At 42.4% G+C, this 55,000-nt stretch overlaps 2 protein-coding genes across 2 annotated transcripts; both read left to right on the top strand.

The window, feature by feature from the left end:
• The first annotated feature begins 930 nt into the window (after nucleotides 1-930).
• LOC306919172 (uncharacterized protein) lies at nucleotides 931-10,275 on the top strand. Its single transcript, XM_079532002.1, has 4 exons — nucleotides 931-1,044; nucleotides 6,334-6,540; nucleotides 7,486-7,629; nucleotides 8,467-10,275. The coding sequence occupies exons 1-4, from the start codon at nucleotides 936-938 to the stop codon at nucleotides 9,642-9,644; spliced, it is 1,638 nt and encodes a 545-aa protein (XP_079388128.1). The 5' UTR covers nucleotides 931-935; the 3' UTR covers nucleotides 9,645-10,275.
• A 4,365-nt stretch (nucleotides 10,276-14,640) lies between these two features.
• On the top strand, nucleotides 14,641-45,704 carry LOC306919169 (uncharacterized protein; the record flags this gene model as incomplete). Its single annotated transcript, XM_079531999.1, has 8 exons — nucleotides 14,641-14,965; nucleotides 15,838-15,924; nucleotides 16,750-16,905; nucleotides 18,675-18,774; nucleotides 28,053-28,219; nucleotides 30,223-30,492; nucleotides 31,466-31,597; nucleotides 45,560-45,704. Coding segments are annotated over exons 1-8 (1,358 nt in total), but the record flags the coding sequence as incomplete, so codon positions are not given.
• Nucleotides 45,705-55,000: the final 9,296 nt, after the last annotated feature.

Here is a 55,000-nt window from a genome sequence, read left to right as displayed (position 1 = left end):
TCTCCGCTAAGCGGGATAGGTGTAAAATTCCGAGCAGCAGACCTTCTACTGCTGTCAACGGTAAAAAAAAAGTGCCGTTTCCAGACCCAGAGTGGACACTGGACAAAAGACGGCTCCGCGAGGCAACTGTTGTGACATACGCACGCGTTCAGGGAGATGTCCTTTTTTACCGTTGACAGCAGTAGAAGGTCTGCTGCTCGGAATTTTACACCTCTCCCGCTTAGCGGAGAGTGGGGTGTGGTAGAGAACATCTCCCTGAACGCGTGCGTATGTCACAACAGTTGCCTCGCGGAGGCGTCTTTTGTCCAGTGTCCACTTTATAAAGTCTATGCACTCCAGTGAATAGCATTTATCCATTTAGATAACTTTTTTACGTTATTTAATTACTTATTTTTACACAGAAACATAATGTGTGTCTTATAGCATCATATAGCATCATTTAAATGCTTCATTTGTAGTTTTAATGTGCAAATTAAACTTTTTTTCAATACTCTAGAGGGTACTCTTATTTTGAAGAGATCGTCCACCGGAAGTCTTATATTTGCTCCCTTAGATTTGCCAAAAGAACAGTGCCCTTAGATTTGCCAAAAAAAACAGTGCCTAGCTGCGTCTAGTTTTCCATTACGGAGATGGCGTTGTTTGTTGAACAAGTCAAACATGTTGTCGTGCCTCTCGGGAATTGTTGATGTTTGTGCCTTTATTACACATTCTATATTACAGTAGGAACAGAAAGCTTGGTGGAAATGTCTCCTAAAGGAGGTCAAAAGCGTCAAATGGAGTCTGTACGGCTGAAGATAAATGAACAGCTAGCGTCGGTGGGAGAGGAGATATTGTTTGTTGTGGACAAACAGCAGCGTGGCGCTGCTGATGTTTGTAGTGTGGAGCTTAGCGTCAGTGTGTTTGTGTTGGAGCGCCTCAGCGCGGTGGGAGAGTTCATGGTCAATCTCTTCCAGAGAGAGATGGAGACACTAGAAACTCTGCTGGAGACACAAAACAAACTCCTGGACATTGATTTTGATATGGACATCGATCTACACACTACAGGTTAGTAGACTGAACAACACCAGCTTAGCTACAACAAGTAGCATCAAGCTAGCTGTACGGAACTACATTTACCAGTAGTTATACTAGCTCTGGTCCATAGCTCTAATGCGTTGCATTTAGAGCTATGTTAGGCCCTTTCCCAATTCCTTTTTTAACCCTACCCCTCAGCCCTTGCCCCTTCCCCTTGCCCTTACATAATGAGTGTCAAGGGGTAGGGAGATAAATCATCACCCTAGGAATTGGAACGTCCCTAAATATTGAACGTCCCTTGTAGATATTGATATATTGATATACAACCTGTTCTCAGAAAATAGCTGATCTGCAAGCTCACTACAGGCTAGTGGTCCCCAAACTTTTTCATGTCAAGGACCCACAAATTGACAATTAGCCTGCAGACCCCCATTTGAAGAGATATGCCAGGGACCCCATAGATTTTTACGAATCTAGCAGTGTCACGGACCGCCAGTGTGACATGCATTAGTCCATGGACCCCCATTTGATGGAATTTCTCTGGGACCCCCAATTTATATTGTGAAATCAATGTTAATTAACTCAGAGTGTACAAATGGACCCTTATGGGTCCATTTGGTTCCAAACTATCATTTAGCTGGGGACCCCCTGGAACTCTCTCAAGGACCCCTGGGGGTCCCCATAACCCACTTTGGAAACCACTGCTATAAGCTGTAGATCGGCTATTTTGGGAGAAGAGATGATGAAATAAATATATTGTAATTTTGTCTCATCTTGGTAGCCCACCAGAATTTAATTCTGCTAGATATAGCTCATTCTGACACCTGCTCAACAGTTGTACCTGATTCATTGATTATTGTATCAACAGTTTGTATAGAATGGGTACAGTTATATATCATAGCCTACAGGGTTAGACAAAGGAAAAACAATTTACAGTATAGAAAGAAGGGGCTGTGGTCACTGTCTTCATTGTTTTTAATAGCATTAAGAACAGAGTCATTTTCTATCATGGAAGTCATGGTATGCTACATAATATGAATGATAATGTTTAAAATTCAACAACATTTAGGACAATCGTGATTCATCTCCATCCATCCAATGTACAGGCTGTACAGCAGCTTGCAGTCTGTTCCATAGCTGGTTTGCCTGGGGGGGGGGGGGGGGGGGGGGACAACACCATTGCTAATTAGTTATGTAACCTTTGCAAATTGTGGGGATTAGCATAAAATTGGTCATGATAAAATGGTAATCATACCAGCTATCACTGCAGCGAGTAGCCAACGTTATGCAGCAACAGCGTTATGTAGGTACAGTAGGCTATTTCATCACGGCTTTTAAGAGCTCCAAAACTGCAGAATGTTGACATATCGGGGTCTGGGGGGTCGGACTGATGCCTGCTAGTTAAGATAGTAGTTTGCATCCGAGTTGTTCCACCGGGTAACTTTTGCAACTTGTGGGGATTAGCATAACATTGGTCATGATAAAACCATACCAGCTATCACTGCAGCGAGTAGCCAACGTTATGCAGCAACAGCGTTATGTAGGTACAGTAGGCTATTTCATCACGGCTTTTAAGAGCTCCAAAACTGCAGAATGTTGACATATCGGGGTCTGGGGGGTCGGACTGATGCCTGCTAGTTAAGATAGTAGTTTGCATCCGAGTTGTTCCACCGGGGCACCGGCGGTAAATACAAAATAATAAAGCGAAATGAATGGGTAACGTTACCGTAACGTTGTATGAATGCAACGCCGTAGCATATCGTTAGTTCAAGTGAGGTAACGTTAACCTTTGCTAGAGATTGCGATATTTTTGGCGATGCAGATTGTTAACACATTCAAATAATATCATATTCTTCCATAAGTTCCATAATAAAGGACGGAAAAGGCGTCTTACCTCGTCCGCCTTCCGCCCTCTGTGATGTCCCTCCGTTTTAAGTCTGGTCGCGAAACCCCTTCGTTTGAAGGGGATCCAATCCCTTGCCCTCGGCCCTACCCCTCGCTCCAAAGATAATTGAGATAACCATTCCTCCTCGCGTGAACGTGCATCAGCAAGGGGAAGGGCTAAGGGCCATGGAGAAGGGGGGAATTGGGAAAGGGCCTTACTCTCGACTTCCGCCGCTCGCATGAATGCAGACCAGCCTCTCGTCTTTCGCGTAAATAAAAATAACGTTTTTGCTACTCACCAATACAAATGCGGGTTGAGTAAATGCCTAAATTGTAAATTGTAAATTGTGTTATTAGAAAGCCTACTATCCTTAGTGAGAGCACTGTAAATGCAAAAACGGTATGCCTTCCCAGCCTCACCAAACATTTTACATTGTTCTCAAAAGGCATGTCAAGAGACCTTAAACAGGCTACCCCACTTCCTCTCCCACTGAGCCTTTCAAAATAAAATACAAGTTACAATTCACTGTTCCAGAATCACCGCAGAGGAGCTTTTACTTTGAAGGGGAGAAATTATAAAGGACACATGTCATGACGCAACTGAAGCCAGTTTTACGCGATCGCTACATTTACATGGAAAACGTGTAGGCCTACATAAGCATTCAGATTTCAAATATAAAGTCCTCACCACATGTGCCACGGGTGTTAGAAATTTGCTGGTACAGCGATTAGCATTGCTGCATCCCACGTTGTTTAATAAAAAGCATTTTTATCCGAGCACCGACTACTTTTCTCAATACAATATATTTATTTCATCATCTCTTCTCCCAAAATAGTCATGATAAAATGGTAATCATACCAGCTATCACTGCAGCGAGTAGCCAACGTTATGCAGCAACAGCGTTATGTAGGTACAGTAGGCTATTTCATCACGGCTTTTAAGAGCTCCAAAACTGCAGAATGTTGACATATCGGGGTCTGGGGGGTCGGACTGATGCCTGCTAGTTAAGATAGTAGTTTGTATCCGAGTTGTTCCACCGGGTAACTTTTGCAACTTGTGGGGATTAGCATAAAATTGGTCATGATAAAACCATACCAGCTATCACTGCAGCGAGTAGCCAACGTTATGCAGCAACAGCGTTATGTAGGTACAATAGGCTATTTCATCACGGCTTTTAAGAGCTCCAAAACTGCAGAATGTTGACATATCGGGGTCTGGGGGGTCGGACTGATGCCTGCTAGTTAAGATAGTAGTTTGCATCCGAGTTGTTCCACCGGGGCACCGGCGGTAAATACAAAATAATAAAGCGAAATGAATGGGTAACGTTACCGTAACGTTGTATGAATGCAACGCCGTAGCATATCGTTAGTTCAAGTGAGGTAACGTTAACCTTTGCTAGAGATTGCGATATTTTTGGCGATGCAGATTGTTAACACATTCAAATAATATCATATTCTTCCATAAGTTCCATAATAAAGGACGGAAAAGGCGTCTTACCTCGTCCGCCTTCCGCCCTCTGTGATGTCCCTCCGTTTTAAGTCTGGTCGCGAAACCCCTTCGTTTGAAGGGGATCCAATCCCTTGCCCTCGGCCCTACCCCTCGCTCCAAAGATAATTGAGATAACCATTCCTCCTCGCGTGAACGTGCATCAGCAAGGGGAAGGGCTAAGGGCCATGGAGAAGGGGGGAATTGGGAAAGGGCCTTACTCTCGACTTCCGCCGCTCGCATGAATGCAGACCAGCCTCTCGTCTTTCGCGTAAATAAAAATAACGTTTTTGCTACTCACCAATACAAATGCGGGTTGAGTAAATGCCTAAATTGTAAATTGTAAATTGTGTTATTAGAAAGCCTACTATCCTTAGTGAGAGCACTGTAAATGCAAAAACGGTATGCCTTCCCAGCCTCACCAAACATTTTACATTGTTCTCAAAAGGCATGTCAAGAGACCTTAAACAGGCTACCCCACTTCCTCTCCCACTGAGCCTTTCAAAATAAAATACAAGTTACAATTCACTGTTCCAGAATCACCGCAGAGGAGCTTTTACTTTGAAGGGGAGAAATTATAAAGGACACATGTCATGACGCAACTGAAGCCAGTTTTACGCGATCGCTACATTTACATGGAAAACGTGTAGGCCTACATAAACATTCAGATTTCAAATATAAAGTCCTCACCACATGTGCCACGGGTGTTAGAAATTTGCTGGTACAGCGATTAGCATTGCTGCATCCCACGTTGTTTAATAAAAAGCATTTTTATCCGAGCACCGACTACTTTTCTCAACCGGGTTTGTTTAGGAAATTCACAGTTGCACACCGGGAGTGCACTCGCCTATTTGTCTGTATTGGCAGTGCAGTCAGCGTGCCTATATCGAACACCTGATGGAGGGGTAAGGAACTGGTTGGAATAACGTGTTCCTTCCACGTGCTATGTCCAACCAGGGAAACTCCCCCCTGTCGGGTGTAAAGGAGCAACTTGGACACTCAGGCATGAAGGAAGCATGAGTTCAAGTCCGTTGCTCTCCCCATGTCCCCCATATATGGGGACTAGGTTGGCGGAGGGTGTGTAGAGCCCAGGATAACATTAGATAATTGACACAGGGGTAAAAAATTATAAAAAAAAGAAATTTGCTGGTACAGCGATTAGCATTGCTGCATCCCGCATTTTTATCCGAGCACCCCGACTACTTTTCTCAAACGGGGTTCGTTTGGGAAATTCACAGTTGCACACCGGGAACGCACTCGCCTATTTGTCTGTATTGGCAGTGCGGTCAGCGTGCCTATATCGAACACACCCAGTGCCACACTCCTCCCGACCGATAGGGGCGCGTAGTTGAAAGCCAATGGCAAAAAAACCCAGCTTGGATAAAAATGCAGCAATGCTAATCGCTGTACCAGTACATTTCTAACACCCGTGGCACATGTGAGTACTTTATATTTGAAATCTGAATGTTTATGTACACGCTTGCTCTGTAAATGTAGCGATCGTGTAAAACAGGCGGAAGTTAAGCCATGACGCTTGTGAAGTACGAGCGTCATATGAACCATGGCTATAGTTATACTAGCCCTAGAAGTGCAGAGTGCCTTTTTAAATCCATTCTCTGCAGCTGTAAGAAATTAATTAATATCAAACCGAAAGAGCGCGTATTACATTCTAAAAGACAAGTGTAGGTTACATTAATGAAAAACACATCGGTGAAATAATGTCGGCATCGGTGCCACAAATGACGGATACATCGGTGAGACCGATGTCGGGCTCTACTCACAATGCCTTGCTCTGTGAGGCATTGTGAAGAGACTCGAGACATTTTTAAAACGATGGTTATCCTGACAAAACAAATAGGAGAATAAATGTCATCTTTGATTTGACAAAAGCACTTTGAGTTGCTCTGCTGATGCTACCTTCGCTCTCCTCCTTCTGTCTGTGTGTAAAGAGGTTTCATCTGAATATGAGGAGAGGAGATCCAGTCTGGTCCAGGAGGAACCACAACCTCCACAACATCAGGAGAAGAGATCCAGTCTGGTCCAGGAGGAACCACACCCTCCACAGATTAAAGAGGAACAACAGGAGAGGAGATCCAGTCTGGTCCAGGAGGAACCACAACCTCCACAGATTAAAGATGAACAGGAAGAGGAGACTGGTGAGTCAACTTTGACATTACTACGTAGGAATATGTGGTGCAAGACTCTCTCAGGTAAAACAAATGTATGTAATGTAATTATATTAGTGTTATTCTAACAAGACTAAAGGGTCATTCAGCAACTGTAATGATACATTTATAATTTGGGAACTCATGGTCCCCCAAAAGACAGACAGACACACAGCATGGTGTTTCCGCTCGTGCTGCTACAAAAGTATAGTTTTATACTTAACGTATAAGTTTGAACCCATAATCATGTATAGATCATGTAAGATTTTTGGCATAAATGGTGAGGAAAGAAGAAATAACTTGTGTGTGCCTGAGACCATTTAAAGCACGAGACATGGTACGTGCACCACTGGACCACTCAAAGGGTTAAGTGATCTGTCCAGGAAGGTTCTAATCATCAATCAGCACCAGACACAGTGGTGGATTCTTGAGCCACAATGGTTCTGTAGGCTCCACCTGGGCAACGGTGGTTCTGTAGGCTCCACCTGGGCAACGGTGGTTCTGTAGGCTCCACCTGGGCAAACGTGGTGCTGCAGGCTCCACCTGGGCAACGGTGGTGCTGCAGAGTCCACATGGGCAATGGTGGTACTGCAGGCTCCACCTGGGCAACGGTGGTTCTGCAGGCTCCACCTGGGCAAACGTGGTGCTGCAGGCTCCACCTGGGCAACGGTGGTGCTGCAGGCTCCACCTGGGCAACGGTGGTGCTGCAGGCTCCGCTTGCAGCTTGAATGGCCCTCCTAAAGGCCTCACCATGGGGTTGTTGGGCTTCCTCCTCACGGAAGACACAGGCAGGGGCGCCAACCCATACTGCTCCCGGGTGCCGTCCACATTCCGGCTATCACCCGTCTCTCCGGTGGTCACCAGATTATTCCTGGTTGTTCAGTAAACCCTTTTTGAATGATAAGTACAAGTTGTTTCTACTGGTGATTTCCACAGAGCACCACAGGGAGAGGTCTACAGTATCTAGAGAGATGGCCTCCAAAAGACATTCAACATTGTCAGAGGAACAGCCAGAGGTGGACCAGAGACGTGGACTGTTTGATGCGAAGATGCAACCTGTAGTAAAGTTGTACCGTATAGGTATGTGCTGTTTTGTTTACTTACTTACATACAGGGATATTTCACTTTCAAAATAATTGTGGGTAATGTTATCGTCTAGTCAGGCTTTTTGTGAACACCTTGGACAGTTTTTAATTTGCTCAATTCAGTATTTAGATATTTTATATTCATTTTTATCAGACAAGCCCATTGTAACTTCAAACTCCATTTTAACCATCGTAGATACACAGAAAACACCCATCCCTGGTTCTAGTGACTGATATTGTCCTTCCTTAGAGAGGGACAGCCATAGCTGAATGGGTAGAGAGCCCGTCTAGGAAACATAATGTACCACAGTGATGTTGTTAGGTCTGCAGTGGGTCCCAGGACCCACGGGTGGGAGTATTTTGGGAGTATTTTTTGTTGTTTGATATTATTAATATTATTATTATTATTATTATTATATTATTATACAAATCATGCATCAACTAAAGATTAATACCTGGAGTCACCACTACACACTATGTGTGACACACTCAAATATCATTGTATTATTGGAACATGTGTGTTGAAACTTCCAACAACCAGTTTGAGTTTGTGTCAATTGTTTCAGTTTTTTTTTTCTTGTAGTGTCATTTTGTCATAACCTTCTGTTGAACACTTGTTACTTATTTGTAACTATTCAAATGCAACATTATAATCAATACAAACAAAAGATGTCTTCTAAAATCTATACTTGGACAAGTAAGTAAATGTTCTTGTCCAAATGACAAGTGGCTCAAAATGTAATGTCAAGCCCTGAAAACTGTCTTTGATTAGAAATGGAGAAGATGATGTTCAAACATTTAAAGTTTTTCTCTCTTTGTGTCTTTTTTCTAGTCGTCCCGCACCTCCCTGTGTGTAAAGAGGAGGTTTTCACTGAACAACCGGAGAGGAGCTCCAGTCTGGTCCAGGAGGAACCACAACCACCACAGATTAAAGAGGAACAAGAGGAGCTACTTCAAAGAACAATGGAGGCTGATAGGTCAACGTTGACATTACTAGCAGTGAAAAGTGAAGATGATCATGATGATGAAAACAGAGAGACAGAGCCTGTAGCCGGAACCTCAACTCGGCACATGAAAACACAAGCTGATGTAGAGGACTGTGGAACATCACAACCAACTGGTGATGACCAGCTCCTCTCGTCACACTGTTCTGAATCTGACACTGAAGACAGTGATGAGTGGCAGGAGCCCAGTGAAGGTCAGTCAACTTTAAACACACTGAAATCACACAAGACACAACATGTGGAAGGACAAAGATTGTCTTTGAGCAGCAAGCTGTCCAAGGACCTGAAATCATCAAAACAAACTCACTCCATGAGGAGCCACACAGGGAAGAAATGCTTTAGTTGTACAGACTGTGGCAAATGTTTTAATCGTAAGGAAAATCTGACGAAGCACACAATGATTCATACAGGGGAAAAGCCCTTCACTTGTACAGTTTGTGGTAAAGGCTTTATTCAGAGTGGTGATCTAAAAACACACATGATGACTCATAAAGGAGAAAAGCCCTTTACTTGTAACATGTGTGGTAAAGGCTGTCTTAACATCGGTAATCTAAAAACACACATGAGGACTCATACAGGGGAAAAGCCCTTTACTTGTAACATGTGTGGTAAAGGCTTTGCTCTGTGTGTTAATCTAAAAACACACATGAGGACTCATACAGGGGAAAAGCCCTTTACTTGTAACGTGTGTGGTAAAGGCTTTGCTCAGAGTGGTGATCTAAAATCACACATGAGGACTCATACAGGGGAAAAGCCCTTTACTTGTAACGTGTGTGGTAAAGGCTTTGCTCAAAGTGTTGCTCTAAAAAAACACATGAGGACTCATACAGGGGAAAAGCCCTTTACTTGTAACGTGTGTGGTAAAGGCTTTGCTCTGTGTTTTAATCTAAAAACACACATGAGGACTCATACAGGGGAAAAGCCCTTTACTTGTAACGTGTGTGGTAAAGGCTTTGCTCAGAGTGGTACTCTAAAAACACACATGAGGACTCATACAACCCTTTAGTTGCAGTTAGTGGCAAATGCTTGGGTCAAAATGCACATCTGAGGATAATGAGGAGGAATCATACAGGGAATAAGTTGTTAGTTGTAATAGTAATAAATGCACATTTTCCCCATGAACCCATTTGAGTTGACAGACAATTGAATGATCATTCATTCTATTCCAGGATGACAATGACAGATAGATACTAAAGCAGTGGAATCACACAATCTGACAATAGAGCGGATGGTGACGAATCATGACAATGAACAACAAATGTTGGGCCGGACAAATAATTAGATATTTACCGATATGTGCACTGCGATGCTCGATATCAACATGAGTGATTAAAGACATCACAATTTAGTTTCTTCTGTATCTTTTTGTATGTCATATTAGTAGATTATTTCGCTATGGTAACACTGTTTAATTATACCGTTGGATGTTTCAGACGTTATACCTTTATACGTTTGGAAACTCAAAACAATTCAATAGAGGGTATGCGTGTGAACTACTTTCTGGCCTTGACAGCCCATACATCCACACAGAAAAGTCTTATCTGATTGCATTAAACAATGTTAAACTCACTTTGCCTGTTGCTTTGCCACTCGATTTGCCACTCGATGTGCCATTCACTTTAAGCATGCGCATACTCTATAGCAAAATAAAGTTTGGCATTTGTCACATTTGTCATGGGTGTATCCCACACATACTAGCATGTTCATTGTCAGCTTGTAGATTCATAAACCAAGTGTGATGCTATGTTAACACATTTTGCTTCACATTGTGAGCTTGTAGATTTGTTTCTTCAGTATTTTCTTTCTTTCTTTCTCTTTTTTTTTGCAGGATTTGGAAAGCGAAAGTGCTTTTATGTGTCTGTGTTTTATAAATATTGAACCAATGGTAAATGTACAAGAGCCACACAAGAGCTTGTGACTAAATATTAACTATTTTGGGTCCATTGGAATGAAGGTTCTTTCATATTCTGCACACTGCCTACAACTGCTAGTTTTTCCTCATTTTTATTTTATTTTGTTCTTTAACCTGTACTATACTCAAGGTATTTTAATTAACTTATTTTAATTCCATCTATTATTATTATTATTATTATTAGGGATCCACTGGTTAATAAAGTAGCAATCTGTAGAATATCCTTTTTCTCACGTATAATGAGAAAGAAGTTAATTTATTTAATTTCAACCTCAAGACTAAAGGCTAATACAACTTGGCAAGAATATTATGAAAGCCATTTTTGAGTGGTGCAACCACTCCTATAGACAGCTATGTGTGTGACTTGGGTCTGTCCCGGTGTCCCTGTATCCCTGTCGGAGCACGGAAATAGCATTATAGCGTTTGTTCACCACCAAGTGTCACTGTTGCACAGCCTAACACACAGACACACACCAGGCCAGGGAGGAGGGCTTGTACAGTACAGTACCGTACAGTACAGCACCACTCACTTCAGACGGATCTGATTTTTATTGAACAATTGCTCGCTCACTCACCTTTGCAGATGTAGTGTTTCTCATGCAGCAGGGATTGAACCCCGGTCTCCCACTCGCCAGACCGACACACAACCTGTCGTGCCAACAGGGCTGAGCCTGATTGGCACTGAGGGCTGTTGTGGGCCAGGTCTTGACTGGGTGCTACACAGAGGTAAAAAATATATCGGATTTCATCAGAGCTTATGAATCTGTCTATTTGATTAATATCATATCACTGTCTTATGTCCGAATGACTGGGGAAATGGATCAAATCTGGACACACGACACAGCTATAATTTCTTTGTCAGATGGTAAGTCCACTGATGCGTTCTTGTGATGATATGTTGTCATGAAATATTAAATGATTCACGGGACATTTGGAGTTACCGAGGCATGCATGTCTGGCGTTCATGTTGTGATCAATATACAGTAGCCTACAGTATAGCCCTATTGGTCCCACAGCCGATCAGCCTGAATTTTAAGCCATGCTCTGCAAGCCAGCTCTCCTCCAAAGGTGAGATATGAGCAGGCTGCCTCGTTGGGAACAGATGCACGACCATTTTGTCATGGTATTTATATAAGTCACATATTGAACAAGCTTTGAACTGAGCAGATTGGGCAGATTGGCCAAAATGTCTTTAAAACGGCCACATTTTGCATTTCTTTCACCATAGTAAATGCTACTTTCATGGACTGGAGAGGGCAGTTTTTTTTACAGACGGGTAAAGGGGCAGGGGCTGAAGCACGTGCCTGCCTTTTCTTAACGGTCACCAGTGGACCTAGAATACAGTACGACATGAAGTGACCACATTTATACTCCTGTTCACTGTGAGAAGTGTTTTGGGGGTCTTCTCCTGGCTGGCAGGCCGGAGGGTTGACATTAAAGATGTGGATTGATCCATCATGACATGCTGTCGTCTCACTCTTTCTACCAACACCTCTTATCATTCCCATGATGACAGTCTGTTAAGATGTGATCTTTATTGTCTGTATATATGTAAACGATAAACCCTTATTCTGAAGTGCCACACCGGAAGTACCGGATATGCCTGTTACCCAATGTGTATATAATGACGCTGCTAATAAAGATGCTCGAGTTATTATGGTGACGAGCTGAATGTAAGTGCTGAGTCCTCATTCTTTTCCTCCGTTATGTTTGTTTAGTCCGACTAGCTCCAGACTATCTAGACTCTTCCTTATCGCTGTAATGGCAGCTCTGCTAACACAGTCTATACAGAGTATCTGGTATTTTTGTAACCTCCAAAAGAAAAACTAAAAACAAGAAAAAAGTATATTATGAGACCATCACTGCGTCAAATGTAATTCAAAGAAAAAATAATTTTACAGAAAATATACAATTTTCAAAATTTGCCAAATCGTCACCTATCTAAGAAAGGATTAGAAATACATTTTCACAAGTTATTAAGGGGCCAAGCTAAATGGCCTATGGTCCCTTATTTTAGTTGTCTGTTTTTAAGGGGCTGCGCCCGAATTGCCTGGCCCCTTAAAAACAAAATCTGGCTTAACCGTGCAGTCGGTTTTCGTGAAACTTGGCAATATGGTAGAGGGGTATGCTAAACGGTGAGAACGCAAAGCCCACTGCCATTGGCCAAAGGGTGGCGCTATAGCACTCAATCAAAAATGCAAAATTTGAACAGGTATAGCTCCGTTTGACTGTCAACAATAAAACTTGGATAGACATATGCGTCTCCTCATGTCGAACAACTTTCGTGTTCTGACTTTTGACCTCTGACCCTGGCTAATGCTGCATTCACATGGAATCAGTCAAGCAGTAGATGGCAAACCGTAAGTTATTTTAGTGGACGGGAGCAGGACGGTAAACGGAACAGGACGGCACGGCAGCCTGGCAGCCAGATATAATTAGTACTAATACATAGATAATAATTTAGACTACCTGATGTTGGTGTCCAGTTATCGGTGGTGGACAAAGTAGCCTACGTATGCTCAAGTATTCCTTTTTATGACAAATTAGTGAAATTACAAAGTACTTTTTCCATTTAATATCAATGCATCATGGATTCAAATTGTCAAAAGTGTGCAAATAGCGTATCTGTCTGTCTGTCTGTCTGTCTGTCTGTCTGTCTGTCTGTATGTCTGTTGTCACAGCCCCTGTAGTTGGCCTACTAGGGCCTGTGTGTATTCCTATAGGCCTAGGTCTTTGCTTCCCACAGGTCCTGAGCAATTGCCAATCAATTGCCTGGCCAGTGGTCCCAGTGTGTTCTATATCTGTTGTATTGTGTTTTTATATGGACATAGTGTTGGGTGCTGGCACATATGCACACATGGCATCAACGCATGGTGCTGTGTTCTGGCACACTATACACTCTGTCTTTCTTTTATCTGTATTGTATTGTATTGCATTGTATTGTACTGTATGTGTCATTGTATGTTTAGTTTTACTACCATTTTAAGAGCCTGCTCAGGGACTACAGATGCAAATTAGCTTATGGCTAACTCTGGAACATTTACATGGAAGTGAAAACTGAAATGTTGATTAATGAGCATTGTCCCTGTCAAATAAATAAATAAATAAAGGGCTGGGAGTTGGCCGGCCTAACTCAATTAAATTAAATTCATAGGAGCTTTATTGGCATGAGAAAACATAAACACAAACGTTTACATTGCCAAAGCAAAAGTGGAACAAAACAATCAAGATAAAACAATACAATAAACATGTAAACAGAGCTGTGTTATATTAACACTTTGAGTAATACTATCTTGTGAGACTATAAAAGATTGTGCATTTTCTGTCAGAGATAGTTAGCCTATACATCCGAGACGTTTTATACAAGTTAACAGCAGTATTTCAATGTTTTAAACATGTTATAGGCCTAAACATTTGGTGGTTTTCAAACTCTCCTTGGGTGATTGTAATCCGTGCAGGGAAGTACATGTCTCTGATGTCTTGGTACAGTGGACAGACGGTTAGGAAGTGTAGCTCAGTCTCTACCTCGTTTTGTGTGCAGTGTGTGCATAGTCCGTCTTCTCTTGGGAGCCATGTCTCTCTCTCTCTCCTTCCATGAGAGCAGCAGCATTTGCTTGCACCATTCAACACCCTACATTACATTTACCACACATCCACTCACTTACACTACTGATCTACTGATTAACACAAGCCACTTAATACTTTAGTATTGTTTGATGCATACGTGTATTATCGTAAATAAATATTGGTTTGTGCACTTTTAAACAGCTGTGTGTCTTCCTCCTTTGTTATGGCCCAAGAGCCAGGTCATAACACTATCTATCTATCTATCTATCTATCTATCTATCTATCTATCTATCTATCTATCTGTCAGTTACACACTTCCACCACCAGGGGGCGAAAGGCATTAAGGCAACAGTGCCTGGATTCTTTATTGCGCATGCGTGAAAACTTTGACCCGGTCGAAGTACTTGTTTGCATCACGTGGCCACGCCAGTTGTTTTCCACGGTAATGCTGTTGAACAAACATGTTGTCGTGCCTCTCGGGAATTGTTGATATGTCTGCCTTTATTACACATTCTATATTACAGTAGGAACAGAAAGCTTGGTGGAAATGTCTTTTAAAGGAGGTGAAAAGCGTCAAATGGAGTCTGTACGGCTGAAGATAAATGAACAGCTAGCGTCGGTGGGAGAGGAGATATTGTTTGTTGTGGACAAACAGCAGCGTGGCGCTGCTGATGTTTGTAGTGTGGAGATTAGCGTCAGAGTGTTTGTGTTGGAGCGCCTCAGCGCGGTGGGAGAGTTCATGGTCAACCTCTTCCAGAGAGAGATGGAGACACTAGAAACTCTGCTGGAGACACAAAACAAACGGATGGACATTGATTTTGATATGGACATCGATCTACACACTGCAGGTTAGTAGACTCTGAACAACACCAGCTTAGCTACAAGTAGCATTAAGCTAGCTGAACTGAACTACATTTACCAGTAGTTCTACTAGCCCTAGAATGTCTGTGATCATACATAAATTACATATATTCCTGTAAACACAGCCATAGATCGGATGCCTCCGCTCCCAGTGAGCAAGGAGACATGGGCGGCATAAATGTGCTCCACGCTCTGTTTGTACTCACCCAATACATAATTCCAAAGAAGTGGAGTGAGATATTGTACTCTAGTTTCACATCCATGTAAAAGTTCAGGCAGAAAACGCTTGTTTATTCAAATATCTGATCTTTTCAAACATCTCTCATATCTTTTCCCGGGCTGCACACAGACGACATTTTCTCAGGGTGAGGGGTCCGGAATGACAGCTAGACTTCCATTTATGACAGTCACTCGCAGGGCAGGGTTTTCTGCTGCAGCCTAGGCTCCAGAGTCACAGGCACGGCACGCAAAGTGCCTTAATATCCATTCTCCGCAGCTGCAAGAAATTTACATCAAACCAAAATAGCGCGTTTCATAAGGGCGTATTACATTCTAAAAGACAAGTGTAGTTACATTAATGATGATAAAAAAAACTTCGGCCACATCAGTGAAATAATGTCCGATGTCGGGTATCGGTGCCAAAAATTAGGGATACATCGGTTAGACCGATGTCAGGCTCTACTCACAACGCCCTCTGCCAGGCGTTGTGAAGAGATTCAAGACACTTATTTTTGGTTATGACGATGTTTATCCTGACAAAACAAATAGGTGAATAAATGTCATCTTTGAGTTGACAAAAGCACTTTGAGTTCCTCTGCTGATGCTACCTTCTCTCTCCTCCTTCTGTCTGTGTGTAAAGAGGTTTCATCTGAATATGAGGAGAGGAGATCCAGTCTGGTCCAGGAGGAACAACAACATCCACAGATTAAAGAGGAAGAGGAGACTGGTGAGTCAACTTTGACATTACTATGTAGGAAGATGTGGTGCAAGACTCTCTCAGGTAAAACACAATGATGTTTTTATTAGTATTATTCTAACAAGACTAAAGGGTTATCCAGAAACTGTAACGATAAAAATATAGTTTGGTAACTCATGGTCCCCTAAAAGACAGACAGACACACAGCAAGTTGTTTCCGCTTGTGCCGCTACATAAGTATAGCACAACCCATAATCATGTTTAGCTATTAAGATGTTTGGCATAAATGGTCAGAGTCACAGGCACGGCACACGCAGTGGCTTAAAAAAAAACAGTTTGCAGAATTACAGTACATTTCAAGCACAACTCAATACAAAAACTGTTAACTGTGAGTGGACGACCCAATAAAAGCATTACACATGTTTACAAGAGGGTCCATCTTGTTCAATTCATCAAAACATTTAGAGATGTACAAATATACACTTCTATTTTTCCAAAGAACACAACAGGAATTCATCATAAAGGAGGTAAAAAGGGAAATATACAGTGAGGGGAAAAGGGGTGGTTGGGGGTAGATTACATTAATGATGATTAAAAAAAAACGTTGGCCACATCGGTGAAATAATGTCCGATGTCGGGCATCGGCGCCAACAATGACGGATACATCGTTGAGACCGATGTCGGGCTCTACTCAACACCTTGCTCTGCGAGGCATTGTGAAGAGACTCGAGACACTCATTTTTTTTAAACGATCCTGACAAAACGAATAGGAGAATAATCTTTGAGTTGACAAAAGCACTTTGAGTTGCTCTGCTGATGCTACCGTCTCTCCCATCCTCCTGTCTGTGTGTAAAGAGGTTTCATCTGAATGTGAGGAGAGGAGATCCAGTCTGGTCCTGGAGGAACCACACCCTCCACAGATTAAAGATGAACAACAGGAGAGGAGATCCAGTCTGGTCCTGGAGGAACCACAACCTCCACAGATTAAAGATGAACAGGAAGAGGAGACTGGTGAGTCAACTTTGACATTACTACGTAGGAAGATGTGGTGCAATACTCTCTCAGGTAAAACACAATGATGTTTTTATTAGTATTATTCTAACAAGACTAAAGGGTTATTCAGAAACTGTAAGGATAAAAATATAGTTTGGTAACTCATGGTCCCCTAAAACAGTGTTTCCAAACCTTTTTTGTCCCAGGGCACACTAAATAGCCTAAAAATCTCAGGGCACACCTAGATATACGGTGTATAGGCCTATCATACATACATGTGTATGTATGTGTATATAATATATATATATATATTTATATATTTATATATTTATATATTTATATATTTATATATTTATATATTCATCATTCAATATTTTGAACTAAAGTTCATGGTTCCAAAAAATGAACTATTTTAGTTCTTTTTCGTTCTTTCTTTTTTGAATTATTATTATTATTATTACCACAGCCCATAGCCATATAGAACCTCAGACTTCTTTGAATAAAAAAACTTTAATAATTTAATAATACAAAATGTATTCCTTTAAAAAAAAGAAAAATTGGAGAAAAAATAGCTCATATGCAATGTGAAATGCCACCTAATTCTTAATCCTTTTCCTTGTCTTTATTATGGGCCAACTTGTGAAAGCTGTATGCTTTTATTGTGAAGGGTCTCAGTTCTCACAGCCTGCATATTTCCACGTGCTGAAAATAGCTGATCGACAAGCTCACAACGTGTTGCGTCCGCAACGCGTTGTGAGCTTGTAAATCAGCCATTTTCAGCATGGAACACGTGTACGACGAAGAATACATCAGGCATCACTGCGCTTCTGTGGAGGGAGGGAGATATATTGTGTTGGCCGAACGAGGCGATCATGTATGGACACTTGGACAGTTGGACAGCTATTTTTCGTGGCACATTATGTTTAATCACAACAACGTCACGTTTACTTTACCTCCTCAGTGTTTGGGTCGGGACATGTAGGACTGTATGTGTCTGCTGTCTACGTGCATATGCGCGAAATGTAGCGTCTTCTGGATGCATCTCTTTTGCATTAACATTTCAATGGCCGAGGGTCGTAGAGTCTATTGTTCCGTCGTTATCGCACGTCTAATGGTTAGACGTGTGACAACAACAATAAGAAGCCTGCAGCCCAGTAGCTATAATATTGCTTTCGGGGGAGGGTTAGTGTTATTTTCGGTCAAATCAGGCGGCACACCTGGACACATCAAACGGCACAGTAAAGTGCCGCGGCACACAGGTTGGGAAACACTGCCCTAAAAGACACAGACACACAGTATGTTTCCGCTTGTGCCGCTACATAAGTATAGCACAACAAGTTTGAACCCATAATTATGTTTAGCTATTAAGATATTTGTGCGTGAGACTTTTAAGATTTTAAGCACAAGACATGGTACTGGTCCACTCAAAGGGTTAAGTGATCTGTCCAGGAAGGTTCTAATCATCAATCAGCACCAGACACTTCATTCAGGAGTGGTGGATTCTTGAGCCACAATGGTTCTGCAGGCTCCACCTGGGCAACGGTGGTGCTGCAGACTCCGCTTGCAGCTTGAATGGCCCTCCTAAAGGCCTCACCATGGGTGTGTTGGGCTTCCTCCTCACGGAAGACACAGGCTGGGGCGCCAACCCATACTGCTCCCGGGTGCCGTCTACATTCCGGCTTTCACCCGTCTCTCCGGTGGTCACCAGACTACTCCTGGTTGTTCAGTAAACCCTTATTGAATGATAGTAATGAAGTACAAGTTGTTTTTACTGGTGATTTCCACAGAGCACCACAGGGAGAGGTCTACAGTATCTAGAGAGATGGCCTCCAAAAGACATTCAACGTTGTCAGAGGAACAGCCAGAGGTGGACCAGAGACATGGACTGTTTGATGCGAAGATGCAACCTGTAGTAAAGTTGAAGAGTTTAGATGGTACACATAGTGCATGCATACACCTTCCTAATGATTATATCTGGTTTCAGTATTTATTTATGGTGTATTGTCTCTATTATTAAGGTTATTGTAGCAGTCAATTTTTATTGGGGGTCAGGAGGGGGTGGGGCGGGGGTCCCGATACATTGCCAAAGCATTTCCGGGGGTCCCCGGACAAAAACGTTGAGAACCCCTGCCTTAGAGGGGGACAGCCATAGCTGAATGGGTAGAGAGCCCGTCTAGGAAACAGAATGTACCACAGTGATGTTGTTAGGTCTGCAGTGGGTCCCAGGACCCACGGGTGGGAGTCCTAGTAAAAATGGTATTTTTTTTTATTTGATATTTTGATTTAATATATTTGATATTATTGCATTTATACAAATCATGCATCAATTCAAGATTGAGACCTGGAGTCACCACTCCACACTATATGTATGACACACTCAAAAATCATTGTATTATTGGAACATGTTTGTTGAAACTTCCAACAACCAGTTTGAGTTTGTGTCAATTGTTTCAGTTTTCTTTTCTTTTTTTCTTGTAGTGTCATTTTGTCATAACCTTCTGTTGAACACTTGTTACTTATTTGTAACTATTCAAATGCAACATTATAATCAATACAAACAAAAGATGTCTTCTAAAATCTTTACTTCTAAAATATTTACAAGTAAGTAAATGTTCTTGTCCAAATGAGAAGTGGCTCAAAAATGTAATGTCAAGCCCTGAAAACTGTCTTTGATTAGAAATGGAGAAGATTATGTTACTCCAAAAATGCAAACATTAAATGTTTTTCTCTCTTTGTGTCTTTTTTTCTAGCCGTCCCGCACCTCCCTGTGTGTAAAGAGGAGGTTTTCACTGAACAACCAGATAGGAGCTCCAGTCTGGTCCAGGAGGAACCACAACCACCACAGATTAAAGAGGAACAAGAGGAGCTACTTCAAAGACCAATGGAGGCTGATGGGTCAACGTTGACATTACTAGCAGTGAAAAGTGAAGATGATCATGATGATGAAAACAGAGAGACAGAGCCTGTAGCCGGCACCTCAACCAAACACATGAAAACACAAGCTGATGTAGAGGACTGTGGAACATCACAACCAACTAGTGACAACCAGCTCCTCTCTTCACACTGTTCTGTATCTGACACTGAAGACAGTGATGAGTGGCAGGAGCCCAGTGAAGGTCAGTCAACTTTAAACACACTGAAGTCACACAAGACGCAACATGTGGAAGGACAAAGATTGTCTTTGAGCAGCAAGCTGTCCAAGGACTTAAAATCATCAAAACATATTCACTCCATGAGGAGCCACACAGGGAAGAAACGCTTTAGTTGTACAGACTGTGGCAAATGTTTTAATCTTAAGTCAAATCTGACTGAGCACTCAAGGATTCATACAGGGGAAAAGCCCTTCACTTGTACAGTTTGTGGTAAAGGCTTTATTCAGAGTGTTCATCTAAAAACACACATGAGGACTCATACAGGGGAAAAGCCCTTTACTTGTATAGTGTGTGGCAAAGGCTTTGCTATGAGTGGTCATCTAAAAACACACATGAGGATTCATACAGGGGAAAAGCCTTTCACTTGTACAGTTTGTGGTAAAGGCTTTATTCAGAGTGTTCATCTAAAAACACACATGAGGACTCATACAGGGGAAAAGCCCTTTACTTGTATAGTGTGTGGCAAAGGCTTTGCTATGAGTGGTCATCTAAAAACACACATGAGGATTCATACAGGGGAAAAGCCCTTCACTTGTACAGTTTGTGGTAAAGGCTTTATTCAAAGTGGTGATCTAAAAACACACATGCGGACTCATACAGGGGAAAAGCCCTTTACTTGTAACGTCTGTGGTAAAGGCTTTGCTATGAGTGGTCATCTAAAAACACACATGAGGACTCATACAGGGGAAAAGCCCTTTACTTGTAACGTGTGTGGTAAAGGCTGTCTTCACATCGGTAATCTAAAAAAACACATGAGGACTCATACAGGGGAAAAGCCCTTTACTTGTAACGTGTGTGGTAAAGGCTTTGCTCAGAGTTGTGATCTGAAAACACACATGAGGACTCATACAGGGGAAAAGCCCTTTACTTGTAACGTGTGTGGTAAAGGCTTTGCTCAGAGTGGTGCTCTAAAATCACACACAAGGACTCATGAAAGGGGAAAGCCCATTGACACATGAGGACTCATACAGGTGAACAGCCCTTTACTTGTAATGTGTGTGGTAAAGGCTTTGCTCAGGGTGTTAATCTAAAAACACACATGACTCATACAGGGGAAAAACCCTTTACTTGTAACGTGTGTGGTAAAGGCTTTGCTCAAAGTGTTACTCTAAAATTACACATGAGGACTCATACAGGTGAAAAGCCCTTTATTTGTAACGTGTGTGGTGTTCGTTTGCGATGGTTTTTGAAAACCTTATAACAATACCTACCACCATGCCAAAAATCAAAAACGTGTCACCAAGTGCACGACTTTAACGAATTGGGACCCAGCTACTGCCCTTTTTTTCTTGTAATTTGTTTTGCCCAATTTTGTTTGTTTATTGTCATTATTTGTCACCATCTGAATTGGCTTTCTCCGAGGCTTAACAGGTCTTTAAATAAATACTTTTTGAAACGTCTATGTGGAAATTAATGGGAAATTCTCTTCTGGTGCACTCGAAGGGGGCAGGACTGCGATGCTCGAAATCAACATGAGTGATTAAAGACCACCACAATTTAGTTTCTTCTGTATCTTTTTTTATGTAATACATTACAGACATTAACCTTTAAAGGTTAAAAAGGAGGAAAACTGTTTTCAAGCCTGCAGCCCTGATGAAGACCGTACAGGTCGATACATGTCGGTTGAATAAAGATTTCCTCCTTTTTAACCTATAAGTGTGCCCGGAACTCCGCTTTTTTCTATAGATGTGTTATCCCGATTGATAGCAGGAGCACCTTTTCACTTTTTTTACATTTTGTATACCTGCACACCTCCTGAGCACCTGGTTGCTTCAATAGCAACAGAACGTTTGGCGTTTGACGTTTAACAAGGATTTGTAGCATTTGTCATGAGTGTATCACACACATACTAGCATGTTCATTGTCAGCTTGTAGATTCATAAACCAAGTGTGATGCTATGTTAACAGATTTTGCTGCACATTGTGAGCTTTTAGATTTGTTTATTCAGTATTTTGTTTCTTTCCGTTTACTTTTTTTTCAGGATTTCGAAAGTGAATGGTTAAATGTCTGTGTTTTATAGATATTGAACCAATGGTAAAAGTACTAACAAGAGCTTGTGACTAAATCAATAAATAAATAACTATTTTGCGTCCATTAGGAATGAAGGTTCTTTCATATTCTGCAAACTGCCTACAACTGCTACAGTTTTTCTCATCTCATCTCTTATTTTAATTGCATCTATTATTATTGTTGTTGTTATTGTTATAATTATTTAGGGTCAAGTCCGATGGGGCGAAGATCCCTTATTGTTCGTACAGATCCTGCCATTTTTCACAGTTTTGACAGTTCTGTGTTGTCGTCTTCCACGAAATTCTGCAATATGGAAAGACGCACACCGCAGCCACGCACAATTTATTTATTAATTTATTTGCATCAGCAACGCAGATCGGCTGAGGCTACCAAAACTTGCAGTTCTGGCTTAACTGTGCAGTCGTTTTTTTGCAAAACTTGGCAATATGGTAGAGGGCTATGCTACTTTAAACGGTGAGGCCCACAACCATTGGCCAAAGAGTGGCGCTATAGCACTCAAGTGAAAATTTGAATATAAAAAAGGTATAGCTCATGAATCTGACAGTCAGCGGACTCTCTCTTTACCAAGCGTTTCCACCTTGCAGGTTCCGCCTCGCGTAGAACATACACGCCCGTTTAATCTAACGTGATGATGTTTATGGTCGCTGTCGGGACACCTTACTAACATGTTACAAATGGACAGATCTACAAGCTAACAGCGCATCGGTTGCGCACCGCGTTACAACTTGTAGATCAGCTTATTTTGGCAAGCAAGCCCCTATCCGATGGATCCACTGGTTAATAAAGTAGCAATCTGTAGGATCTCCTTTTCTCACGTATAATGAGAAATAAGTTAATTTATTTAAATTTGACCTCAAGACTAAAGGCTAATACAACTTGGCAAGAATATTATAAAAGCCATTTTTATTGAACAATTGCTCACTCATTCCCCTTTGCAGATGTAGTGTTTCGCAGGTAGCGGGTATTGAACCCCAGTCTCCCACTCGCCAGACCGACACACAACCTGTCGTGCCAACAGGGCTGTTGTGGGCCGGGTCTTGATATCTTTCATCAGAGCTTATGATTATTATTTGATTAATATCATATCACTATCGTATGTCGGAATGACTGGGGAAATGGATCAAATCTGGACACACGACACAGCTATAATTTCTTTGTCAGATGGTAAGTCCACTGATGCGTTCTTGTGATGATATGTTGTCATGAAATATTAAATGATTTACGGGACATTTGGAGTTACAGAGGAATGCATGTCTGGCGTTCATGTTGTGATCAATATACAGTAGCCTACAGTATAGCCCTATTGGCCCCACAGCCGATCAGCCTAAGTTTTAAGCCATGCTCTGCAAGCCAGCTCTCCTCCAAAGGTGAGATATGAGCAGGCTGCCTCGTTGGGAACAGATGCACGACCATTTTGTCGTGGTATTTATATAAGTCACACATTCAACAAGCTTTGAACTGAGCAGATTGGGCAGATTGGCCAAAACATCTTTAAAACGGCCACATTTTGCATTTATTTCACCATAGTAAATGCTACTTTCATGGACTGAAGAGGGCAGTTTTTTATAGACGGGTAAAGGGGCAGTGGCTGAAGCCTATGCACGTGCCTGCCTTTTCTTAACATTAAAGATGTGGATTGATCCATCATGATATGCTGTGGTCTCACTCTTTCTACCAACACCTCTTAAGGGGGCGACACATTCCCATGATGACAGTCTGTTAAGATGTGATCTTTATTGTCTGTATATATGTAAATGATAAACCCTTATTCTGAAGTGCCACACCGGAAGTACCGGATATGCCTGTTACCCAATGTGTTTATAATGACGCTGCTAATAAAGATGCTCGAGTTATTATGGTCACGAGCTGAATGTAAGTGCTGAGTCCTCATTCTTTTCCTCCGTTATGTTTGTTTAGTCCGACTAGCTCCAGGCTATCTAGACTCTTCCTTATCGCTGTAATGGCAGCTCTGCTAACACAGTCTATACAGAGTAGCCTATCTGGTATTTTTGTAACCTCCAAAAGAAAAACTAAAAACAAGAACAAATTATATTATGAGACCATCACTGCGTCAAATGTAATTCAAAAATGTTACAGAAAATATACAATATTCAAAATTTACCAAATCGTCACCTATCTAAGAAAGGATTAGAAATGAATTTTCACAAGTTATTAAGGGGCCAAGCTAAATGGCCAATGGTCCCTTATTGTAGTTGTCTGTTTTTAAGGGGCTGCGCCCGAAGTGCCTGGCCCCTTAAAAACAAAATTGCATTTCTGGCTTAACCGTGCAGTCGGTTTTCGTGAAACTTGGCAATATGGTAGAGGGGTATGCTAAACGGTGAGAACGCAAAGCCCACGGCCATTGGCCAAAGGGTGGCGCTATAGCGTCGTGAAACTTGGCAATATGGTAGAGGGGTATGCTAAACGGTGAGAACGCAAAGCCCACGGCCATTGGCCAAAGGGTGGCGCTATAGCACTCAATCAAAAATGCAAAATTTGAACTGGTATAGCTCCGTTTGACTGTCAACAATAAAACTTGGATAGACATATGCGTCTCCTCATGTCGAACAACTTTCGTGTTCTGACTTTTGACCTCTGACCCTGGCTAATGCTGCATTCACATGGAATCAGTCAAGCAGTAGATGGCAAACCGTAAGTTATTTTAGTTGACGGGAACAGGACGGCACGGCAGCCTGGCAGCCAGATCCGGTGACGGTAGCGGCAGACGGCATCAATGTTAAAATATTTAATCTTTTTACCGTGCCGTCCAGCAGGTTTTGCCGTTTGCCGTCTACCGCTTGCCTGATTCCATGTGAATGCACCATTAGATCACCCACTATTTTGAATTATACATATTTTCTTATGTCAGCGCTCCAGGCCAAACCATGCAGTTGTTTTTCACGAAATGTTGTGATGTCTCTTTTCTACAGGGTTCCGTGGAGATTCTACCTAATTCCTTTGTTGAAGTTGCTGTTGAAATAGGAGGTCCAAGCAGGCACATAATCCTTCTTTCCATTTATTGGTCAGCAATCAATTACAGACAGGTTACAGATATCATCGTCCCATAGTTACAGCATATTGAGGCCTTAGTCCCAGGCAGAGCGCCTGGTTCCCCCCTTGTCTCTCTGCTGTCTCTTACTCACTCTAACACCCTATCTCACTGATCCCCTGTCCATCTTATACCCTGCATCTCTACATGTGGGTGTCACCTTGTGTGTGTGTGTGTGTGTGTGTGTGTGTGTGTGTGTGTGTGGGTGTGTGGGTGTGTGTGTGTGTGTGTGTGTGTGTGTGTGTGTGTGTGTGTGTGTGTGTGTGTGTGTGTGTGTTGGTTGGCCCTTAAGGCTCAGTCAACAAGTTGTGACAGACCACCTGTGGTAGTCTGTTTTGAAAGAATTCCTGAGTCATAAAACCTCACAATGTCCATTATATAGCAGGATGAACTCACAGCTGTTGCAAACTGACTGTCTTAAAGTGTCCCTAGGCTTATTTAGTAACTTGGTATCCAAGATCAACTCTTCACTCATTGGGACTCAATGTGACCTCCTCTAGGCTGAAGTGTTATGTGTACAATTATGACATATGTTGAGAGGCGTAAGCTATCAAAATATACATCAGTGGCAATATGTTAGAGGGCTATGTCACCCTGCTTAGACACAAAGCCCACAACCATTGGACAAAGGGTGGCACTGTAGCACTCGATTGAAAATCAGGCATAGCTCATGAACCACCAGCTGATGAACCACCAGTAATAATTACTAGGTAATTAGTACTAATACATAGATAATAATTTAGACTACCTGATATTGGTGTCCAGTTATCGGTGGTGGACAAAGTAGCCTACGTATGCTCAAGTATTCCTTTTAATGACAAATTAGTGAAATTACAAAGTACTTTTTCCATTTAATATCAATGCATCATGGATTCAAATTGTCAAAAGTGTGCAAATAGCTTGTCTGTCTGTCTGTCTGTCTGTCTGTCTGTCTGTCTGTCTGTTGTCACAGCCCCTGTAGTTGGCCTACTAGGGCCTGTGTGTATTCCTATAGGCCTAGGTCTTTGCTTCCCACGGGCCTTGAGCAATTGCCAATCAATTGCCTGGCCAGTGGTCCCAGTGTGTTCTATATCTGTTGTATTGTGTTTTTATATGGACATAGTGTTGGGTGCTGGCACATATGCACACATGGCATCAACGCATGGTGCTGTGTTCTGGCACACTATACACTCTGTCTTTCTTTTATCTTTATTGTATTGTATTGCATTGTATTGTACTGTATGTGTCATTGTATGTTTCGTTTTACTACCATTTTAAGAGCCTGCTCAGGGACTACAGATGTAAATTAGCTTATGGCTAACTTTACATGGAAGTAAAAACTGAAATGTTGATTAATGAGCATTATACCACAGGTCGTTTTCGAGGAAGCAATCTGATTGGTTGAAACAGCCTTCTAGCCGTGGGTTAAACCAGCACCATTCACCACCTAATCAAAACAAAGAATTCAGCTGCTGTTTTCCGAGAGCGCTAGCAAACTCGGTGGCTAGGCTAGCTAGTTTATTGGGACATTTGTGGTCGTAGTGACTACATATGTCATTAAAAAATATATTTTTTTCAGCGATTTTCTTAGTTTTAAGGGTAACTGTGGTATAATTGCAATATTACACTCGAGGGTGTGGTTTAACGTGATTATTGCCACTTCAGTGATGCTTGCGGAACTCGACTTCGTGTCGTTCCTCACCGCATCCCTGTCGTGGCAATAATCACGTTAACCCACACCCTCTCGTGTAATATTGCTTAATTGTCCCTGTCAAATAAATAAATAAATAAAGGGCCGGCCTAACTCAATTAAATTAAATTCATAGGAGCTTTATTGGCATGAGCAAACATAAACACAAACGTTTACATTGCCAAAGCAAAAGTGGAACAAAACAATCAAGATAAAACAATACAATAAACATGTAAACAGAGCTGTGTTATATTATATTAACACTTTGAGTAATACTATCTTGTGAGACTATAAAAGATTGTGCATTTTCTGTCAGATATAGTTAGCCTATACATTAGAGACGTTTTATACTTTTGAAAGTTAACAGCAGTATTTCAATGTTTTAAACATGTTATAGGCCTAAACATTTGGTGGTTTTCAAACTCTCCTTGGGTGATTGTAATCCGTGCAGGGAAGTACATGTCTCTGATGTCTTGGTACAGTGGACAGACGGTTAGGAAGTGTAGCTCAGTCTCTACCTCATTTTGTGTGCAGTGTGTGCATAGTCTGTCTTCTCTTGGGAGCCAGTTCTCTCTCTCTCTCCTTCCATGAGAGCAGCAGCATTTGTTTGCACCATTCAACAACCTACATTACATTTACCACACATCCACTCACTTACACTACTGATCTACTGATTAACACAAGCCACTTAATACTTTAGTATTGTTTGATGCATACGTTTATTATATTGTAAATAAATATTGGTTTGTGCACTTTTAAACAGCTGTGTGTCTTCCTCCTTTGTTATGGCCCAAGAGCCAGGTCATAACACTATCTATCTATCTATCTATCTATCTATCTATCTATCTATCTATCTATCTATCTATCTATCTATCTATCTATCTATCTATCTGACAGTTACACACCTCCACCACCAGGGGGCGAAAGGCATTAAGGCAACAGTGCATGCGTGAAAACTTTGACCCGGTCGGAAGTACTTGTTTGCATCACGTGGCCACGCCGTGACGCCAGTTGTTTTCCACGTATGTATGTTGTTGAACAAACATGTTGTCGTGCCTCTCGGGAATTGTTGATATTTGTGCCTTTATTACACATTCTATATTACAGTAGGTACAGAAAGCTTGGTGGAAATGTCTCCTAAAGGAGGTGAAAAGCGTCAAATGGAGTCTGTAGCCTACGGCTGAAGATAAATGAACAGCTAGCGTCGGTGGGAGAGGAGATATTGTTTGTTGTGGACAAACGTGGCGCTGCTGATGTGTGTAGTGTGGAGCTTAGCGTCAGAGTGTTTGTGTTGGAGCGCCTCAGCGCGGTGGGAGAGTTCATGGTCAACCTCTTCCAGAGAGAGATGGAGACACTAGAAACTCTGCTGGAGACACAAAACAAACGGCTGGACATTGATTTTGATATGGACATCGATCTACACACTGCAGGTTAGTAGACTCTGAACAACACCAGCTTAGCTACAAGTAGCATTAAGCTAGCTGAACTGAACTACATTTACCAGTAGTTATACTAGCCCTGAAACATGTTGTTCATAGGCTACTCCATATCCAACAGAAAAAAGGTGCAAAGAGGAATTGTAATTCAACGAAAAAATATGTAGGCCTATTATGTTACACAAAAGTCCACTTGAATAATCAAACTGAAAAGGTCAAATGAATAGCTCCAAAATAATAATAATAATTCGTATGCTAGTAAGTAGGTATGAAATAAGGTAAAAAACTGTATGCCAGCCTCACCAAACGTTTTCCATTGTTCTCAAAAGGCATGTCAAGAGACCTTAAACAGGCTACCCCACTTCCTCTCCCACTGAGCCTTTCAAAATAAAATACAAGTTACAATTCACTGTTCCAGACTCACTGCAGAGTAGCTTTTACTTTGAAGGGGATAAATTATACAGGAAGTGCAAAGGGGCTCACTAAATTGACATGACATACTAAGTTTCTAATTAGAGTGGAGGCTTCTATTAATCCAAATTATAACTATCTTTTCCAAAACAATATTTGATATATGAAAATAAACATTATGAAAGAAGTGAACAAATAAATAAAACAAAAATGGCGCCAACAGTTTTATGCAATCGCTACATTTACATGGAAAACGTGTACATAAACATTCAGATTTCAAACAAAGTCCTCACCACATGTGCCACGGGTGTTAGACATTTGCTGGTATTAGGGGCACGGTGGCACAGTTGGTAGTGCTGTCGCCTCACAGCTAGAAGGTCCTGTGTTCGATTCCCGCTAGGGGCACTGTGGGTGCTGGTGGCGTGTTTCCCCCTCTGCGTCATCAGTGCCCATACCCGAGGCGGGGTTGGCGAAAGGGCCTTTCTGTGTGGAGTTTGCATGTTCTCCCTTGCATGTTCTCCCTGTGTCCCCTAGGGTAGGTACCCTCACAAAAACATGCAGTAATCCTGGTCTCTAAACTGCCTCCCCCTGGCCAGCCGGGGCGCCTGATGGAGGGGTAAGGAACTGGTTGGAATAACGTGTTCCTTCCACGTGCTACGTCCAACCAGGGAAACTCCCCCTGTCAGGTGTAAAGGAGCAACTTGGACACTCAGGCATGAAGGAAGCATGAGTTCAAGTCCGTTGCTCTCCCCATGTCCCCCATATATGGGGACTAGGTTGGCGGAGGGTGTGTAGAGCCCAGGATCACATTAGATTTTTGACAAGGGTAAAAAGTTATTTGCTGGTACAGCGATTAGCATTGCTGCATCCCGCGTTGTTTAATAAAAAGCATTTTTATCCGAGCACCCCGACTACTTTTCTCAAACGGGGTTCGTTTGGGAAATTCACAGTTGCACACCGGGAACGCACTCGCCTATTTGTCTGTATTTGCAGTGCGGTCAGCGTGCCTTTATCGAACACACCCAGTTGAAAGGTGAAACGTAGTTGAAAGCCAATGGCAAAAAAACCCAGCTTGGATAAAAATCCCTTTTATTACACAACGCGGGATGCAGCAATGCTAATCGCTGTACCAGTACATTTCTAACACCCGTGGCACATGTGAGTACTTTATATTTGAAATCTGAATGTTTATGTACACGTTTGCTCTGTAAATGTAGCGATCGTGTAAAACAGGCGGAAGTTAAGCCATGACTCTGCAGCTGTAAGAAATTAATTAATATCAAACCGAAAGAGCGTGTATTACATTCTAAAAGACAAGTGTAGGTTACATTAATGAAAAACACATCGGTGAAATAATGTCGGCATCTGTGCCACAAATGACGGATACATCAGTGAGACCGATGTCGGGCTCTACTCACAACGCCTTGCTCTGTGAGGCATTGTGAAGAGACTCGAGACATTTTTAAAACGATGGTTATCCTGACAAAACAAATAGGAGAATAAATGTCATCTTTGTGTTGACAAAAGCACTTTGAGTTGCTCTGCTGATGCTACCTTCGCTCTCCTCCTTCTGTCTGTGTGTAAAGAGGTTTCATCTGAATATGAGGAGAGGCGATCCAGTCTGGTCCAGGAGGAACCACAACCTCCACAACATCAGGAGAGGAGATCCAGTCTGGTCCAGGAGGAACCACACCCTCCACAGATTAAAGAGGAACAACAGGAGAGGAGTTCCAGTCTGGTCCAGGAGGAACCACACCCTCCACAGATTAAAGAGGAACAACAGGAGAGGAGATCCAGTCTGGTCCAGGAGGAACCACAACCTCGACAGATTAAAGATGAACAGGAAGATGAGACTGGTGAGTCAACTTTGACATTACTACATAGGAATATGTGGTGCAAGACTCTAAGGTAAAACAAATGTATGTAATGTAATTATATTAGTGTTATTCTAACAAGACTAAAGGGTCATTCAGCAACTGTAACGATAAAGATATAATTTGGTAACTCATGGTCCCCCAAAAGACAGACAGACACACAGCATGTTGTTTCCGCTCGTGCTGCTATACAAGTATAGTTTTATACTTAAAGTATGAACCCATAATCATGTATAGATCATGTAAGATTTTTGGCATAAATGGTGAGGAAAAAAGAAAGAAGAAATAACTTGTGTGTGCGTGAGACCATTTAAAGCACGAGACATGGTACGTGCACCACTGGACTACTCAAAGGGTTAAGTGATCTGTCCAGGAAGGTTCTAATCATCCATCAGCACCAGACACAGTGGTGGATTCTTGAGCCACAATGGTTCTGTAGGCTCCACCTGGGCAACGGTGGTGCTGCAGGTTCCACCTGGGCAACGGTGGTGCTGCAGGCTCCACCTGGGAAAACGTGGTGCTGCAGGCTCCACCTGGGAAAACGTGGTGCTGCAGGCTCCACCTGGGCAACGGTGGTTCTGCAGGCTCCACCTGGGCAACGGTGGTTCTGTAGGCTCCACCTGGGCAACGGTGGTACTGCAGAATCCACATGGGCAACGGTGGTGCTGCAGGCTCCACCTGGGCAACGGTGGTGCTGCAGGCTCCACCTGGGCAACGGTGCTGCTGCAGGCTCTGCTTGCAGCTTGAATTCCCCTCCTAAAGGCCTCACCGTGCGGTTGTTGGGCTTCCTCCTCACGGAAGACACAGGCTGGGGCGCCAACCCATACTGCTCCCGGGTGCCGTCCACATTCCGGCTATCACCCGTCTCTCCGGTGGTCACCAGATTATTCCTGGTTGTTTAGCAAACCCTTTTTGAATGATAAGTACAAGTTGTGTCTACTGGTGATTTCCACAGAGCACCACAGGGAGAGGTCTACAGTATCTAGAGAGATGGCCTCCAAAAGACATTCAACGGTGTCAGAGGTGGATCAGAGACGTGGACTGTTTGATGCGAAGATGCAACCTGTAGTAAAGTTGTACCGTATAGGTATGTGCTGTTTTGTTTACTTACTTACATAAAGGGATATTTCACTTTCAAAATAATTGTGGGTAATGTTATCGTCTACTCAGGCATTTTGTGAACACTTTGGACAGTTTTGAATTTGCTCAATTCAGTATTTAGATATTTTATATTCATTTTTATCAGACAAGCCCATTGTAACTTCAAACTCCATTTTAACCATCGTAGATACACAGAAAACACCCATCCCTGGTTCTAGTGACTGATATTGTCCTTCCTTAGAGAGGGACAGCCATAGCTGAATGGGTAGAGAGCCCGTCTAGGAAACAGAATGTACCACAGTGATGTTGTTAGGTCTGCAGTGGGTCCCAGGACCCACGGGTGGGAGTCCTAATATAAATGGTATTTTTTTGAGAAATTGTAATTGTTTTGATATTATTGCATTCATACAAATGTAGTCAAGGTATTCAAGTTCCTTAAGGGAAATTAGGTCCTAATTTTGTATATCATTACTTCAAAATGGATCAAGTCAATGGTATACAATACTAGCTCCTCGATCAGATAAAACGTCAAGTTTTCTGACGCGACTTCTTTAACATAGCGGCGGCGGCGGTGTGTGGCAGCGTGTGGTCACAGCCAAACGGCTTCTCAGATAGTCTATAATGTCAGTGATACGATAAGAGCAACATTGCTTTTATTTAAAGCAACGTACAAAACGGACGGACTGGAAGCAAAATAAAACAAAAGAATGGCGGCGGCTAAAAAGAAAAAAGCTGAAGATCTGGAGGAGATCAAGGAGACGCTATACTCTCTGACAAGAGAAGTTGAGAAAGTGTCCAAACAGCAAGAAATGATAATGAACCTGGTGGAAAAAAAAACAGAACTAAAAAATCTGGTGAAAGAGAAAGAGGAGAAAATTGAGTTCCTGGAGAGTCGAGTGGATGACCTTGAACTATATACCCGAATGGAAGATGTGATTGTAACCGCATTGAAAACCACTCACAGGAGCTATGCGAGAGCTACGGAGACCGGCGGTAACGCCGCCGACTCTGACGAGCCCCCTCCAGAAGAACAACAATCACTGGAGCAGCAAGTCGTAGCATTCTTTGTGAGTAAAGAAGTGAATCTATAAAGCGACCAAATCGCTGCATGTCACACCCTCCCCCTCCCCAAAAACAAAAGAAAAAACAAAAAGAACAGCAGTTCAATACCAGCCATAATACCAGCCATAATAGTGAGATTTGTGAATCGAAAACACAAAATCGAGCTACTGAGGAAGTGGAGGAAACTGGAGGGAATTGGAGTGTACATGAATGAGCATCTCACTAAAAAGAACGCAGACATTGCTAGACACGCTCGTATGCTAAAGAAGGAAGGCAACATCCAGGCAACGTGGACGCGAAATTGTAAAGTCATGATAAAACTTAACGGAACACCAGAGGAAGCCAAGGTCGTCGTGATCAGGCATCTCCAGGAATTGGACGAATATAAAGAATGACTTTGACATTGACTGTGACGGACATGGAACATACCTGTCGGGAAACGGGGATGGCCAGTCAGGCTACGTTTAGTCGAAGTAAAACGTAAACAATAACATGGATTCAGATCGGAGAGGGACATCGATTCGGTATGCGAGGGTATATTGGAAAGGCACCAGGGTGAAGTCGCACCGTTTGACAGCGGACTGGCGGACGGCCTGCGCAGGGACTAAGACTGGGGCTGATGGAACGGCACTGGAATCTAAAGGTATTTTAAAATGCAATGCATCGATCGTGTATGGAAACAAACTGCAAAACTTTAATGTAAAAAATGACAGACAATTGAACATTTATTCCCAATGGAGGATGATACAGAGTATAAACTGCACGACTTTGAATATAATGTTGATCCTGAAAATCATGTGTTTAATTCCATCAATGCCACCTGTGATTATTATACAGAGGAACATTTTCGTTAATACATTTCAATTGTAGGAGCCTTTACAAAAGCTTTACTCCAATCAATGATTTTCTGAACACTCTTAAAGGTAAATTCAAGTTGATAGCCTTGTCGGAAACCTGGATAGATGAGGAAAGGGGTTGTGACTTCCACATTGATGGTTATGAATTATACCACACAAATAGATCAAATAAGAACTCAGGAGGCGTGGCACTCTTTGTGGACAATAAACTGAATTGTAAATCAGTCGAATACATGACAATGGCAATTGATGACCTAATGGAGTGTGTAACGGTGGAAATACAGATGGAAAAAAGGAGCAATATAATTGTTACTTGTATATATATATATATAGGAAACCTGGGTCAACGGTAGAAACATTCACAGAAACACTTGAAGATATATTAAGTAGGGTAAACGAAAACAAAACATTCTTTATCTGTGGAGATACCAATGTGGACCTCTTAAAGGTATCCAGCCATAAGGCATCATCCGAATATTTGGAGTCACTATACGGCAGAGGATTATACCCATTAATAACAAAGCCTAGTAGAATAACGGAAACATCTGCTACATTGATTGACCATATTTTTACCAACAGCTTGGAGAAGAAAATGTGGTTTGGTGATAAATGATGTCAGCGACCATTTACCTATTTTTCTTACATTAGAATGCCAAATTAAGAAGGACGAGGAGGAAAATGTGCCTAGATATATAAGAATAAGAAAGGATAATGCAATAAACATGTTCATGGATGATCTTAGGCAGGTTGACTGGACGGGGGTCTATGTGAATGAGGTTAATGCAGCATATGAGGCTTTTTTAAAAAATACTGTCCATTAGTTTTACATAAGCAAAAAAAGAACGTCAACAGAAAACCTTGGATAACAAAAAGCTTACAGAATGCATCTAAAAAAACAACATTAAAGGTACCTGGAATATTTTAAACAAAGTAATGGGTAATAAACCAGTTTCCACAAACTTACCTAGTCATTTCAATACTAATAATACAATTATAAAAGACAAGAACGAAATGGTGAACGAATTCAATTCTTTTTTTGTAAACATTGGACCAAATTTGGCAGACTTAATTGAAAATCATGATGAAACAGATTGGACAGGAAGTAGTAAAGTGTTGCAGTCTATCTTTGTGGGAAATGTTAGTGAACAAGAAATCCTATCTATGGTAACAAAGTCTAAAAATAAGACATCCACTGATTGTGATGGGTTAGACATGGTTATAGTGAAAAAGACAATTGATTGTATCATCAAACCCCTTTGTTATATTTTTAATTTATCCTTTCAGTCAGGCAAGTTTCCAGATCTAATGAAAGTTGCAAAAGTTATTCCACTTTTTAAATCAGGAGATAAGCATAGCTTCAATAATTACAGACCAGTGTCATTGCTCTCACAATTCTCTAAGGTGCTTGAAAAGATCTTTGCACAAAAGTTTGATGCTTTGAAAAGCATCAATTGTTGATTGAATGCCAATATGGCTTTCGGCAAAATAGGTCCACAGCAACAGCTTTAATGAATATAATGGAGGAAATATCAACATCAACACATGAAAATAAATATACAATAGGGGTATTTATAGATTTAAAAAAAGCTTTCACACCTTGAATCATTCCATTTTGATTTCTAAATTATACACATACGGCGTGAGAGGAATGGTACTGGACTGGATGAGAAGCTATTTAGACAATAGACAACAATATGTGCAGTGGGCAGGTAACACATCAGAGTGTATGAAAATTGAATGTGGAGACCCTCAAGGTTCTGTTTTGGGACCCAAATTATTTGATCTATACATTAATGACATTTGTGACGTATCAAAATTATTACAATTTGTTTTGTTTGCAGATGACACACATTTTCATTGCTCTGGATATGATTTAAATAAGTTAGCTGAGACCATTACACATGAAATGAAAAAACTCAAAATGGTTTGATGTAAACAAGCTCTCGCTGAATTTGGAAAAAACGAAGTTTATGGTTTTCGGAAATAGGAAAAAGGATGACCAGGTGGAATTATCCATAGATGGAGTGGCCATCGCAAGAGTATCAGAATTTCGGTTCTTAAGTGTAATAATGGATGACAAATTAACATGGAAATCCCATATAGCACATGTTAAGAAAAATATCTCAAAGAGCATTTTTATTTTAAACAAAGTGAAACTAGAAAAGGAAGCAATGCGAATATTCTTTTTTTTCATTCATTTCTCCATATCTTAGTTATTGTGCTGAAGTGTGGGGGAATACGTACATGACCACCACAAAACCATTATACTTATTACAGAAGAGAGCAGTACAAATCATGCACAAAGTGCATTATAGAGATCACACAAATAGTCTATTTATAAAATCGAGAGTATTGAAATTTGAACATATCGTGAAGCTACAAACCTTATTAATTAGGTTTAGTGCAAAAAGCAAAACATTACCAGTTCATCTACAACAGCTATTCGATCCTAGTTCAGAAAGTAGGCATAGTAGGAGGAAATTTGACTTCAAACATAAGTTTGCACGGACCACTCAAAGACTGATGTGTCCTTTGATAACAGGAATTTGAATATGGAATTCTCTGGATGACAATTTAAAGGGTTGTACAAATATTTGCCAATTTAAAAGAAATTACAAAAATCTAATATTTAAGACAATATGAAGACGATGAATAGGTTAACTAGAGCTATCATTTATTGCACGTGTCATTGCTCAACTTCTTGCTTGTTTTGTTTTACTCTTTTGTTTTGTTTTTGTTGTTTGTTTGTTTTTGTTTTGTTTTGTTTAGATGTGTATGCGCCAATCAATAAAGTAAACTAAACTTTTAAGTGAAAAGGCGGCAGGTATTTATAAGAATTTATTCTTCTTCCTGCTCGTTTTCGTCATAGGTGTATCAGATACTGTATGAAAGACAAATTAATTATGAAAGATATTAATTGTTATCTATTATGATTTGTACTGTATTGTGTTACACTATGTGCGAAATAAAAATGAAATGAAAATGAAATGCTTTGAAAAACCTCTCTTGTATATGAAACCAAATACACACGATAAATCAAATAATGAATTGCATTTTTATAATGAATTGCATTTTCATAGCACTTTTCCAAGTGGTCAAAGCACTTTACAATTCATTCATACATTGGGAGGTGAAGCGGCGAACAGTCGACGCCAGGGTCCTCACTTCCCACATTAAGACACCAATGGTGGCGAGCTCACACCAACCAACTCATTGGAGGCAATGTAGGGTTCAGTGTCTTGCCCAAGGACACTTCGACATGTGGACAGTAGGCATGCCGCGGTTTACCGAATTTCGGTAATACCGCGACAGGAACAGCCACGGTGTTGATACCGTGAGATTTCCGAGTTTACGGTATTTTAATACAGCGTTGGTGGGCGGCGCATGCTGCGCGCATGCAGTGCAACTCCACTCCCAGACTAAGGCAAAACGTTTATTTTCACCACACAGCTGCAGTAGATTGAAAAGTTGCTTCCTACCTTTGAGTTAGTGTTGCTGAAAGACACCCAGATCCAATTGTATATTCCATATTTCCACATGTACTAAACTAAAAGTGTGAACTGTCAAGTGTCAACAACACAGAGGCGCGCAGTTGCGAGCATGCGCATATTGCATTACAGCGTGCAGGGTACAAAACGGCCATTAGGGGGAGCCATAGTACAGTGAAATACAGTGGGGAATAACTATTGATTCATTGATTGAATACTTTATTGGCAGAAATGTAATCAGTATAGGGTACAGTCAATGTCCAAAGGGATCACTGAAAAAAGTCCTTGCAGTCTTGTTTCCATTCGGTCCTGGGTAACCAATTCATAATCATGACAAGTCACATGACAAATAACAAAATTCAAATGATCATAAAAAGGGAAAAATAAATAAATAAGATATGTAGGCCTACAGGTTGGGGAACAAAGAAGGGCTTATAAGGAGGTGGGGGTAGTCACTAGACATAGGTGGGGGGGGGGGGCAATCTTTTTTTATTATTATTTTTTTAATATAAATACCGTGGAATACCGAGGTATAGGTTTTCAATACCGGCACCGTACCGTACTGTAAAATCTCATACCGTGGCATGCCTAGTGGACAGGAGGAGCCGGGATTCGAACCGCCGACCCAGGGATCATTGGATGACCTGCTCTACCTCCTGAACCACAGCCGCCCACGATGAGTTCCAAACCTGCATTTAGATTGTGCGAGCATATGCAATATTTATTTTATCAAATCCAAGTCACAATACATTCATAGCCGTCAGGTTTTTCACATAACAATAAACACAGCAAACGGGCGCATCGTGAAATAATTCCCCTGGGGCATGAGCCGAAGAGAATTATCCACGCGCGTTGCTTGGCTGATAAAAATTGGGATTGCGCGTGCCGTTGCTTATTCGGTAAAGGCATGCAAATAAAGCAAGGGCGCATAGATCCCAATCTATCAGACACACAACTGTAGCTCCGCTTAAATCAAAACCACATTGCAAGGAAAATTAAAACAAGAAGCAAAAGGGGAAAGAAAGATTACAAATAGTTTGTTTAAACTTCAAGAGAAAAGCTGGTGCACAGGGTTGTTGGTGAGCTAAGATAAATGAGAATAATGACACTGACTTCGCTGATGACATCGCGCTTATCAGTCAATCATTGGAGTCAATCAGTCAATCAAGAGCTCAGGCTCTCCTTCAGTCTCTTGAGCAGGCCTCCAACTGTGTTGGTCTTTATCTCAACGAGACGAAAACTGAATACGTAAATATATGCAAATCCAACAATAACCACATTATAAAAACACTTAACAACACTCCTCTGAAACAGGTTGATGACTACAAGTATTTGGGTTCATATATATCTTTCAAACTAGGAAAGGTATGGCCTGGTCTTCCTGCAATGACATGCATAAGATCTGGTCATCCCAGTTTAGTTACTTAAGATGTTAAGTAAAAATATTTAGGACGACCGTTGAGCCGATTCTACTCTATGGCTCCGAGACATGGACACGTTCAAAGAAACTAGAGAAACGGTTGGATGGCACTTACACCCGCCTTCTAATGAGAGCGCAAAATCTGTCTTGGAAGAGCCACCCATCGACTATTCTAATATACGGCAACCTTCCCCGTGTTTCTTCACTAGTCCGATCCAGAAGAACACAGTTTGCCGGCCACTGCTACAGGGCTGACAATGAGGTTATATCTTCCCTTCTTCTCTGGAGTCCTGCCTCAAAGCAGACCAGAGATAGAAAACTGTCGTTCCCTGATGTCATCGCTAGGGACACAGGCATCAGTAAGCAGGAACTGGGGATGGCAATGAAGGACCGGAAAGTCTACCGTGATATTGTGAAATCCACGATCTACCTACACTAGGGTGCATCAAAATTCAATGCAAAAAATGTAACAAATTATCAATCTGTTCTTTTGGAATTTTGTTCCAATGGCTATAGAAATGATCTTTGCAAAGTTTGGGGAACATTCATTCAGATTTACAGGTCCAACGCAGCATGTGAAATTTAGGTAAAATTCCAAAAAGTGCCATTTTCGGTGCTTTTATAATTCCCATTTTCTATTAATATGACATGTCAATTTATCAAAAATACAACAAATAGTTTTTGAGAAGATGTTATTGGAAAGAGCAAAATGTGTTTATTTAACAATAAACATTACATTGTCATTTAAATCATCACTGAAAAATGTTTGAAAATGGAGTCTTAGTCCTCCACTGTGTTTATGTTCAGCCGGCGCTTGCAGCAGCTAAGATTGGGCTGCTCACAGCGGTAATGCTCAACTGCTTGCAGCACATTCTGCAGATGTTGCTCACTCTTCACTGCAGCCACAAAGTCTGTGAGTTTGACCCCATGCTCGGCGCAGTCATTGACGACGTTGATACGCACATTCACCAGTCACCACACCTGCCTGGAATGATGCACTGGTAGCCCAATCCTCTACATTGAGTGAGATAAATGCTGGATCGATCTGCAGCTGGTGCATACCAAACCAGCAGTCTGGGTTGGCAAGGTCAGCCAACCTGGTGGTCGGTGAGAGGACTGGAAACTTGCCGAAACCAGTGCCAAAGCGCTGCTGTGGGGCTAGCATGGGAAGATCATCTTGCTTGTGATCCAAGATGGCATCCGAAAGTGCACGTCGCTCATCAGCTGGCACCGTGGTGCTGAAGAGTGCCAGGGGCAGCATGTCAGGAGTCAGGTACCAGAGGTGCCTCTGCAGTGCTTTCATGGCTGATGTTGCAATGCCCTCATCAACAGAATTGTAAGTGTGCAGGTTGTGATAGAGTGTGAGGTCATTCCATGCAGAATCTACGGCCGTGTCACAGGTCCGCCACCATGTTGCGTAGATGTGCGTAATGAAGTTGGCAAACGTCCGAATTTTCTGCACCTGCTGCCGTGTGGTGGTGGTGCCCTGGGGAAGCAAGGTGATATGCCGCTCCAGCATAGCCAACTTGAGACTGTAGAGAGTTGACAATCTGGTCGGCACAGCACCACTCCTGCAGCAGCTTACATGTCAGCCTGGCAATGATCTCTACACACGCCTCGTCTTTACCCTTTGTATATGCTGGCACGCCAAGCAATTTCAGCTGCTCTGCATCTCAAACCACCACTGTCAAACGCTCCTCCAACTGGCGCTTAGCGTCGGTGTCAACTTGCCGTCCCAGTGCAGGGTGCACATAGGAGGTGGTGTCCACTGCTTGTGGTGTTCTTTATTGACAGCCTCCAGCACTTTGCGCTGTGATCGATCTACTGTTGTGTATGATGCTGAAATCATTTCACAATTACTGCCCGACTCTGTGATCAGGGCGCACATGAAGGCAGCCTGCTGCTGCATTGGTGTGATCTTCAACCGTGTGGCCAGTGACATAAGACTCGGCCGTAGATGCTGCATGGAATGACCTCACACTCTACCACAACCTGCACACTTGCTTACAAGTCTGTTGACGAGGGCATTGCAATATCAGCCATGAAAGCACTGGAGAGGCACCCCTGGCACTCTTCAACACCAACGTACCAGCTGAAGAGTGACGTGTACTTGCGGATGCCATCTTGGATAACAAGCCGGATGATCTTCCCATGCTAACAGCAGCGCTTTGGCACTGGTGCAAGCCAAAGTTTCCAGTCCTCTCGCCGACCACCAGGCTGTCCGACATTGCCAACCCAGACTGCTGGTTCGGTATACACCGGCTGCAGATCGATCCAGCATTTATCTCGCTCAATGTAGAGGATTGGGCTACCAGAGGATTAGGCTATCATTCCAGGCAGGTGTGGTGACTGGTGAATGTGTGTGCTATCAACGTTGTCAATGACTGCGCCAAGCATGGGGTCAAACTCACAACAGTTTGTGGCAGCAGTGAAGAGTGAGCAAGATCTGCAGAGGTCATGCAAGCAGTTGAGCATTATCGCTGTGAGCAGCCCAATCTTCGCTGCTGCAAGCGCCAGTTGAACATGAACACAGTGAAGGACTAAGGGCCGATTCATACTCCTATTTTACTGCTGTTTCGGCGCTGTAGTGCCGAAATGATTTCGGCTCGTCAGAAATTTTCAGTAGCACCGAAGAGCCGACTTTAGGACGGTACCCACCCCCCCGAACCTCAAATGACGTCACATTAGGTGCGTTTACATGGACACCTTTCTTCCAATCTGATTAAAATAAACCCGATTGAAGGTTTTGGATCAAGTGTTTACATGGGGCAAGTTCAATCCGATCAGGTGTTTACATGTGCCCACTTTTAATCAGATTAGCTGCTGTTTGTATAATGAAATCAGACCCATCTGAACAGAGTGGTGATGTACTCAGGGGCGGCCTTAGAGATCGGGAGGCCCCGTTCATGACGTCATAATTTTAATAATTAATAATTATTATCAAAAAAAATTAAAAATGTTTTTTTCCCCTCTTTTTGTCAGTGTCTCAGCGCTGCTAGTGCAGTGAGTGCACGCCCTGTTCATGACGTCATCATTTTAATAATTAATAATTATTAGTGGGAGTGGGAACAATTACAAACAAACAACACATGACAGGTCAAGTACCTGCAGCGATGATTAGCTGATGCCAACTAGTGGTAAGTGGACGTACAGGAGGAGGATGAATAATTGACTAGGCTGATTGGAAGGATGTGATGCAATGCAATACTACTACTACTACTACTACTACTACTACTACTACTACTAATAATAATAATTACATCATTTTTAAATTCAATTGAAATGATTGAGACATATATAAGGCCGCCACTGGATGTACTGTACTCGTTCTGTACTCGTACTGTACTAATACTGTACTGTACTTGTACTGTAGCCTACTACATTGTACTGTACTGATAACGTACTTGTACTGTAGCCTACTACATTGTACTGTACTGTACTGATACCATACTTGTACTGTAATGCACTTGTACTGTAGTCGTACTGTACTTACTTGTACTATACTGTACTCATACTGTACTACATTGTACTGTAGGGCATTCACTTCTAGTCATTTTTACTAGTTGACTAGTTGCCTAGTTTACTAGTCGACTAGTTGATTAACTACCTATTATGTAAAAGTACAGTACAGTACAGTAGGCTACGAGTACACTCCACTAAAAAAATCTCAACTTCCCATCATGCACCTGTGCACGGTGTGAAGCTCGACAGCGCCACTTTGTCACCTGTTGGTACCCTAAACGGACGGACAGACATACATACAGACAGACATAGGGACACACATTGCCGTTCCTTAAGTGGCTGCACCACTCAATAATACATTATTATTATTATTATACACACAGCTAACCCTATTATTATTAATAGGCTTATTATTACTATAAAATGGCCCACTTTTACCCATTCTTCCCTCCCGCCTTTACACACACTGAACTGTTTTTTGGGGGGGGGGTTTAATCGGGAGGCCCCCGATGCTCGAGGCCTGTTTCAATTGAAACGATTGAAACATAATATAAGGCCGCCACTGGATGTATTCGGATTTGTTTTGTTAACGAAGCAGCAGAGCAGTTTGACTTCAACTTTTCTGATGGGGGAAATGAATGGAGAAGATGAGCATGAAGAACAAAGGGATTGTAATGGTAGGCCTACCTAATACCTATAGGCTATAGAGCGTCGCAGTCCCGCCCCTACCATGGCCCAGGAAATGAATCCCAATGCATTTTTCCCATAGACATTTCAAAAAGTATTTATTTAAAGTCGGTTACGCCGCGGACAAAGCCAACTCGAGTCGTGACAACTCATGACAACACAAACAATATTTTGGACCAAACAAATAATTACAAAGAAGAAAAACAACAAAAAGTGTTGTAACCTGCCGTTTTTTTCTTCTAATTATTTGTTCGGCCCAAAAGATTGTGTTTGTTGTCATGATTTGTCACGACTCGAGTTGGCTTTGTCCGCGGCGTAAACGTCTTTAAATAAATACTTTCTGAAATGTCTATGAGGAAAATTAACGGAGAATCATTTCCTGGGCCATGGTAGGGGGCGGGACTGCGACGCTCTATAGGCCTACTGTTACAACGCTGCTGTTTGTGTAGGCCTACAGGCTACAGCCCTACTTGTAGATGGGCTTGCCCACTTCCAACCCATGCCAGTTAGCCCACATGTAGACCATGTTGGAACTACATGGGCTTGCCCACTTCCAACCCATGCAAGTTAGCCCACATGTAGACCATGTTGGACCAATATGGGCTTGCCTACTTCCAACCCATGCCAGTTAGCCCTTGTGTAGACCACGTGGGACCTATATAGGCTTGCCCACTTCCAACCCATGCAAGTTGGCCCACATGTAGACCATGTTGGAACAACATGTTCCCAGTTCAAGCCCATTCCCACTTGTACCCATGTATCCCGCATTGAAACCACATGGGACCCATGGGCGTGCTGGCTGGCTGCAGCGCATGCAACTTCAGGTAGCCTACGAGTGATTATCATCATCCATTATCTCAGTGGCTGCAAGTTGCAACACTTTTATTTATTTATACTTTTTATTTGCATGGGAGATTTTCGGCAATAGTGCCGTGTGTGCGCGCACGTGCGCTTGCAGAGAGAGAGGGGGGAGAGGGAACGAGAGAGACTGCCAAAAACAAGGAGGTTAAGCAACATAAATTGCAGACGATTTGATGTGCAGAAAGAACATATCAGATTCTAATCGGGTTAAGGTGTATACATGGAAGAAATGTCCTCTTGATCGGGTTTTAAAAAAGTCTAGACCACCCCTCTGCACCTGATTAGAATTTAAATCGGGTCGGACTTGATCGGGTTTATTTAGGTGCATACATGGATATTTTAAATCGGGTGTATTTAAAACCTTGTTTTAACCCGATTAGAACGTGACATGTAAACGTGCCTATTGTAGGCTCTACAGCGCCGAACCGACTTTTATTCGGCTCTAAAATAGGAGTATGAATCGGCCCTTAGACTCCATTTTCAAACATTTTTCAGTGATGATTTAAATGAAAATGTAATGTTTATTCTTAAGTAAACACTCTTTCCAAAAACATCTTCTCAAAAACTATTTGTTGTAAACTTGATGAATTGACGTGTTATGTTAATAGAAAATGGGAGTTATAAAAGGACCGAAAATTGCACTTTTACCCAAATTTGACATGCTGCGTTGGACCTGTAAATCACCATATATTGAAAAAATGTTCTTAAAACATGAAGTGGCACATTTTATCAAAGGAACAGATCAGGAGGTTAAACTTGCAAATTTTGATGCACCCTAACCTACACATGCTGTCAGTGGTGCGTGCGTGTTTGTAGTATATGGGGAGCCAACGCATTTATATCCATTTCTGTGTGCATATCGATTTTAGCGTGGCGACACAAAGTCTCTCCGGAAGGTCATTCCTTGGTCAACTCAGGGGGTTCGTGCCAATCTCTCGCTCTCTCATTCCCTGGTTAAGCATTTCAAACCCCGTTTCCTGGCCTGGGGTCTGAAAAGGTTGATGTTGAAAACCTAATTGTTTACACAGCCTTTAAACAGTGGTGGTCCGTGTGATAATTCACCCCCTGTGGTGTTGCGCATCTTGATTATACCCACTCAGGAAGGCTCAACTAAAGATTGAGACCTGGAGTCACCGCTACACACTATGATATGTATGACATGTTTGTTGAAACTTCCAACAACCTGTTTGAGTTTGTGCCAATTATGTTTTTAAGTTAAATTTTATTTTTTCGTGTAGTGTTATTTTGTCATATAACTAAAAATACATTGCATGGATGCACCTGGGACGTATCCTCAGTGATGTATCCTAAAGGTCAACAGGGTTTCGGGTCTACCATCATCATACCCCTCACTCAGGCGACCCAGCCGGGGTTGATCAAATCTTATGTCCCAGTAGCTACCCTCGATCAGTCCATCAGGGAATGAGAAAGGCCATACAATCCGTTGCTCCGGAACTACTCTGCCGGGACTGGGAGAACCAAATTCTGGCGTGTGGAAGGACTAGGCTCTGTGGGTTGACTCCTGTCCGGGCCCTTCCTACGTCTCGCCAGGTCCACTCCTGCTCTCACCAGGCCCAGGACCTGTGCGTTGCACCAGACTCCCAGCACCAGGCACTTCATTCAGGAGTGATGGATTATAATGGCCCTCCTAAAGGCCTCACCAAGGTTTGTTGGGCTTCCTCCTCACGGAGGTCACAGGCTGGGGCGCTAACCCGTACTGCTCACCCAGGTGCCGTCTACATTCCGGCTGTCACCCGTCTCTCCGGTGGTCACCAGACTATACCCGGTTGTCACAGTCTATTCCTATGAGTCACTATAAATAGAATACCTCCCAGCACCAGGCACTTCATTCAGGAGTGGTGGATTATATATCATAAACTTATGTTGAACACTTGTTACTTAATTGTAACTATTCAAATGCAACATTATATTCAATACAAACACAATATGCAAGTACAAGAATGACTAATCTTTACTTGGACAAGTGAGTAAATGTTCTTGTCCAAATGTGGCTCAAATGTCAAGCCCTGAAAACTATCTGTGATGATGTTCCTCCAAAAATGAAAAGTTGAAACATTAAATGTTTTTCTCTCTTTGTGTCTTTTTTCTAGCCGTCCCGCACCTCCCTGTGTGTAAAGAGGAAGTTGTCACTGAACAACAGGAGAGGAGCTCCAGTCTGGTCCAGGAGGAACCACAACCACCACAGATTAATGATGAACAAGAGGAGCTACTTCAAAGACCAATGGAGGCTGATGGGTCAACGTTGACATTACAAGCAGTGAAAAGTGAAGATGATCATGATGATGAAAACAGAGAGACAGAGCCTGTAGCCGGCACCTCAACTGAACACATGAAAACACAAGCTGATGTAGAGGACTGTGGAACATCACAACCAACTAGTGACGACCAGCTCCTCTCTTCACACTGTTCTGAATCTGACACTGAAGACAGTGATGAGTGGCAGGAGACCAGTGAAGGTCAGTCAACTTTAAACACACTGAAATCACACAAGAAACAACATGTGGAAGGACAAAGATTGTCGTTGAGCAGCAAGCTGTCCAAGGACCTGAAATCATCAAAACAAACTCACTCCATGAGGAGCCACACAGGGAAGAAACACTTTAGTTGTACAGACTGTGGCAAATGTTTTAATCGTAAGGCAAATCTGACTAAGCACTCAATGATTCATACAGGGGAAAAGCCCTTCACTTGTACAGTTTGTGGTAAAGGCTTTGCTCTGGGTGTTAATCTAAAAACACACATGAGGACTCATACAGGTGAAAAGCCCTTTACTTGTAACGTGTGTGGTAAAGGCTTTGCTCTGGGTGTTAATCTAAAAACACACATGAGGACTCATACAGGGGAAAAACCATTTACTTGTAAAGTGTGTGGCAAAGGCTTTGCTATGAGTGGTCATCTAAAAACACACATGATGACTCGTACAGGGGAAAAGCCCTGTACTTGTAACGTGTGTGGTAAAGGCTGTCTTAACAAAGGTCATCTAAAAACACACATGAGGACTCATACAGGGGAAAAGCCCTTTACTTGTAATGTGTGTGGTAAAGGCTTTATTCAGAGTGGTGCTCTAAAAACACACATGAGGACTCATACAGGGGAAAAGCCCTTTACTTGTAATGTGTGTGGTAAAGGCTTTATTCAGAGTGGTGATCTAAAAACACACACGAGGACTCATACAGGGGAAAAGCCCTTTACTTGTAATGTGTGTGGTAAAGGCTTTATTCAGAGTGGTGATCTAAAATCACACATGAGGACTCATACAGGGGAAAAGCCCTTTACTTGTAACGTGTGTGGTAAAGGCTTTGCTCATAGTGGTGATCTAAAAACACACATGAGGACTCATACAGGGGAAAAGCCCTTTACTTGTAACGTGTGTGGTAAAGGCTGTGCTCTGAGTAGTCATCTAAAATCACACATGAGGACTCATACAGGGGAAAAGCCCTTTACTTGTAACGTCTGTGGTAAAGGCTGTACACAGAGTAATAATCTAAAAACACACATGAGGACTCATACAGGGGAAAAGCCCTTTACTTGTAGCGGCTGTGGTAAAGGCTTTGCTCAGAGTGGTGAACTAAAAACACACATGAGGACTCATACAGGGGAAAAGCCCTTTACTTGTAACGTGTGTGGTAAAGGCTGTCCTAACATCAGTCATCTAAAAACACACATGAGGACTCATACAGGGGAAAAGCCCTTTACTTGTACCGTTTGTGGTAAAGGCTTTATTCAGAGTGGTGGTCTAAAAACACACATGAGGACTCATACAGGGGAAAAGCCCTTTACTTGTAACAGCTGAGGTAAAGGCTGTCTTAACATCAGTAATCTAAAAACACACATGAGGACATACAGGGGAAAAGTCCTTTACTTGTAACGGCTAGGTAAAGGCTTTGCTCAGAGTGGTGATCTAAAAACACACGATGACTCATAAAGGGGAAAAGCCCTTCACTTGTACAGTTTGTGGTAAAGGCTTTATTCAGAGTGGTGATCTAAAACACAATGACTCATACAGGGGAAAAGCCCTTTACTTGTAACGTATGTGGTAAAGGCTTTTCTAGGATTGATACTCTAAAAACACATGAGAAAATGTTTGAGAACGACTGACATTGAAACATAGGGTTTTTCAGGATTTAGAAAACATTTTGTAGAATCGTTCCCAGGTCAACATGGGTTAACCTTTTATACGTTTCGGGAAGCTCGGGTAGGGAATAGGGGTGTAAAAAAAAAAATTGATTGGAATTAGAATCGCGATTCCTGTTATGAACGATTCCAAATCGATTCATAATTATTATTTTTTTTAGATTTGTTTTTACAGTTACAGGAGTTTTCACTACATGGTGTTTGTGATATGAAATGTAAGCTTACCCTAATCACAGTAAACCTCATGTCTTCAGTCATTCTCAAGTTACTGTAGTCACTTCAGTTCAAGACTGGAGTAGATTGTGATGTAATCCTATGTATTGAATCGAGAATAATTTTGAATAGAGAATCGTTTTGAAACTGGAAAAAAAATGCTTTTGAATTAAAACAAATCGTTTTTGAATTGAGAATCGAGTTGAATCGAATCGTGGGACACCCAAAGATTCACAGCCCCAGTAGGGAATGAGGCATTACCCCAGGTGAAGGAGTCCAAGTATCTCGGGGTCTTGTTCACGAGTGAGGGGAGGACGGAGAAGGAGATCAGCCGGAGAATCGGAGCGGCAGGGGCGGTATTGCAGTCGCTGTACCGCACTGTTGTGACGAAAAGAGAGTTAAGCCAGCAGGAAAAGCTCTGTTGTCTACAGAGCAATCTTCGTTCCTACTCTCACCTCTATGGTCATGAAGTGTGGGTGATGACCGGAAGAATAAGGTCGCAAATCATTTTTTTTGTCTTAGTTTTAGTCGACAAAAACAACACTGCCGGTACCACTACTTTATCGTAGGGGTGGCACGATTATGAAATTATGACCGTTAGCCCACCTCTGATTATTTGCAGGGTCATATCTGCCGATATCGATTCTTACCGATTCCGATATTTTACAGAGGAACCACAATGGAAAAAGCCTATAGGCCCTATAGGGCCTTGGCCCAAAGTCTGTTAATAAAGTATTCAATCAATCAATAAATAGCCTATACTCTTTTCCAAGTGTCTGTTTTCACAACTGAATGACTACTGAATGAGATGAGTGCACAAATTAAATGTAGAAAAAAAGTTTACTTTTACTTAAGATTTGACATCATATTTGCTTTTTACACCCTTTAATTTATTTAATTTCTTTGCTGGTGAAAACCGATTAAATAATTAAGCAATATTACACGAGAGGGGGTGGTTTAACGTCATTAATGCACGCCTGCGATGCTGCAGGAACGAGCCCGCAGGGCGAGTTCCGAAAGCAACGCAGAAGTGTAATATTGCAGTACCCTCGAGTGTAATATTGCAATTATACAACAGTTACCCTTAAAAATAAGTATCGCTGAAAAAAACTTTTTTTGAATGACCGATGTAGTCACTACGGCCACAAATGTCCCAAGTAACTAGCTAGCCTAGCCACCGAGTTTGCTTCGCTCTGGGAGAACAGAGCAGCTGAATTATTTGTTTTGATTAGGTGTGGAGTGGTGCTCGTTTGAACCACGGCTAGATGGCGACCCGTTGACGACCCGTTGTATAAATGAAGGTTGAAGGTTTTATGAGCCAATGAAAATTGCAGTTTAATGAAAATTCTTCTTCTGCCCCTAATACATCCATGCAGAGTCAAGTGTTTATGAAACTTTGCAGTATAGCCTATGGTGTAGAGCAGGCTTGTCGAACTCTGGGGTGAGGGCCACATTGGTCAAAAGGTCGCACTTGATGTGGGCACAACGCATGCTCACGCTGCCTCAGTCACTGCTATAACCACGTGTGTGTGTGTGTGTGTGTGTGTGTGTGTGTGTGTGTGTGTGTGTGTGTGTGTGTGTGTGTGTGTGTGTGTGTGTGTGTGTGTATATATATATATATATTTATATATATATATATATATTAGCCCACCTCTAAACCATATGGGACCCACTTGAGGCCCATATAGTTCAGCCCACCTTGAAGCCATATGGGACCCATGTAAGCCACAGAAATTTTCCACATTGGGCCCACCTAGGACCCAGGTAGAACCCACTTAAAACCCACATGGGCAAGCCCAGGTCCCACACAAAAACGCCCAGTTGGGGTAGCCTCACGTTGCGATACTAATATACCACTGCGCTGGGCTACGTGCGACATTCGTCTCGACGTCCTCACTTTAAGGATTATTTCCAAGGGGCGGTTACAAAAAATATTCAAACGGCCTATTGGTTAGGCTTACAGCCAACCAGAGCAGCCCAGTCAGGGCAGCCCGCTACGTCACACACAAGCGCCGGCCCGACACTGTGAGGGTGAAATGTAAACAGCATTTCTCGTGTCGCAGTACAGATAGAGACAAAAATATGGATGTTAATGATAATTGTCGTTTTTGCAATGCTTCTTTAAGAAGTGGTGGAAGAATTGGACACTCTAAATTAATCTTTCAGCAAATGGCACTTGCATCAAAGGAAAATAATATTTTCGAGAAACTTCAGGGTTTAGGCTTGACTTTGATTAAATCTCGGGACATATCATTTCGGTCCCGCATTAAGTGTGAAGAGACACGAACAATCGGTACATTTATTCCGAAAAGGGGAAGAGAACGAAAGGGGATCTCTAGCAGCAGCGTCGGCTACAACATCGAGCCGTGGTTCTGATCCAGCAGTATCTGTCGCCTCTCCGTCACCGACACCATCAAGCCCACCGTCTAGTCACGGTTCTACAACTTCAGAGAAGCTGTCCCGAGACCAATTGACACCATCCAAGGTTTTATTACAGTGTCTTTAAACAATGAAAGTTCTACTCCCTAAACGTGAGTGTTTATTAGGATGTGCCCCTGTACACAAGTTAAAGTCCCCTCCCCCCCTTTCCCCCCAGACTGTACATGTTTTTCCCTTTATTTTAACTGTATGTGACGATTTCCTGTTTATCGACCTTAAATGTCCTGATGAATTGAAAATAGAGGACCCTGATGTAAACAAGTCTTAGTTATTTTCCTGGTTATATCCTCACAGTAGCCGTTTTTGTATTGACCAGTACTTTCGTTTGAACTGAATAAAAATGTCAATAAATCAGCCGTGATAGCATCTTGTAGTCAGTCCTGCCCCATATTAGTATGGCTATGCGAGGCTAATACAGCTTTCATGTTTAGCAGAGATGGGGGTTGGGCAGTAACTTGCAAAAGTAATCGTTCAAGGTTTTTCATGATCCTTATGGTCATCCAAATATCATATTAAAAATAGAATATTACATAAATTGTGGATCATGGTAAATCCAGGGGTTGAAAGTTGGATTGCCATTAAAAATCATGCTAAACTAATACTTGGAATGGATTCAGAATCATGAATAACCTCTAGTTTGACACATTACATGCTTCTTAAAGCATCATTAAAGTTAGATTTATTTTGCCTTAGGCCTATAGAAATCAGGGCAGTGCTCTTCCCAGTGTGCTAGGATGTCACTCTTGTCAGTGAGCAGGACACTTGTCAGAGGAGCGGACTGGAGTTGAGCCAGTGGTTTTGGGCCCATAAAGAGCACACAGAATGATGCATGCATCTGAGACATTCCCAGTCGGGAATGGAGTGAAGCTCCTGCTGCATCTTGTCTCCAGTCCCTGGCACATGAACAGATTTTCTGGCAGCCTTTGATACAGCTACATGATATTGTCTTGTTCATTGACATAGGCCAGGCTGGCTCTGTAGATGGACAGGGGACTGCATTCCCGTCACTGAGAGACCATCCAGACTCAGTGAAGGAAGGGATGTCCGGCTTGGCGATGCACGTCCCTGCCAGGGATGATTGTCAACATAAACAGAGGAAATGTGGCGGCCATATTGTGGCGGCCATATTGGATTTCATGGAAACTTACAATACAAAACATGTTCGTAATCATATCATTGATCAACCTGAAAAGTTTCGTGGAAATATCTTGCAGTTTAATTTTTTGCCCTATTCACCCCCCATTATAACTAATAGGGGCTAATATTGGGGGCGGCCATATTGGACTTTCGCAACAAAATTGACCGAGTTGTCCATATAGGTTGTGATCCTATGGGGTCATAGATATTATTTCTGGTGGACAACTTTGTATGTTATGACAAATGCAGGTTTCCTAAAAAAAGGGTGGTTTGCCCCCTGGGTAGGGGGGAAGCCACATGTGTCATAGGCTCAATGTCAGTTTGACACATTCAGTAGATCTCGTGATCTTTTGTGGCCAGATGAAATTTCCTGGGCTTTATTAGGACTATAGTAAATAATAAAAAAATAAATTGCTATAAAATGTTGTAAAAAAATACATATTTAGCCCCATGCTCGAATGCCCCCGCCCCATGTCAAAAACAGCTAAAATCCCTAAAACGAAAGAAAGCAGCAAATTAAAAAAAAATAACACTCATCTTTTAGTTTCTCTAATAACATTCTAAAACATGAACCTTGGTTGAAAAAAACTAAAGTTGTCCTTTAACTTGCCTTTGATTGATTGCTTGAAATATTTATTAACAGTTTGCAGAATTACAGTACATTTCAAGGACAAACTCAATACAGTTAACTGTGAGTGGACGACCTAATTAAGCATTACACTTGTTTACAAGAGGGTCCACAATGTTCAATTCATCAAAACATTTAGAGACGTACAAATACACTTCTGCCTGGCATGGTGGTGGAAATGGGATCCGTACGCTTCTCCGACCCGCCACAAATCCGACGGGCAATGGTCCGATTTTGTCGGACTATCGCCCGAAATATGGGCTTTTACCGCCAACGGTCCGACATGGCATTATACAGACAATAGTTTCCGGCAATCGTCCGAAAACCGTTGTTTAAACCAGGCAATGGTCCGACACTAGAGACTTTGGCTTGGGGAGAGAGAGGGGGGTGCGTGCGTGCGTGCGTGCGTGCGTGCGTGCGTGCGTGCGTGCGTGCCTGCGAGAGACTTTGGCTTGGGGAGAGAGAGGGGGGTGCGTGCGTGCGTGCGTGCGTGCGTGCGTGCGTGCGTGCGTGCGTGCGTGCGTGCGTTTGGCAGCCCATGGGCATGCAAATTGATTCAGTTTGTTAATTGTCCCCCGCACACCCCCCCCCACCTAATTGATTCCGTTTGTTAATTGTCCCCCGCACACCCCCCCCACCTAATTGATTCCGTTTGTTAATTGTCCCCCACACACCCCCCCCACCTAATTGATTCCGTTTGTTAATTGTCCCCCGCACCGTTTGTTAATTGTCCCCCGCACACCCCCCCCACCTAATTGATTCCGTTTGTTAATTGTCCCCCGCACCGTTTGTTAATTGTCCCCCGCACCGTTTGTTAATTGTCCCCCGCACCCCCCCCACCTAATTGATTCCGTTTGTTAATTGTCCCCCGCACACCCCCCCCACCTAATTGATTCCGTTTGTTAATTGTCCCCCGCACCGTTTGTTAATTGTCCCCCGCACACCCCCCCTACCTAATTGATTCCGTTTGTTAATTGTCCCCCGCACCGTTTGTTAATTGTCCCCCGTACCGTTTGTTAATTGTCCCCCGCACCCCCCCCCCCCACCTAATTGATTCCGTTTGTTAATTGTCCCCCGCACCGTTTGTTAATTGTTAATTAGTGTGTGTGTGTGTGTGTGTGTGTGTGTGTGTGTGTGTGTGTGTGTGTGTGTGTGTGTGTGTGTGCGTGGGGAGGGGGGCGTGTGTGTGTGTGTACAGTACAGTACAGTGTGTGTGTGTGTGTGTGTGTGTGTGCGCATGCGTGCATGCATGTACAGTACAGTGTGTGTGTGTGCATGCGTGTACAGTGTGTGTTTGTGTGTGTGTGTGTGTGTGTGTGTGCGCATGCATGCGTGTACAGTGTGTGTGTGTGTGTGTGTGTGTGTGTGTGTGTGTGTGTGTGTGTGTGTGTGTGCGTGGGGAGGGGGGCGTGTGTGTGTGTGTGTGTACAGTACAGTGTGTGTGTGTGTGCGTGCGCATGCGTGCATGCGTGTACAGTACAGTGTGTGTGTGTGTGCATGCGTGTATACGCGCCTTAGAGTGTGTGTGTGTGTGTGTGTGTGTGTGTATGTGTGTGTGTGTGTGCGTGTGCGTGTGGGGGGGGGGGTGTCGCGTGCGAGGGAGGGAGGGAGGGAGGGAGGGAGAGAGAGAGAGAGAGAGAGAGAGAGAGAGAGAGAGAGAGAGAGAGAGAGTATATAATCGCTATACGCGCCTTAGTGTGTGTGTGTGTGTGTGTGTGTGTGTGTGTGTGTGTGTGTGTGTGTGTGTGTGTGTGTGTGTGTGTGTGTGTGTGTGTGTGTGTGTGTGTGTGTGTGTGTGTGTGTGTGTGCGTGCGTGCGTGGGGGGGGGGGGTCTCGTGTGTGTGTGTAAAACTGTGTTGGCAAATTGGCCATAGATATGTTAATATTACACGGACCCCTCCTCATTTGTTTACTCAAGATGGCTGAATGGTTATATAAGGTCACTTGTATTTTCTCACATGCTAATGTATAATCATCATCGTTGTTGGGGGGGGGGGGGGGGCAGCTATTCAGATGTAATTCAGTCAGTATAATAGGCCTATTAGAACTGTGATTGATTGATTGATCATGCGTGCGTTGGGAGTGCAGTCTTAATTAGCAACTTTGTACAGTGAGACTCTGCCTTAGTTTGAAGCGCAAACATTATCCCCAAACGACCCCCCCCCCCCCCCCCCCTCAATGCTGCAGAGAGAGAGAGAGAGAGAGAGAGTTTCGGCGGCCGCCCTCCCCGCGATGTCTGTCTGTCTGTCTGTCTGTACATGAAGTAGCCTACTTATTATTATTTTTAATTCGAACCTCAATTTATTAAAATCGATTATACTTTGATTTTGTATTTTTGAATGTGGTTTCGAATAATGTACATTATTTGGCAGTATTACACAGCATCTTTGCAATTGTAATAAAAAAATTCACACCCGTGTGAACTGAGTGGTGCAACTGTTCACACACTACGTGACACACTAACCATAGCAACCATGCTCCATAGACACATACATACAGACAAAGCTGGTTATTGGAGCACCACTGTTGCACAAGTTGAATAAAAATATAGATCCTACTGTTTTGTGTCTGAGTTCTTGTGACAATAGACATGGGTAGTAACCACTTAAAAAGTGTTAAAATGAACTTTTCAACTTGTTAAGATCCAATAAGCTATACATCTTTTTATCCTGCTGTTCCTATTGCAATATAAAATGTAATGCATAAATGTGGATATAAATGCAAGCTAAATAAAATGTATTGCTTTACAAATAATATAGTGACATTAATGACATAGTTTAAAAAAAGCCATATAGGAAACGTTTTTATTAAAGCACACAGGCAACCAATGACTTTTAAAAAAGATAAGTAAATGGGAAATAAGTGGTAAGGTTAAATAAAAATAAAAAAGCAGGACAGTGCAACGGTAAATATACAGTAAATCAAAATCAAAAAGTAAACAGGAAATAAGTGGTCAATATAAGTGGCTAAATGTTTTTGT

This window comes from Electrona antarctica (genome assembly GCF_951216825.1).
Source record: "Electrona antarctica genome assembly, contig: scaffold_99, whole genome shotgun sequence".
Taxonomy (NCBI): Eukaryota; Metazoa; Chordata; class Actinopteri; order Myctophiformes; family Myctophidae; genus Electrona; species Electrona antarctica.
The sequence above is the reverse complement of the archived record's forward strand: the minus strand, read 5'-3'. Positions and strand labels throughout refer to the sequence as shown.

What these genes read in the sequence shown, in the direction of transcription:
- LOC306919172 (XM_079532002.1), top strand. Translation starts at nt 936, where the DNA reads ATGGTCAATCTCTTCCAGAGAGAGATGGAGACACTAGAAACTCTGCTG. An exon ending in CATCGATCTACACACTACAG is followed by an intron (nt 1,045 to 6,333) that starts GTTAGTAGACTG and finishes CTGTGTGTAAAG; the next exon opens with AGGTTTCATCTGAATATGAG. An exon ending in TGAACAGGAAGAGGAGACTG is followed by an intron (nt 6,541 to 7,485) that starts GTGAGTCAACTT and finishes TGATTTCCACAG; the next exon opens with AGCACCACAGGGAGAGGTCT.